The 61,283-nt window shown below is 41.6% G+C and overlaps 1 protein-coding gene across 1 annotated transcript; it reads right to left on the reverse strand.

Annotated features, from left to right (window-relative positions):
• Positions 1-9,370: 9,370 nt before the first annotated feature.
• LOC130087050 (sodium/glucose cotransporter 1-like) lies at positions 9,371-53,175 on the reverse strand. Its single transcript, XM_056253241.1, has 14 exons — positions 52,960-53,175; positions 45,031-45,102; positions 31,744-31,848; positions 31,075-31,134; positions 30,837-30,941; positions 30,085-30,190; positions 14,587-14,667; positions 14,186-14,487; positions 12,435-12,767; positions 11,203-11,363; positions 10,933-11,101; positions 10,506-10,721; positions 10,124-10,229; positions 9,371-9,819 (listed from the first exon to the last, which is right to left on the reverse strand). The coding sequence occupies exons 1-14, from the start codon at positions 53,092-53,094 to the stop codon at positions 9,605-9,607; spliced, it is 2,166 nt and encodes a 721-aa protein (XP_056109216.1). The 5' UTR covers positions 53,095-53,175; the 3' UTR covers positions 9,371-9,604.
• Positions 53,176-61,283: the final 8,108 nt, after the last annotated feature.

The following is a 61,283-nucleotide window of genomic DNA, read 5'->3' on the forward strand; positions in this document are numbered from 1 at the left end:
CGACAGTCCATTTTCGCCTGATTTCCACATCAGAGGGAAATGTATGAAAACTAAGTTGTTTTCATACATACTAGACGCCTGACACAAAGGCACTAGACGCCTGACACAAAGGCACACAGCGCAGTGTGCATGTAGGCTATTGGTTTCCCAAATGATATGAGTTACCTTTCATGGTATTTTTACAGTAACATACTGTAAAAAAGGAGAGCTGCTCTAAATTAACAGTACAACGCTGGCAACCACAGCTGCCAGTAGATTACCGTTATTTTAAAGGGCAATTTTTTACAGATAGCTCAAATGTGCTACGTAACAAGTGAATGAACCTCGTTGGTTCTTGCGGAAGCTCAAACGTGTTGTGTAACACACGAGAATGAATCTCATTGGTTCTTGTTGCAGCTCAAAAGTAATGCGTAACACAAGAAAGAATCTCATTGGTTCTTGCGGAAGCTCAAACGTGTTGCGTAACACACGAAAATGAATCTCATTGGTTCTTGCTGAAGCTCAACGTGATGCGTAACACGAGAATGAATCTCATTGGTTCTTGTTGAAGCTCAAAAGTAATGCGTAACAAGAATGAACCTCATTGGTTCTTGCGGAAGCTCAAACGTGTTGCGTAACACACGAGAATGAATCTCATTGGTTCTTGTTGAAGCTCAAAAGTAATGCGTAACACAAGAATGAATCTCATTGGTTCTTGCTGAAGCTCAACGTGATGCGTAACACGAGAATGAATCTCATTGGTTCTTGCTGAAGCTCAAACGTGCTGTGTAACACGAGAATGAACCTCATTGTTATTGCACGTCAAGCAAACACGCTTGAGCTTCCGTTTACCACACCTGCTGTGTGATATGATGAATATTTATATGTGAATAAAAGCCTAAATTAAATCTGTTCATCATATAAAGCATATAAATATATATAAAGCATATAAATGTCTCTTCAGAAAATTTGGACGCTCTTTATGAACGTTTTGAAGCATCAAAGTTTCAGTTGCGTAGCTTTCTATGGAGTGACAGAAATCTCTCAGATTTGATCAAAAAGTGTTCTGAAGATGAACGAAAGTCTTACTGGTTTTTTTTAACGACATGAGGGTAAGTAAATGATGACAGAATTTTCATATTTTCTCATATTTCATATTTTTATTCTCTTCCAGGGTGGTGGCCCAAAATGAAAGACGTGATGAGTAGACGTCTCCGCTCATCACCATTAAAGTAACACTATGTAACTTTTGCTCTCCAGGTCCCCCTACAGTTGGGAAACAGTATTGTCTTCTACTACAGTGACGTAAAATCTGCCATGGTTACACATGTATTTGTTTACAAGCTGAAACCCCCGAACACTGCGGAAGGGAGTTCTCATTTATTGGGCAGACTGCCCGCGTTGCATGTGAAATGTCTTCATCCCAGGTACAGTGGCATATATTTCAGCATGTCATATGAATATAATTTCATCGGTTTTATTTTTTTCAAACGCCAAAAGATAGCGTAGCTCACGTTTTCAAGCTAGCGTCATTATAGTAGCCTATTGGCGAATGTTTTACAGAATGGATATGCTAATTCAATTCAATGTTTGTGTGGTAGGTAATAGCCATATATCGTCAATATTATAATATCAAGCTACCATAGATGAATCTTACTAGTCCAAAAGCACGACGGCCAAGTCAGCATCGGTCGGGCACCCCTCCTCCTCCTTTAGCTCACACCAGCGAGCGAACGCTGGACCAATATTGATCCTCATCCGGCCTTTGATTCTATCTCTCTCCCTTTTTCTCGTTCTAGTCTCCTCCGACAAAACCTTCGCCTTCATTGGTTTAGTTGCTGCTTTGGCCATGATGATGATGATGAATCATGACAACAACATCCGGCAAACAAACTTGTTGGGCTCTCACGTCCGAATTTGAGAAAGTGGGGGGTGGTGGGGGAAGTGAGGTATGCCGTAAAGCAGTCGAATTTTGTAGTTCTTTTTGTGCTCGGGTTACTACCTGAACCCCGAAGTTACGTAGTGCCAGTAAAAGCGATACAGACCCCGTCAGGCTATGGTCATTCAACCTATTGTAAGTTGATGTACCATCACAATGGTTTTGGAAATATATTATGGATTGAAAAACTACATAGTGCTTTAAGAAGCTTTTCACACAGTATCCTGTACTGGTGCGTCTTAAAGTAGCAGGTGCGTATGTATATCCAATCCTGATTTATATACTACCGGTCAAAAGTTTTGGTTCGTAAAGATTTTTTTTTAAATAATTTTGAAAGAAGTGTCACCGGGTGAACAAACCGGGAACCAAAACAAATTTGTTGACTCGTTTCCAGGGGGAAGAAATGCCGGTGTAACACCGGGCCGGCTCTGGGTTTACACATCATGGCCGCCGACCATAATGAGCGCCAGCTGAAGCCAATGAGTAGTGCTTCATTGAACTACATGCCCGGGAAAAAGGAGTATAAAGAGAGGGGCTTGGAGTACAGGCAGGAGAGAAGTGGTTGTCTCAGGGCAGGCGCTGGTTGCCGCGCTGGTTGCCTCGGAGCAGTTTTGGGGTCAAGCTTCCTCGGGAAAATTGTCCGGGTGTGAGAGCCGCCCATTGAAGTTTGCTGGATCAGAGTGATCGTCTGTGGGAAATCTACTGGACTGAGTTATCGATTGAACCTGCACTGTGAAGAGAGGGAGAAAGATAAGTGAATTGATTTCATCTTACGAACATTCAAACAGCTTGAAGAGGATGCAGTGAGTGTGGATCTGACTGTTGGAGAAGCTATGTGTTTCAGAGTGTGTTGAGCAGGAACGGAAGATTTAATGTCCCCCACGTGAGTGTAACAAACGGATAGAGGCCTCTGAACAGCCTTATTGTGTGAGTGAATTGCAGTGCTTTTGCCTTATTGATACACATTGATTCATGGCTGGGAAATTGAAGTGAACACGAGTGTGGTGTGCTTTTACTGAGAAGTGGCCCCAACCCATGCGTACACGTTTGTGGAAAGTTGTTACTATATCTGCTCTCCATCAGAAGCCTAGAGTGCTACAGCTGAGCTGAAAAGCAGCCTGTACTGTGAAGAATCCTTACCTTTCTACTCACAGTCTGAGTTTGGAAGTATACAGCATCGCTGAGGAAGTAAGCTTGTCAACCACTGTCTCACTACTGTGAACTGAAGAGTACTTTGTACTGTGAAGAATCCTTACCTTTCTACTCACTGTCTGAGTTTGGAAGTATGCAGCATCGCTGATGAAGTAAGCTTGTCAACCACTGTCTCACTACCGTGAACCGAAGAGTACTTTGTACCGTGAAGAATCCTTACCTTTCTACTCACTGTCTGAGTTTGGAAGTATGCAGCATCGCTGATGAAGTAAGCTTGTCAACCACTGTCTCACTACCGTGAACCGAAGAGTACTTTGTACCGTGAAGAATCCTTACCTTTCTACTCACTGTCTGAGTTTGGAAGTATACAGCATCGCTGATGAAGTAAGCTTGTCAACCACTGTCTCACTACCGTGAACCGAAGAGTACTTTGTACTGTGAAGAATCCTTACCTTTCTACTCACTGTCTGAGTTTGGAAGTATGCAGCATCGCTGGTGAAGTAAGCTTTTAAACCACTGTCTCATTACTGTGCACCGACGAAGAGTACTTTGTACCGTGAATAATCCTTACCTTTCCACTTACGGTCTGAGTCTGGAAGTATGCAGCATTGCTGGTGAAGTGAGCTTTTAAGTCACTGTCTGTCCCACGAGCCTATTCGACGAGCCTGACGACGAGAGGAGTCACTGTCTGTCCCCCGAGCCTATTCGACGAGTCTGACGACGCAAAGAGCCACGAACGTCCCTGTCCCTGCTTTTACCCTGTTTAAACTGAATAAAAACTTACCTTTTAAAGTCACTGTGGTCGTCTGCCTCTTGGTGTCCTCTGGTGTCTGCTCCTCCGGAGTGTGGTGAATAAACCCTTGGCCTTAACCCCGGTGACAGAAGTCTCTTAAGGCCTGTGTATACTTCATTTTCACAGTTGAGTGCAAAGTATACTCCTTTGGCCGTGAGCCTCATTGGTTCAATGGCGTGAAGGAACGTTATAGCGCCTCGGCTCACGTTCCTCGCGGCTCGGGTCCCGCTTCTGCCAAGGCAGAGCGGCGGTTCGAGTCGTGGACTCCGCAAATGGATCGGGCAGAGGGGTTAGAACAGGCCTTGCCCTTTCTCTGCCTTCACTTGCCAGCTCCAGTGTCTCATCTCGGGTTCAGAAGCACACTTTGCGGTTACGTCTGCCCCGAATGAGGCACCAGTACTGCAATTATCCAGTTCTGAGGAGCTGGATGTTGTAGGTATCGAAACAGTGAAGACTAGTCCCTTCATGTGAAGCAAACAGCCTTTTGAATCGTGTGTCCCTCCCTGCCCTCACTACATTAGGAGAGGGTATACATGCGATTAAAGTGTTGTTTGTTTGGGCTGACAGTGTTCATTCATAAAAAATTCCCTACATGTAGAAAAGAACATGTACTATCGGGAGTTTTAGCTCTACTGTTGGCTTCCTTTTTGAGGGAGGAGAGTCTTAAAGTGGCTCGGATTTTAGGTCTGATTTTAGATCTGCGATTGAATCGCTCTGTAGGGAAGCTCGAATTCAAAATGCTAACTCTGAAGTAAATCTGGTCACAATCAGGTCTGAGGACTGGTTTGTCACAACAGATCTAAAGGACACATACTTCCTTCCATCCTTCCACAACACAGGAAGTTCCTGAGGTTCGCTTTCGGGGGCGAAGCGTACAAATATTGAGTTCTTCCTTTCAGCCTAGCTTTGTCACGTCTCACACTGATGCAGCTCTGGCTCCACTGCGACTCCAGGGCATCCGCATACTAAACTATATCGACGATTGGTTGATTCTAGCTCAATCGGAGCATCTGGTGGTTAGACATCGAGATGTTGTTTTTGCCCACATGAGAAAGTTGAGGTGGAAACCCCCCATGGAAACCCCAGAGACGCTTTAAAATATTATGTGTTTTATTAGACAGTGGAGCAACTGTTTGGATAGTTTTATTGACAGAAAACTAATCATTGTTATATAGCTCAACATGGTTAGTCTTATTGTTTAAATCTCTTGTTTTCTTGATTACCCAAGTCTTGACCAAGTAAAACAGCTCTGCGTCACCCCACAATTTTAATTTGTCAAATAAAGTAACCTGTATGAGTAGTAATTCAACACTTGCTGCTATTTCATTTGAATGAAATAAAATAATGTGAATTTAAGTGATCAAAATATCTAACAAAGTTCAGGGAAGAAGGAGGAGAACATTAAACGTAACTTTATTCGTAAAATAAACATAAAAAACAAAAACGAAATAAGCGGCAGCGGCCGAATGTGGCATATAAGCATAATAAAAACAGCTATGTAAAATGTCCCAGGCTCTCTGCCCCCTTGCTTCATACCACAGTTACATTAATAAAACTTTAATACATTAGCTCATCCATGAACATGATTTCTGCCGGAGTTTCATCGGTTTGCTTTCCATCGGCTGTGGAGGAGGTGAAGACGACAACTCCCATGATTCTACATTCATTCACTGCGCCGTCAAGCTACGCCTTTGTTATTGTTTTGAATAAGTGGCGAAACTTACTTGCATTCTGTGGCCTTAAGAATTGCATTTGTTAACAGTGGAATTCTTGCTGGAAAAACAGCATTACCCAAGACTCTGCAGAGAAATTTCCACCAGTCAGGGAATCACAACAAGCAAATTACACTAAAAGAACAGTTTAGCACCTGCCCACTTATCCAATATTTTTTAATTCATGTCTTCATGGGCAATGCTTCATGGGATTATCGTTCATTCCATCATTAAAATTACGCAGTCTTGTACTTTTGTCTGATTTTGCAATACTTTTTTGCTTCAAATAATTTTGTAATTTTGCGATTCACCTCATACCTGGTTGATTTGGCTCATGGCTTTAAAAAAAAAAATACTTCCAGATCCAACTCCCCCTTTCTTTTGGTACGTTCAGCGATCCATGCCTGGAAGTAAACGCCCACAGCTATGATTGTGTAGCAGTTTTGCATATTAAAATAGTTTTCAACATATCTGCTATACGTGTGGAATTGTTTTGAAATCTTACAATGTTTGCCATTAAGCCAGAGTATTAAAGTCTCCGTTGTATAGACCCCTTTTCAGTTGGTAAACATGGTGACGTTTTTTTGTGGGCGGAGCTTAGGTGGAGGCAGAACGATCCCTCTGGCCGCTTCACTAACCCTAGTTAGCAAGTTTTGTTAGCTTGTTTTTTAACAATGACTGGAGAAAATCAGATTTTATCTTAATGTGTTAGGTCACCCACTGTCCAGGACCGCGATTGTTATTTGCAAAAGTTAATTTTAACAGATGGAACCAGATTGGCTGACCCATAGCCTACACGCAAAGTTACAATGCTCAAAGTTCAAAACAAAGGAAGATATTTGCTTTTAAAGAAAATTTTTTTAAGGACTACAACAAACGGCTGGTAGGGACTACACGAGATTCCTCCCGGTTAGTGACATCACAAACCCCAACATTTACATAAACCCTGCCCCCGGGAACACGCAGTCAATTTTTCAATAACGGTGATATGATTTTTAAACACATTTCCGATATTTCAATATACATTACAGCATTTGTCACTGGACTTTACATGTAACGTTGTTATTGAAAAAAATTATATCGCAATATACAGCCCATTCTCATCCCAAGGCGTCATCTAACTGACGCTTTTGACCATGCGTCAACATGCCGACGCACATGGAACCCCTTAAGCGTCAATATGAGACGCGTCTCCGAGTGGTCTAATCCTAACCCTACCCCAGACCTAAGCCTACCCATAACGGAAGCGTCATCTAACTGACGCTAAAGGGTGCCATGTGCGTCAGATTTAGACGCATGGTCAAAAGCGTCAGTTAGATGACGCCCGAGGATGAGCGTCTCATATTGACGCTTAAGGGGTACCATGTGCGTCGGCATGTTGACGCATGGTCAAAAGTGTCAGTTAGATGACGCCTTGGGATGAGAATGTGTTGCAATATATATTGATATTTAATTATTCTCGGGCCCTACTTCCACTATGTTTGTCTGATATGAATAACACACGTCGGCAAATTATATTTGAAAAGATTGTTATTGCTGCTTCCACAGATATCAGTGTGTATTTTACAAACTCCAAATGTATTGTTTTACTACTACTTATGTCTATTTAAATGTCTGAAACCTAAAATAAACATTATGAGGTTTAAAACATTGCATAGTTGTGATAAATGACAGCGCTGAGCTCATCCGCCTCTGGCTCAGCACCAGCCAACGCGCGAAAGCACAGTTTGAATCTGGCAGTTATGTGACGCCACAGAACATTCTAAATCCCATATGTGGGACCGTACTCTCAGGGCCACAGAAATAAAAATCCCATATATGGGACCGTACCACTCAAAAGGTTAAACATTTAATTTGTAATCATGAATACAAAAATGAAACTGAGGGGGCACAAATCAGATCTGAGGGGGCAATGCCTCCTTTTGCTCCCTCGTGGTGCCGGGCCTGATAGCAGCTAAGAACGATTTGACGAAAAACAAGGATTTAGCTATATGAATGATCAGGTGCTAAAAACAATGTACATTAACAGGGCCGGCCCTGACCAATTTGCTGCCCTAGGCAAGATTTTACCTGGTGCCCCATGCATTACAGCCCATTTCACCCCATCATTGTGTTGGTGATTATTTAGTCATATATATATATATATATATATAGCAAGAGCATTACATCTAGCATTCAAGTCCCCTTTATTTTTATATAGCGCTTTTTAGCCTACAATACAGATTATTTCAAGGCAGCTTTACAGTGATAACAGGAAAATAATGCAACAAAGTTTGCTTCTCCTGTACAGCAGATCTAGAAGAAAATAGTGTCATAATCAAGCTTAAGTATGTTCAGTGATGGTTTATTTTGTTGTAAAAAAATATTAATTTATCTAATTTATATATAGCTTGCTCTGGATAAAACAGTGATGTCATCGTCCAAATCTCATTCATGCACAAACTACTCAATGAGCACTAGCAAAAGTGTTTGTTTGGGAGTTGATGGCAGCAATCTTCCACTAAATTATGGCACGGTTCATGTTTTCTACATGAATGAAACTGCGAAATGAAACTGCGAAATGTTAAGGATTATAATTATGGCTGGTAAAATTATTGGTGAGAAACAAGTAACTCTGTCTGATCTTTACACTGCGGCAGTGAAAAGGAAAGCGTCTGTTATTGTGACAGACTCTACTCATCCCCTGCATAGTTCATTTAATGTACTTCCATCTGGTAGACGATATAAAGTACCTTTGGTGAAAAAGGCCAAGTATAAGAAGACTTTTATTCCGACTGCCATTGATATTTTAAAGAGGAAATAGGGGAGGGGAGGGGAGGAGGGGGGGAGGCGTATCTTAAATAGTGTGGTTGTCTTTTGTATTGTGCTGTTTGTTGAGCCCTTGTCTAAAGACAATTTTCTACCCCCCTGTGGGGATAGACAATAAAGCTTTTTTGAATTGAATTGAATTGAATTCTTTAATGTGAATTTTACATAAAACATAATAAACCTGTAGCCTATAAATATCGTTAATAATTTTGGCAAATAAATTTTAAAAAATGCCATATATTCACCTCAAAACTGCACAACTGTATAGTAAAACATTAATTAATAAAAGTGATAGTAAATGCGTCTAAAAAAGACTGACATGATTGTTACAAATCGCATTGTCTGGGGGCTCTGAAGAACTCAGAACTACTGTTAGCATAAAGTTATAAGGTAAAAATAACTGCCATTAAATTATAGTATCTTACTACTATGCAATTAGATAAACTTTTCATTCATTACATCACTTTACCTCTGTCTTTATCCCCTTGTAGCCTCTTCTCTTTGGCACTGTATCTATCGCAGGCTATAATGCTAATTTAAATGTGTCATGAAAATTCGGCCATCCGTCACAATGAGGTAACTTTCACCGTGGCTAGACCTGGCGCGAGCTGCCAGGCCCGTTTCTAGTGCTTGAGTGTGTTAAGCGCCCTCAAACGAAAGCAATGCTGTCTACATTGGATGCGGCGAGGGGCGACGCTACACAACAAATTACCAACAGTAAACTGATCGCGCGCGCTCTGTTTCTGACGCACTTCAAGCACTCGCTGGGCGGGGGAAGATTGATGCGTTGGACCGGAGTCGGGGGACTTAGTTTAATTTATGTGGAGTTGTTTTGTTTTATTTTGTAGTATTTCGAATTAATGATAAAAAAAAAAAAAAAAAAATTAACTCGTTCACTCATTTTTGAGTGGTGGCGCCCTTAGCATTTGCCTATACCGCCTATGCCACGGGCCGGCCCTGTACATTCATTTAAAAGTACAGAAAAAATACAATATATTGTAGTTCCTTCCATCAAATCAAAGTACAGTAAGCAGCTATAAGGAAGAAAGGGGTTTTGTTGAGGATATTATAAGGAAGTATTGAGTGTTTCAAGAGGAACTTTGTAACCTCTTACAATCTGATTAATCACATTTAGCTTGATGTTACTGATAAGGTAACATTTCTGTCCACAGAACACAGGTCTAATATCCTTAACAGAGTTAGATGATACTGATGTGATCTTTAACCAAAGAAACCATGGAAAAAGACGCAGACGGTGAGGAGGATAACAGCGTTAGCGTTGACCACGTTTCTCCATAGAGGTTTTTCAGAGGTGTCGGTGAGCTTCAACTTCATCTCCGCCTCCTGTTCTTTAGTCAGTTTAGGGGCATTGCCTTGGTCAAAGCCACAGAACCAGTTGTAGGCCTTCTTACAACAGCCGGGCTCCTCACGCACCTCTGCAGGGTCAAGAGATGAACGGAAACGGTTGTTATTGGTTATTAAAAGCTAATATGTTACATGTGCAATGTGATTTACACAAATAAGACATGTTTCTGAACCAACATCCTTTGTTTTCCTAGAAAAAACTACAATATAGTCAATTAATCATAGCCATAAACTAGTCTCAGCATCAGACGGCCCACCCACAGACACCCAGAGTCCGTTTACTGAACCACATGATGCACGTTGCACACAAAAGCGGTGAGTGTTACCTGTGCTACCCATCAATGATTATGAATTTGGTGGCTTGTGCAGACGTACCTTCTGTTTCCATAGAGCTGGAATCCTGTTCATCAGTCCAGTCATCTGCCTCCAGATCTATCCTCTCCTCAGTGTTGTTCCTCAAGCTCCAGCAGAGCCTGTACAGCTGCACAACAACAAGGGGCCACAGAATGAGGGGCTGTGACAGAGAAGTAGCTTTTTCATAGATACAATCTATGTATCTATCTATCTATCTATCTATTGATCAACTTAATGCATCCTTTCTTAATAAATGTAATAATTAAAAAATTTCAACCCAAAATTTTGAACTGTATTGTTATGTTATAGTATGTGTATAATATGTGTATTTTAAGTGAAATAAGAATATTTAATATTTGTCCAAAAAAAAAGTTGTAGTAGTGTTGTTATGATAAGAGCTTACATGTTTGTCGTCAATGGGTTTGGTCATGAGGGAGATGCCCCATATCAATATACAGGACAGGCCGAAGAGGATCAGTGCAAAATAGAGGTAGTGCACACCACAGATGATCGTGGGACAGTTACTGGGGCTCACGCAGCTGCCCGTGCCATAGGCAAATTCGGTTATCATACGCGCCAGACCCACCAACAGACCAATACACAACCCGTAGAATGCGCCCTGTGAGGGAATATCAACACTATGTATCAATAGATAAAAAATGTACGGTAAGACTTTGATTTTCTGGAAAAAATCGGTTTTGAGAGAAAACATATTATCAATATTATTAATATCCAGCTGAATTTAACAAGCAAAATGGATATAAACCAAAATATATAAATGGATACAAAGCAAAATATATAAAACTGTAAAATGTGAAGGACTGACTCACTGCTTCATTTACTCTCTTGCAGAAAATGGCGAGGGTGAAGACAGCGGCGATGGGTGGAGCCAGATAACTGGTGATGGACTGCATGTAGTCGAAAAGCTGGCCGCTCTGAGCTGACTGAATTATGGGGATCCACGCAATACTCACGCCGATCAGAATTAGCATGAACAACCTGTATGCATGAACACAGGCATCTCAAGAGCCTTTTCACATCATTTTCTGCTCACAAGGTCAGAAAATCAATATGCAACACAAACAGACACAAAAACGCACCTCCCAGCAAGCATGAGCTCCTTCTCTTTGGCTTTGGGACGGATCTTGGTGTAGATGTCCATGGTGAAGAGTGTGCTAGCGCTGTTAAAGATGGAAGTGAGTGAACTCATCAGAGAGGCCAGCATGACAGACAACATCAAGCCTCTGAGACCTTCAAAAACACACAGAGCAGTTTAGTCCCATAACACCTGACAGATCTATAAAAGCATGTAAAGAGACAGAACATCTAAGTTACTAATGTAACGTTACGTCAGACTGACGTCATGGGGTCTCGTCTGGGAGCCCAATCACCTCCAAGTGGTAACAGAACGAGCCAATGAACATTGGTCAATGAGATTGGCATGATGAGTCACACCCACCCGAACATACGGTTATAAATAAGACTGGCATACGGTTATAAATAAGACTGGCATTACTCACTTCATTCATGTTTTGCGGAGGAGACAGGATCCCGGCCATTCAACGGTGGTTCAGGGCTGTGGCAGGGGGGACGTAGCGTCTCCGTTCCCTCCTTCAGGGAACGGGGTTTAAATTAGTAACCTAGACGTTCCCATTTAGTCAGTCACGTTCGACATTACGTCCCTATAGAAAATGTCACAGCCACTGAACTGTGTTACTAGTGTTGGAGATGCAGATGATGGCAAGCTACGGCGTGCCCTTTTGGCAACTGCTCTAACAATTTCGTAACCTACCGAGCGCCCCATGTAAGCCCGTGAAAGTAGTCCTTCATTCCAAAGAGGATGGAAGGGACAGGGTCTTACTCTGGGGACGGTCGAAGCTGCTGTTCCGACCCCAGGGAAGAGTGCTTTGGAACTCAATTCCCAATGTTTCTCAGCCATGACCATACCGCTGGGGAAGCGTGCCCAGTCCCAACGGAGGGGAACGCTACGGAGACTACACCCTGCCCGAAGGGAGGTAATGTGTGGAGGTACACATATGGACTGACTCTTGGGGCAGTGATACATATGGAAGATCTCTGCGGTAGGTCCTACCTAGCCAGGTAGTAGCTACTACCGGTGCAGAGACAGGGCAGAGCAGAACCGCCCAGGAAGAGACACAGATTTACTGAGGAGGAAACAGTAGCCCAGTACAAGGGCTGACCGTCCGGGCATGCACACAAGTTCTGGGCCTGGTGTCAGAGTACTGGGCCCGCCGCGTCTGACTGCCGAAGGATGTTGGAACTTGATTCAGAGCACAGAGCAAGACACAGAGCAAATCTTCCCGCACATTACCTGTTTGTACCCAACATACAGGAAGAGACCGGCTCCGGTCAGGAATGCTGTCTTCAAAGAGAAGCATTTTGAGCTCAACTGACTCAAGGGGTTCGAAGGGAGCTCTCTGTAGACCTGAAAGGATGATCTGAAAGGCCTTGGAGGATTTAACCTTCTGGCGCCTCTCAGGAACCTGATGACCAGGTCGTGCTTTCCCAGCGACCTGCCATCAACAGCATCGTGATGTGCTGCAATGGCGGTGACATGCACCTTCAAGGTGGAGGGAGATAGCCTCAGCTCCCAGGCCTCTTGAAGGAAGGAAAGCACAGAGCCAATCAGGCAATTCCGAGAGGTCTTCCAATCGGAAAGAACACCACTCAGCGAACAGACTCCACTTCAAAGCATAAGCGCGCCTCTATGAGGGAGCTCTAGCTGAAGTGATAGTGTCAAATATCGCTGGAGGTAGGTCACTTAAGTTCTCCAGGTGATGGCGCGGGTGATATATGATGTCCTGTCTCTGTGAAAGCAGGTCCTCCCTGGAGGAATCATAGAATATACGGATACGCGCAAGTGGGCAGGTCCTGTGTGGCAAAAGGGTGGTTGCCATGGTTGCGAGAGAGTGACAGTCGCCTAAGCCAATCCTTTGTTTCGTCCCGGATGGAAATAATGAGCTGTGTTTAGTGCAGATTAAACGGTCTAGAGTCAATCGATTTTTATACTCTTTTTATCAGAGTACTTACATTTTAATTATGCATTGATATATACAGAAAGTTTAAACAAATTTGGAAAAAAGTTTTTTTTATAAAATTCCTAGCTACAATACCTTTAATTTTAAACTCTCAAAGATTTTTTTTTTAATCTCACCAGATTTATGAATTTAACATTAAAATGTTCTTACGAGGGATGTTTTTTACCCTTTTTTACATTTCTGTTGATTTTTTTCTTCTTGTCATTTTGTTCAAAATTGCGTTTATACATATATTTCATATAATACTAGGACATTTAGGGTATCATAATTTCCCGCCTAAGCATATCAGGCACGGTGGCACCCCAGGTTAAAATTATCCAGAATCACCACTCCATAGAGAAACAAAAACAGACGCAAATAAAACAATTGTTGAGATGCAGGTAATGTACGTCATGAACTATAATAAACTTTTATGGCTATATTTTTCTCTATAGTGCCAGAGTACAAACAAAGATTATTGAATACTATTTGTGAAAACATAAACATCTGCCGATATGACGGATAAGACTTTTTTGGAAAAATTAATCACTAAAAAATAAACTCCCCTTAGAAGAATAAAATCTCAATATATTTGACATGAGTGAATCTGTTTATGTTTTCATGCATCTTTTAAAGCAAAAATATTGATAATGTTTACCGATGTCACCTAAATCACCCAATTACCAAACTAGGGCAACCAAATATGGGAGTCTGAAACAGTTATATTTTAAGTCTTGTTAATTGGCTGTTGAACTAACTTAACTGTGGTGAGTCTATACCTGCTTGTTTGTGTATCTTATCTTATTTAGTGGGGCCTAATCAGTGGTCAAACTAAAAGCATGTCTGTTTAAGCTAGACTCGCTCTGACTAAAACAAGAAGCACACTGTTCATCCTGAGAAACTCAAATGCAGTTTGTCAAAAAGTGGACACAGAAGACATGTCAGTTGTATGAATGATGTGTGCATGTCTAACACGTAGGACATATATACATCTTATTTTCTCAAACAATGCTTCTTATGTCCTAAAAAATATATATTTTTATGCACAGAATAAAGCAATACGAGAAGGTAGCCACAATCTAGAAAGTGTTACTGCACAAAAATGCGTCAGCAAACTTGATAAATGGATCAGTACCTGGTCAGTGCAAAAGTACCAGGTAGCCTGGATAGTAAGACCAAAGACCATTCCAGGCCAGGGCAGATTGCCGGTAATAGGGTCTCTGAAAATGTGGAATGAGTCCGCACGAGGGGTGTAGCACGATTCACTGATGTTTGCACCCACCACTGACGGGATCGCATTCATGTAGCGGTCCTTGAAGTTCTCATAGCCTCCGACCTCATTGAACGCTGAAAGAAAACGGAACATGTTGAAGCAGCAAGTAGTCGTTTAGCAGACTTTTTTTACCCAAAACGTTTAAAGTACAGAACAAAAGTGAATGAACGTACCAAAGCCCATGAGAATGAATGATCCCACAACCATGATGACGGTCTGCAGGGTGTCTGTGTAGATGACTGCAGCTAGACCACCTGTAGAAGAAACAGAGAAGGTTTTTCAAGGGCAACTGAAAAAAAATCAAGTTACCCCTTGTTAAATTTTACTCAAGTACAAGTAAAAGTACTACATTCAGATGTCTACTTAAGTAAAAGTACTAAAGTACTTGTTTTTAAAAGTACTTGAGTATCAAGAGTACAAGAGTAGATTTTCTAAATATTGCATTACTAATCTACTGCCACAGTGCTTACATTTATGCACAGAAACGTCCTACATGGAGTTATGAAAAATGTTAATGTTAATACCTTGGAGAATGTAAAAGGAATCGAAAGTAAAATCAAGTCATTTTCATCTTTTCACCATGTTGCTTTATTTAATTAAATTAAATTTTTGGGGGGTCCCATCTTTAAATGCGGGGAAAACACACACACACACACACACACACACCACATGTAAGGGTGGCACTGCCAATAAAGCACCTAAAAGCTGTCACAAAGAACCGGCAAAAGGAATGATTATGAATATGTAAAATATAGCAAGGAGATATTTTAATTGTTTATTAATAAACACTTGTTAATAAACAAGTGTTTTCTTTGTCAGTGTTGGCTAGATGAAGTTGACGATGCTGACTTGCGATCTTCAGTAGTGAACGTGCCAGAGAGAAATGCACATTTCATACGGATTACATAAGCAGAGAACAGTCTGTAGTCTGTTTTCTTTCGTTTGGAATTTTTCTGTTTAAAAGTAGACATGTCTGTGAGAGGCAAGTAGGCTACCTTATACACTGAGTTTCGGTTCATTTATGAGACTAGATCCAGTTCACGTGCCGGTGCCTCCGTTTCTTATCTATCGTCTGCTATTTACATCTTATTTATTAAACCCAGGCAATTGGTTGATGAAACATTGATTAAAATTAAGATACAATTAATGCAAAACGAAATTCAGGTTAAAGAAAGGTTTTGTGTTTTCTGTTTGATGTCTCTGTGAAAGTTTTAAAGCATTTTTTATGCCGCTTTCAGAGCGCTCACGTCCGTAACGGAGAACACGTCCATAACATTGTTTTTTCCTCATAAATGCAAACCCGAAAAAGAAAATAAAACAAAATTAATATTTTATGTACTGTGGAGACTGAGCGCCAACCCTTCTTCATTCGCTGGGTAGTAGCCTACTTTGGTTTGCGCAGTGTAATTCACATAATCAGTAAAAATATATTTTGCCTCCTAAAGTTTTTTTTTTAAGAAATCAGAAATCCCTCGTGGCTACGCCACTGCCACATTTGAACCTGACTGTGTTAAACACACCACATACTCAAGAACATCAAACCAAATGCTTGGCTTACATTAATGTGTAATATGAAATCTGACCATGGAGTTGACTTTGGCGGAAAGCTGAAAGTGATTGCTGATAGGCTGTCCCAATCAGTGGCGCCTGCACAATCCAATCTGTCCCAATCAGTGGCGCCTGCACAATTTTTACTCGGGTACTCACGGTTATGGATAGAAATGTGTTGGAGTAAAGAGTACAATATTTGCCTCTCAAATGTACTTGAGTAAAGTCATGAGTACTCCCCAAAAATGATACTCGAGTAAAGTACAGATCCCTCAAAATTGTACTTAAGTACTGTACTCAAGTAAATGTACTCCGTTACTGTCCGGCTCTGGTAAAAAGTTACTAGAGGCTAAAGTTTGTGAACAAACAAGCTGGCTTCAGAGAGCCCAAATCTTGAACCAGGATTTGATCACGGATCGCCTTGTGCACCTCTGCGGCAAGCTTTGGAATTTCATACGTAAGGGATACTGTATATCCAGCCGGTTGATGATAATGTACATCCTCCGCTTCGCGTCGGGGTCCTCATCACCCTGTCAGGGGTATATTCTGAGATAACAACTGGCTGGATGTCCATTATCTATAATAAATAGACACGAAATATTGATCTGAGTTGAAATATTTTATTAGGTCTTTAAAGGCAAAGTTTCCGAGGAGAGAGCAGTTGCTAGCGCGGCAAGTTCAAACTAGACGGACATTTAAGAGATACAGTATACAGTCATACCACTTATTACACAGCATTTCACCACATAAATAATTATGGATAAGAGATATTGATTTCAGATTAAACTGTTTTAAAATCGTACCTGTTTGTCTCTTATAATCCAACAGTTTACAAAATAAGTCACAAAATGGCAGCAGCTGTGTTTGTATGAAACGAGAGAGAGTAGTCCACGATACTGGATGGGATAATTAAATAACTGTACAAAAAATATTGATTTGACTGAGTTTTAATATTTTATTAGCTCACCAAATTCAAAACTTCCACGAAGAAAAGTGTTGGCATTGCTGCTGTTTGGGTTATTCTGCCCCAGCACACTGTGATGGTGCCGGCGCTCACACTGTGGATGTCACATAATGCTCTGGAATTAACGTGCTAGGCGATAGTGCCGTCGGCCACATTGTTCATTCACCAAGTGTCTGTGGCAGAGAATGGCTGCTGTCAATGCAGCCTCTGGAAATAAGTGCCAGCATGAATGCTGGTGAAATTGTATAGTTAATCAGGGACGTGACGTCCTTTACTCTGCAATGTGTTTGCAGTAGTATAAAGCTTGTGCAACTTGCTCTTTTAGCCGCTATGCCGCTGAGGTCTTCCGTTGCATGAAGTGCTTTTAGCTGAGGTAAATGGCTTTGCTTGCAGCTGAGCTTGACCTTCGCTAATAACACGGCAGGATTTTGTGAGATCCCCATAGCGTCAGCTCTGACCCAATGTCGAGTGAACCGAACTCGAAAGAGAACGTCTCTGGGTACCTAACGTAACCTCGGTTCCCTGAGAGGAGGGAACGAGACTGCATAAGATGCTGTGTTACACAGCACAAAGTCTTGTCAGCTGCGCTCTGCTTTAGTCCAAAGATTCTGGGGCAATGGCGTCTAGCGCTGCCTTATAGTGTGGGGAGGCCACCTTTATTTTGCACGATTGAACGTCATTGGCGGGCGAATTCTTGCCCGCAAGATTTCATAAGGCTTCAGTAGATTCAAGGAAGGAGGGGATAGACGGCGTCAGCTCTGACACAATGTCAAGTGAACCGAACTCAAAAGGGAACCGAGGTTACGTTAAGTAACCGGAGATGTTACTTTTAGACGCTACTGTCGATTTTACATAGATACAAAAAAAAAAAGTATAAGGGAGGTACTTCAATATGCAGACATATATCACTGTAGTTCAGATCTACATAGATACTTTAAAGAGTTTAGACAATAAAATAGGAGTAGCGTTTACTGTTCCAGAATTTCATTTACCATTAGGGAAAAGGATCAGTGATGGGTTATCTGTTTATACAGGGGAAATGTTTGCTACTTATTATTAGCAACACATTGGATAGAGGAGATAAGACATTTGAAATCAATTATTTGTTCAGACTCAAGTTCATCATTGGCTAGTTACTCCGGAGATTTGAATAGAAATACAGCAAACATTATACACAATTCAAATGATGGGCCTAACAGTAGTATTTTTATGGGTACCGGCACATATTGGTATCCAAGGAAATGAAATAGTAGATAAGGCAGCAAAAGAAGCCATAAAAAAACAATGACTTAAATTTATCAGTGAGTTTAAGTCAGAATGAAATGAAGAGTATTATTTTAAAAAAGGTAAAAAAAAAAGTGGCAAAAACAATGGGAATAAGGATAAAAAGGCGAATGGTTTTATAGAATTCAAAGGAAAGTAGGAGAGATGAGAAGAGCAGGAAAAAATGAGAGATGAGATAATAATAATATCAAGGATAAGATTTGGACGATTGGGCAAGAAAAAAAACGGAACATGTTGTGCTGTCAAAAATATACTGTCAGAAATATGAGACTGAAAGAAGGATTTTAATAAAAAAAATCTAGCAAAAATAAAAATGGAATTTATACACTAACTCAAAAATCAATCTTTTTCAGTATCTTAAAATTACTCATTTTTGGGAGAGGATATAAAAAGGGAGGGGAAATATGTCATTCTGATCCACACTTCATACCAGTCGGTGGCGGTAATAGACCATTTTCTTGTTTGACAACCACCAATAAAATCTCAAAATAAGAAATCATGGCACGCTGAGAAAAGTGCAGTTGATCGGTTCATTTCTGTGTTTACTTAAGTTAAAGAAGTTAGAGATCAGTTAAAGCAATAGTTTATTAACAGCTATTTAGTCCACGTGTGAACATCAACATTTATTTTAAGTATTGATGGATTCTTATTTTTACATCATAAAGAATTATTATTCATCTGCATACCATAAAACGTTAAGATTTTAGATTCATAAACTCATAGAAACCACAACAATGTCTTCAGTGTTGGGCAGTAACGCGTTACTAGTAACGCATTACTGTAACGCAGTTACTTTTGACAGTAACTAATACTGTAACGCATTACTTTTTAAATAAATTAACTCCGTTACCGTTACCATATGGCGCGTTGTCCGTTACTTTTTTAAATGAATTAGTTGCTGGAGCGGCTGAGAAGTGTGCGCTGTCATTACACAGTAGAGCACTGAAGAGACTGCTAGCATTATACAGAGCGAGAGGACACCTGAGGACACATAACAAACTCACTGGCTGAGTTGTTTACGTACACGTGAGGCAGCGCGAGCACGGAGATTACAAGCTTCACGGAGAGCGCTGAGCACTTGATGCGCATTTAAAACACAGACAGCGAAACGGTATGGATACAGAACACTTAAGTACACATTGCCATATCATTATAAAGTAATACATTTTTTGAGTAGATGCTGCATCAGCAGAGAAAGAACAGAAGCTTGGCGTCGAGTCTGAGAGGAATAACATTAGGCTAGTAACGGCTAACTTACCTCAAGCGATTAAAGCAATGTGACAAAAACACACGCAGACCTGACCCACATGTTTTATGTCGCAATTGTTACCATCTATTTGCATTAGTTTATATCCAGCTGGTCACTTTTATGCATTCATTAGCCGGCGAAGTTGTATTTTTAAAACTAGTGACGTGATTGATTGCTTACATTGATATGTTCACGCAGCCGACATCAAGTCTAATCAAGTGTTCTAAAATTTAAGCAAATAAAGTAAAAGACTGTACATGTAATATAGGTCTACATTTATGTAATTTTAATGCTCTGGCCTTTGCAGATATTTAAATATGGCCATCTTCTTTAAGCTTGAATCATATAAATGGTAACACTTTACAATAAGATTACAATTTTAGCATTAAATATGGTTAATAAATGTTGTAGAAGTATCATTCATTGTTAGATGTATTTGTATCTCCTTAGTTAATGTAGGCCTATACTATGAACTAACAAGAATGATCAAGGTACAATTGTATTTCTCAAATATTAATTCATGCAGTAAAAACCACAGTGGTAAAAATGTACTGTCAGCTGCATGAACATATCAATGTTGAGAAAGCAAACAAGTCACTAGCTTTAAAAATGCTTGTTTTGTTATTTATTTCAGAAATCCTTGATATATTCAGTTTGTGCTGGTCTGACTTAAATAAAATAGTGTTTAAAAATTACTTTCTGTTTAAGTCAGTTTTGTATTTGTATAGACCATAACGCATAAAAGGGCATTAATGGGAACATTTAAGAACTTTCTTTAAAAAAGTAACTAAAAAGTTACTTTTAACAGTAACGCATTACTTTTTGGTGTAAGTAATCAACAAAGTAATTGAGTTACTTTTTGAATGAAGTAACTAGTAACTGTAACTAGTTACTATTTCTTAGTAACTAGCACAACACTGAATGTCTTTGCTGATGAAAGATGTTGTATATAAATAGATTAAGAAAATATATAATATATTTTTGGATATTTTTCACGTGGTCTCTTGTAGTTTTATTTAATGTGGATGTTAAAAAAAAAACAGTCACAGCAGTGTTTATACCTGTACTGCATGTTATGTCATGTCATGCCACCACACATTCAAATGATGATGATAATGTTTGTATGACGTGCATACAATGGAGACCATTTACGTTTCATCCATGTTTTGTTTTAAGCTGCATGTAGGCTATATGTAGTTTTATTGTTTCAGAGAAAGGACAGATTGTGATGGCACGGCGCCTCTGAACTTCGATCTCGGAAACGTCGTGCCTTGTGGGTTGTTCACATGCCACTGTAGTGAGTACATATGAAAAAAGTAGTGCACGAATGGCCAAACGACGAGCAGTCATCCAGCCGTGTGTCGTCCGCAGCTCATTGATGCCAGAGGGAAGCGGAGACTGTTGCGCATTGTTCCACAGTGCGACAAATCACCAGCAGCTACAACAGTGGTGACCAGGGCAATGTGTCACAGCACACAGTTCATCGCAGCCTTCTGCGTATGGGCCTGCGTAGCCGACGACCCAGCCAGGTCCCCATTCTAACTGCACGACATCGTCAATAACACATGAAATGGGCCCAAGATCATCGAGATTGGACTGTGGATGATTGGAAGAAAGTGGCCTGGTCTGATGAATCAAGATTCCTAGTGGATCATGTCTATTATCAACAGAGGCTATGTCACCAGGATGCACTGTTCGGTGGAAACAGGCCAGCAGTGATAGTGTGATGAAGTGATAGTGCCGACTACCGCTGGGGGTAGGCCACTTAAGTGGCAGGTACCATACGGTGCCCCATCCCTGCAAATGCAGGTCCTTTCTCAGGGGAGTCCACCAGTGAGGAGCATAGTGAGTGGGGTCTGAGTGTGCGGTGCAACACTTGTCTGGCTTTACGGTTCCTGTGAGGGAATGGCAGGAAACACATGACAAGGTGTCGCATCCTCGAACCGCAAACTCCTGCCTACTGGAGATAGAAGAGAGGGCTGAGAGTGGCAAGGCATAGTGTCACTCACTGTCAACCGAGCTGCATCTTAGGACCCAGAAATTGAGGAAATTGCTCCTTTGTTGAAATTGTAGGGACAAAAAATAAACTCATTAAAGGATTCTCCACACGGCCCTCCTCCGGGGGGAAGGAGCGGTGTGTCCACCGTCTTCTAAAGAGCAGCTTCCTCCATCTCTGGGTTTCACGTCTCAAGAACGCCGCTTCTCCTGACGCTTAGAGGGTCTGGCGAGGACTGGGTAGGGCTGCATGGCCTGAGGTGGAGGTAGAGGCCGCAGAAGGACGTCCTTGGCGACGAGCAGACGGGGGGGACTGCCACAGGCGGATTGGTGGAAGCCATAATATTTATAATATATTTATAATATATTTTAAACTGATTAAGTTGCAGCTTCATTACTACTAATTACTAAAATATTAACCCCCTGGGGTCAGCTGTCGTGATCGCCTAGTTTTTTTCCTTATCAGTGTGAAAGAGACTCAAATAACAATGTCGATTTTTGTAAGTCCATTCTGAAACGCGACAGATAATGAACTGTAACTCAGCGAATACTTTTCACATAGACATGAGAGATGTGTATTTAGAAAGCTTGATGTGTCTATTTTTAAATGATACAATTCATATCAAAACAAATATTCTCTGTTTAAGTAATCCGTATGAAACCAACGAGAGTTTCTCAAGCCTCTGCTCATTATCTCTAATGTGACCACACCCACCCGCGCACAAGCAACTCACTTGTTAATCGACTGGTAAACGCCCCCATTACCTCAAAACAAAGGATCAACTTTTATCATTCTTCTGCTTTTCATCAAGTTTGGAAGACACGCTGTGAGTTTACCTTGGATTTACCTCAGAAGAAAAAGAACACGATTTGAAGATTTTTAAGGTAAGAAATTTATTCTCACTTATATTAGTTAGCGTGCTATTGTTGCATAAACCTCACATTTTAGGCTACTAGTTGAACTGGTGCCAGACTAAAATGTATGAAATCGATGGAAACATGTTGAATATAGACTGGTAGGCAACCTTTAAATGGTAAATAAATATGTACGACACAAGGATCTTTTTATGAATAGTATACAAGGATGAATATTATAATGTTTAGACCAATGTTTTCTATGAAATTCTGTGTTTGTGGATATCTGCTTAAACGTAAATATTTAATGTGGTAAATATAAGTTTTCATAGTGAGGAGCGGCTCGATCACTTCAGTAAACGGTCTCTACACGCTCTGTGAGTTTGGGTCACTGGCACTGTGCATTTGAAAAGCAAAACGCGTCAAACATTAGGCTACATGTTTTTACACCAATCTCATTTCATAACATCATAACGAATGTTAATCCATATGTGATACACACAAAGTATGTACACAATTGTGTTTTTTTCCTTTCTTTTGAAGATGTATATTGTTATGAGTAAAATTATTGCATTACTGTCTTATGTTGTGTTTATATGCAAATTAACAAATATATATTTACATTTATATGGACAGAAATAAAGGACTCTTATTTTGACATTCTGGCTGGGGAGTCGCGAACGAAACCGTGGTTCAAGTATATCCAGCCCCGTGAGTTTAAGATACATGGGGGCCAAATTGGAGATAACTCGTCAGACATCTCGTTTAACAATGTCTGCAGGCAAATTGACAGCAGTAAAAAAAAACTTCAGCGATGTCGACGTTGTTAGAGGGGTGCTGCGAATTATCAAGCCAGGCATTTTTAAATATATGCTGATGAACAAAGATGACATGACTGTAGCTGAACTAAAGGGGTTCTTACAATCACACTTGGGGGACCGAAATAGCACAGAGCTATTCCAAGAACTAATGTGTACCAAGCAGAGTGAACACAAAACCCCTCAACAGTTCCTGTACTAAACAAGCAGATTCAGACAGGGAGTATTGTGCAGCTACGGTGCAGGATGTGTTCTTACACACTGTTTACCAGGGTCTAAGCCACCGGTGTAAAGATATTCGCAGCGAGCTGAAATCCTTGCTAGCCGATAGTGATGTAATATCCTCAGGCACGTTATGAAAATCACAAGTGACGAGAATGAGAGGCTGCGTCGACTGGGCCCACCAACCAGAGCAAAACCATCCATGGCTAATAGTGCCCAAGTTAGCGATGAAACTGGCGGAGATGTGAAAGCTCCAAAGGGGTTTGCTGCATAAAAAGGGCAGAACGATCAGATTAAGCTTCTTACTGCCAGGATTGATGCTCTAACCAGCATTGTAGACGCTATACAACACTCCAAGCCAGTGTGAACGGAGGGTGGCTGCCAATGCTCCTCCAGCCAACCATCCTCTCGCCGGGTGAGCCGCTGGCGTTGCTGTCCATGGTGTGCGGACGAAGGGCGACAGGACTGTACTCACTGTTTCATCTGTGGTGAGGATGGACACCAGGCAGTGGGGTGCCTACGACGACCTCAGCGACGGAAACGGGAACCGGCCACTGCCAAGGGGCAACCAGTGACCGCACAGCAAATGCCCCAACCAGACGTTGCTCCCCCAAAGCCGGCCAGGCCTAGGGAGAGATAAGTGCTAGAACAAGAACAAGAGCACCAGAGACAAACAAACAAATCTACAAATGAGGTGAGGTCCAGGAGCCAAGGAGCAAGTGTTCTAGGCTCCTGTAAGACCAAAAATGACAACATAATCAAATTGATCGGAAGCAAGGCACTGACCCAGTGCGACTTGAATGGCTTGACAGTGAGGGCATTACTTGACACAGGTGCCCAAGTCAGCATGGTGGACAGTGAGTAGAAAGAGAAATATCTGCCAAGTGTTGAGGTGAGGCCGCTTCGGGAACTTCTTGGGTGTCAAGATGATCTGAAAGTCTACGCTGTAAATGGAGACCTCATCCCATTTGACGGCTGGGCGGTCATCACAGTCAACCTGCTAGGAAATGAGGATCCGAGTCTATCTATTAATGTCCCATTCCTGGTGAGTAAAATGCCAATTGAGAGACCACTCTGGGTTTCAACTTAGTTGAAGAACTGATTCAAGGACAGTCTGACCAGTTGATGCCAACACTTACTTCACTACTGGCCGGGGCCATTGATATCCCTCACGAAAAGGCACAAACTTTAGTCAAGGTGATCCAAGCTGTTGAGGAAGATAACGGAGATGGGTACTTGAAGGTTGGTCCAAGAGGGGTAGTTATCCGGGCAGGACAGGTGACTTGGGTGAAGTGCAGAATCCCTTTGAAGATGACACAGTGGTCTTGTTTGAGCCTCATGAAAATAGTGACCATTTGAGATTCTTGGACATTGGAGAGGGGCTCTTAGAAATACAACCCCAAAGTGACCCTTGTGTTTCCATGCCCATTGGAAATAGCACAGTGGTTGATGTGACCCTGCCATGTGGCACAGTGATTGGAACATTACAGCGGATTGAGAGGATATTAGTGGAGCCTGGTAAAACAAGTGAGCCAACGCAGACAATGATCCATTCTGCGACCACTTGAGAGGATGAGGTGAAAACATCATTGTGGCATCCACCCGTCAACCTGTTCCACCTGGAAGAGGGCCAATGAGAGGTTGTTCAAAGAATGTTGTATGAGGAGTCTGGTGCCTTCAGCAGAGATGGCAATGACATTGGTTGCATACCCAGCTTGCAGATGCCAATCACACTTAAAGAAGACATCCCGGTTCAGAGGGCGTACTCATCAGTGCCAAAACCCTTGTTTAATGAGGTGAAGAGCTACATACATGATCTCCTAGCAAAAGGATGGATCCTCAAATCAAAGTCACCATATGCCGCTCCAGTAGTCTGTGTCTGCAAGAAGGATGCCAAGCTGAGGCTCTGTGTTGATCACCGTCTCCTGAACAGGAAAACCATCCCTGACCGTCACCCATTGCCTAGGATACAGGATCTGATTGACACCCTTGGGTGATACTCCTGGTTCAGCATTCTCGACCAAGGCAAAGCGTACTACCAGGGGTACATCGCAGAGGGATCCAGACACATGACAGCATTCATGACAACCTGGGGGCTGTATGAGTGGGTCCGGATCCCCTTTGGGTTGTCCAATGCGCCTGCTGCCTTCCAACGCAGTATGGAAGAAATGCTTGACTCGCTCAGGGATGAGTGCTGTATCCCATACTTAGATGACGTCTTGTGCTATGTAAGGTCCTTTGAAGAGCATGTTGAGAACATCTATAGAGTGTTGAGGGCCCTCCAGTATCATGGTGTAAAGCTGAAACCTGGAAAGTGTGAAATGTTCCAGAGTGAGGTCAGGTACGTCGGACGGCTGGTGTCAGCGGAAGGAGTGCGGATAGATCCTAAGGACCTGGAGGACAATCAGGACTCCCCAGACAGTAAGTGATGTGAGGAGGCTACTTGGGTTCCTCAGTTACTACCGTGCCTTCATTCAAGACTTTTCCAGGAGAGCAAAACCCTTGTACGAACTGCTGCAGATGAAGCCTGGAACAACATGGGATACTCACAGCAGGAAGAAAGCTAAAGGCCCACAAGTTCCCTCCAGAACTCCAGTAGAATGGACCAGGGATCACCAACAGATCCTGGAGGAACTAATTGGTATGTTACCAAGCCCACCTATACTGGCATATCCGGACTTCAACTTACCCTTCACGCTCCACACTGATACATCCGAAAGGGGCCTAGGGGCCATCCTATACCAGCGACAAGACGGGAGGTTGAGAGTAATAGGATATGGATCCAGAACATTGACAACGATGGAGAGGAACTACAGATTACACAGTGGTAAACATGAGTTCCTGGCATTGAAGTGGGCGGTGTGCGAGAAGTTCCGGGACTACCTGTTCTACTCACCACACTTCACAGTGTACACCGACAACAACCCCCTGACATACGTGATGAGCACAGCAAAGCTTAACGCAGTGGGCCATCGATGGGTCAGGGAGCTATCTGACTTCCAGTTCGATGTCAAGTATCGGCCAGGAAAGGTCAACATCGACACAGACACCTTGTCTCGTCTTCCTCTGGACATTGATGTATACACTTCAGAGTGCACGGAAGGGCTACCCGCGGGGGCAATCCAAGCAGCATGGGAGGGCAGTCATGTGTCGAAGATGAAGGACGTGGCCTGGGTTGCTGCCCTGTATATGTCGACTGGGGAGGATGAACCACGTCAACCCACCACCTGGTTGCCGACAATAGGACAGGATGAACTGATTCCAGCCCAGAAAGAAGATTCTGTAATCTTTCAAGTGAGACAATGGAAGGAGGAGGGTGTCACCCTCACAGACGAGATGAGTGGAGTTTTGACAGGAACCAATAGAAAGCTGATGTATGAGTGGAATAAGTTACATCTTGAGGTAGGAGTCCTATATCGAAGAACGAGGGAGAGAAAACAGCTTGTCTTACCGAGCAAGTACAAAAAGCTGGCACTTGAGCACCTCCATGACAAGATGGGACACGTGGGTACGGAGCGAGTACTGAGCCTGGCGAGGGAACGGTTCTACTGGCCATACATGAAAGCTGAAGTTGAAGAATATGTGACCAGAAAGTGCCCATGTATAAAACAGAAGAAACCGACTGTACATGTACGAGCGCCCATGGGTAGCATCATAACACACTCACCTATGGAGCTGGTCTGCATTGACTACCTGCACCTGGAGGATATGAATATATCCTGGTCGTCATGGACCATTTCACAAGGTTCGCCCAAGCCTACCCAACCAAGAACAAGTCAGGGCGGACTGCAGCTGAGCGCTTGTTCCAAGATTACATTCCGCGCTTTGGGTATCCGGCCAAGTTACATCATGACCAGGGCCGCGAGTTTGACAATGAACTTTCTCACACTCTCCAACAGTTTGCTGGAATCGGCCACTCTCGAACGTCGCCATACCACCCCCAAGGAAACCCAGTCGAGAGGTTCAATCGGACCCTTCTACAGATGTTGAGGACACTGGCAGACAAAGAAAAAGAAAGGTGGAAAGAGCACTTACCTCAAATCGTGCATGCCTACAACTGTACACGGCACGAGTCCACTGGATATTCTCCCTTTTACCTGTTGTACGGACGGCATCCTCACCTTCCAGTATACCTGATCTTCGGCCTGGTGGAGCCATCGGACGGAGTCACTTCAAAGGGATATGCAAATCAGTGGGCGGCGCGGATGGCTGAGGCATACAAGATTGCTGAAGGAAACAGTCGTCAAGCAAGTGCGAGAGGGAAGGCTCAATATGACCGAAAGGTGAGAGGAGTGGTACTGAAAGTGGGAGACAGAGTGCTCGTTAGAAACCTTGGAGAACGAGGGGGTCCAGGGAAATTACGATCCTACTGGGAAAAGGTGGTTTACGTGGTGAAGGGGCAGGTATATGATAACCCAGTTTATGTAGTCTCCCCTGAAAATGGGGACAATAAGAAAACTAGGACACTGCACCGGAATCTACTAGTACTGGTGAATGACTTAACTATGGAGGCTCCCACGACGACATTCCGATCGACAAAACCAGAAAGACAAAAAAAGAAAAGAGGTCAGTCACCCAACAGAGAAGACATTAGAGACCGAGACAGTGACATGACAGACTCAGATGAGGAAAGTAGTGGGGGAGGATACTGGCTGAGAAATCCAGTTAGCTGGACGGAACCAATGAATAACCTGCTACCTGAGCGAGCACCTGTAAGAGAAGAGTTCAATCAAACACAAAGAAGGGGGGTATCAAGGATACTGGAAAATTCACCAGAAAGAGAACCAAATACCTACCTGGCACCACCCGTGAAGGATGATGTGGACGAGGAGAGGGAAACAGCTGCTTGTGTTGAGCCAGAGGGAGTAGAAAGGGAGGCTGAAACTCCAAGTTTGGGGGATGAAGCTGCAGGGAGAAGGTCTGCTAGAGAGAAAAGGCCACGACAGATTTACACTTATGACACTTTAGGTCAGCCTGTGCTACGGCCATACCCGACACTTAATGCAGAACAGCTTATCCGATCACACATGTACCTTTCTGGGGTATAAATAGTTACTTGCCACAAATTGGTTATCCCAATTCATACACTCCCCACACATACATACCTTACAATTTCAATGCGCCCATGTGTTGATTGCACATATTCGAGGTAAGAGGTTGACCACTGGAGCTTTTCTTATTTTGTCAGGGAGAGTGTGATACACACAAAGTATGTACACAATTGTGTTTTTTTCCTTTCTTTTGAATATGTATATTGTTATGAGTAAAATGATTGCATTACTGTCTTATGTTGTGTTTATATGCAAATTAAGAAATATATATTTACATTTATATGGACAGAAATAATGGACTCTTATTTTGACATTCTGGCTGGAAAGTCGCGAAACGAAACCGTGAACTGCGCATGCTCCCTCATATCTGCAGAGGAGCTGTGAAAGAGCAGACGCGACTCTCTCTTGTTCTTTTCATTGAATCCTGTTTTACAGATAACAGTAATCTGTCAGCTGGGTCTCCTGTGCCGGGACCTGCAACACATACATATGATAACATATGATAATCCTAATCCATATATTTTTCTCAAGTGTAGTGTGAAGTGTTCCTTTCAAATGATTTATAGTTATAAACCGCCTGCACACCGTCTTTGTCTTTGTCTACACTTTGTCTTCCCAGGTGTGAAACACATCAATATTCATGATGATTCAAGCCCTCCCCGCATACACAAAACATGTCTTACAAATTATAAATCAATATATTGTTTTATGCAAATGAGTGGGCAGGATGATTTTCACATAGTTAAATGATACAATTTTCAAAAGACTTATAATAATCAATATGTGTTTTATGGCCTTTTTTCAGTGACAATTTTTTTTTCACAAACCACGCATAAACGTAATTCTCTCAAAACTACAAACTTTTACATAGATGCTGCTCACAAATTATTGTAGCAGAGTTTGTGCTGAATACAGTGTAATCAATCTTTAGCCATGAAAATGTTACAAGTAACAGAAATAAGCACAAATTTCGAAGCATGTCAGAACACCTTCAGGGCCCAGAAAACACCTCAGACCACAGAGGGTCATTTTTACATGTTGGTCGAACCACATGTCTTTGGTTTGGTTGATAAATGTTTCTAAAAAAATGATTTCTCTAAAGCTTTAGCAACAGCAGTTTAGCAGCCGCAATACAATACAAACACAATACAAAATAGGACAATACAAACACTCGCAGCGACAGCTCATGTAAATATTTACAGCTGGCAGGACGATGTCTGATTTCTTATAGTTTATTGGTGGGCTGGTTTGTTCCTGAGATAAACCTATTACACAACAGACCATGACAGAAGTTTAAAGTCACAATACAGCTTGCCTTGCACAGGCTTATCCTCTATTGTCAGAATGGGCAATTCCTCATAACACAAATATCACGCTACAATAAGCATCCCACCGCATGGTCCTACAACTCTGGACTTTACTCTCTGCTGTAGTATAAACTTCAGGGACCATATAAAAAAAAGAATTTTGCATTCCTAAATGATTGAAAAACAAATGGAATGCAGGGAATGGGAGTGCATATATATATATATATATATATATATATATATATATATATATACACATACACACACACTGTATTGTATTGTATTATACACACACACACACACACACACACATATATATATATATATATATATAATACAATACAATAGTGCAAGTTTGCAACATTTACGTCAACAGACCTGTTACTGTATAAAGAGCTGTAATCAGCAGCAGAATAATCACGGCAAGGTAAATGTTCAGTCCCAGAGCCTGGTTGATGAAAATGCCCCCTGCAAACATGTCCCCCTGAGAAGGGGAAAAGGGAGAAAAATAGTTTGAACTTTCCATTTCAAAACAATGTCTCTATCTTTATAATCTAAACCCATTTTAGTCTGAATTCACATGGCAATAAAAGATATTTCTACAAAGAAAATCACCGCCATTTCAGACTATAAACTGTGTTAGTGAAGACTTTATGTAAAGATAACTAAATACAGAGGCTGGACAGACAGCACCATATTGTGAAAATGGTAGCAAGTTCCAACTCATCTTTCATTTAATCATTGTCAATATACACATAAGGGGAAAAAGCAAATGTAAGGTAAAACTTTAAATAAAAGCATAAGGGGAAGTGTATATTTTTGGTCTTTTAACTGATACACAAACTGGTTACAATTTATTTTACGCCTTCAGTAGTTTATTTCAAATGTTCTTGTACTTGATGTGTGCATGCAGTCTCTCATAATTGGTCAAAAAATCTGCATTCATAATAATTAACGAAATAACAAAATACTTTTAAAATAGTTTTCGATTGAGTGTAGCATGTTACACCACTGATAGTATGTTAAAGTTTTCTAAAAGTATTGCATGACAACTACCTCTCAAAGTACCATGTTATTACCATTTGATTCATGCACTTTTCTGTAAGGTCTGAGACAGATTTTGGACTCACAGAGATTTTGGTGAAAACATAGAGAATCAGGGACAGCACAGAGAGATAGATACGGATACGCTGCCCACCAAAGCGTTTCTTCAGGTACTCCGGCATGGTCACGACCTGCAGATAACGTCAATAAAGACCATAAAAATTATACCATAGAGATAAAGTACACATTCATGTTGTGTAAGTAAGCAATATTTGAAAGATTTGTTCTGTAATGCTGGTTGAAGAGGAAGAAATGTAAGCATACCCCAGCTTTTATGTAGATTGGCACGAAGAGCCATCCCAGAATAATCACAACAACAAGAGCCTGAGAAGGGAAAATTAAAAAGAGATTGTAATTACAGATATTTTATTTTATATTTTCTACACATAATCCCATCAGTGTTGTAATTGTTTACTAAAAATAAAAGGGTAACACTTTACAATAGGGTTTCATTTATTTCATTTTAGTAAATTAAATTTAAACTTCAACTTAAATAAAAAAAAATTATAGCTAAATAGGAATATAAAAAAAATGACTAAAGTAAATAACTAAATGACAAACTTAAAATTAAATTAAAATGAAACATGAAAATAAAAAAATAAGAGCTAATTTTAAATATTAATAAACACTATAACAATATATAAATATTAAAATAACATTGATGTTTAATTGGTTCCTTAATATATTATTAATATCTTATCCTTAACAACAATAATAATAATAATAATAATAATGCATAGTATACTTTTATCCTTCTAATAAATAATTAATAATAAAAATTGCAATAATATAGTTCAATATATATGCAAAATACTTATAAAACATTATTTTTTAATGATCCATATAGTCATAAATAGTAGGCTAAAACATATTTCATGACACACATCATAATTATTAAATATCATATAATTATTAAGCTTTTTTTAAACATACATTCCACTCAAAGCCTCCAATGGCAATACCAGCAGCCGCTCCACTTCCTGCTAGTCCCACAAAATGCCCACTTCCAATGTTACTTGCAAAGAGAGAGGCTCCAATCTGAAAAAAGTTTAAGATACTTTAGTTTTGCTTCATATTATATTTATTATTAAACAAACATTTGATATTCAGTGTGAGGGGTAAACCCAACAGAAAGTCAGATTGGTTACAAAAGTCAGCAAAGGATTGTGGGAACTGTATGTGAAGCGTCTTGCTTCAGAATATATTAACTCTGTCTACTGTTTGACTATATCTAGCAAATCCAATCACCACGATGATAAGCTATAAAAACGGCTTCTTGTGCACAACCTGAGGTGTAACTCAAACAATAAAGATTGGAACAATGAACTTTGTAATAACAAATAAAAAGCTTCAAACTTTCGTATAAAGTGATTGTGGCGAGCAGGACGAGGTCGAGGGCCATGAGAGAGCGACGCGAGGCCGGTGGCATGATTTATGATGAATGACACCTGTGAGATGCACCGGTCTCGTATCTCTCACGGAGGAGCGGAAGGATAAAGGAGGAGCGACGACTGTGAAGATCGAGAGAGGAACAGGCCTGAACTTATGTTGTGTTTTGTTTTATTATACGTGAAAGCAGTCGTCCGTGAGGGGCTGCTGTCTATTACTTTCGTTTTGTATTTGTTTTATTTTATATTATTAAACTTGTTGATTGTTCGCGGTTCCCACCTCCTTCTTCCCACAACAATGAACCTCGTTACAGTGATAACTTTATGTCATGGACCAAAGCATGATTGCTCCATAAATGCTGCATGAGAAAAGCTTATCAGCTGTAATAAATTGTGGGTTGCATCTGGCATCATGGCATTATGGCCCCACCAAAGATTTCATTCACCCTATCATTATATAAAGGTTCTGAAATAGAGGGGCAGTTAGCGTCATTATCATGCCATATCAGTAACAAAGTAAAACTAGAAGCTAAAGTTTGTGAACAAACTTTGATGTTGGCTTGATAAAGCCTGAACCTTGAACATGGTCTCGAACTCGGATCGCCTTGTGTACAGCTGCGGCAAATGTATTATTTTGGCAGCTTAGAGAGAGCCTGAATGGGCAGCCTGAGTCAAAAGAGCCAAAGCACATATCTGTAAATGTTTAATGTGGTAAATATAATGTTTCATAGTGAGGAGCGGCTCGATCGGTTCAGCTGTCTCTGCACGCGCTGTGAGTTAGGGTCACTCGCGCTGTGCATTTGAAAAAAAAAAAACTGGTGTTCTATATATATATTTTTGTGAATTTTAAATCGCAATTTTAACTAGAAAAATCCCAATTAGATTATCTCCCCCAAATTGTGCAGTTGCTCCTGATATCAGCATGTTCACAGCTGGGTTTTTTTTTGTTTTTTTTTTCAGGGACCATATGCCACTGATGAGTCCTGCTGACTTAAACATTTACATGAGTCTCTGTACATGAACATGGTAAAATGAAAAAGCAAACACCTTGGAAATGACAGGTATGTTGAACAGGAACTGTTTCAGGAATGGCACAAAGGTGTGTGACTGTTCGAGTCTCTCTGTTTAGATTAGTGTGCTCAATAATGTGCCTTTTTGTCCTTTGTTATGTATTATGTTGTGTTGTAAATAAATCTAAACAATCAAAAAGTCATTCTTTTAATCTCTCTGCATTCTTTGTTCTAGTTCCCTCACAATCCCACCTGATAGGGCCATTTTAAATCAATATATTGTTTTATGTGAATGAGTGGGCAGGATGATTTTCACACCGTTTGAAGCAAAAATTCTAGGCTACATGATACAATTTTCAAAAGTCTTGTGAACAAATAATCAGTATGGGTTTTATGGCCTTATTTCATTGACTAATAATGTTTTTTTTTTTTCACAAAGCATGCATAAACGTAATTTCTACCAGAAAGACCCGGGAGGCAAAATGACGTAACAAAGCATAATTCATTAACGGCCCAGCAAGCAAGTATTGTGATATAAAGTTCTTTGACGTAGGCCCCGTCCATAACTCGCAATCCGAGGGTAACGGATTCTGCATTTCCTGCCTGAAGGCGAAGGCAGGGGCACAGCCGACCCCCCGGGGGGTATGGGAAGGGACCATCCTGGTGGTGGTGGTGGGGAGGATGGAGGTGAATGTTGGCGTCAGCATCTGCGAACTCAGACCTGTGTAAGTACCGATCTTTTGTACTACGAGTATTAGAACACGATTGGTTAGATGAGAAAGTAATAAGTGACGTATAACAATTGAGTCTTCCTGGCAGAACATACGCTAAAGCTTCCATTTTCTCAAAACTACAAACTTTTACATACATGCTGCTCACATATTATTGTAGCAGAGTTTGTGCTGAATACGGTGTAATCAGACTTTAGCCATGAAAATGTTAATAGTAACAGAAATAATCACAAATGTCAGGGCATGTCAGAAAACCTCCAGGGCCCAGAAAACACCTCAGACCCCAGAGAGTTAAAAATGGCTTTCTGAAACACAGATTAGGTACAGATTACTAACACCTGGGGTCCATTCTTCATACCTCGCTTTATACATCTGATATGTAATACATCTTGTCATAATACATGCCAGATCTTCTAATCGATGGCTAATTTGGTTCTTCGGTAAATTCAAAGTCAACGTCAAAGTTTATTTATTAAGCACTTTTTAAAAACAGCAAGTGTTTATCAAAGTGATGTACACACATCACATATCAATGATACAAACAGTCAACAGCACAAAATAAAACAATAAGACACAATAAAAAAGCAACACTCACAAAGCGTCAAAACTGAAATTTTCTTGGCTTTTTTCATGATAACAGAGGTCTAGGGGCTATGTAAATACCATATAAGTTTCAAAACAGTAAATCCACAGACAAATGCACACAGCCTGCATAAAGTAGCTGTGCCTTTTCACGAGCCGTTGTGACTTCCGTAAAAATATGACCTCAGAACTACTCAGTCACCACCCCGAGCACTGCCCACCGTCCCTCCATCCTTTTTCCCAACAACAACAACAACATACTACATATCAACTAACTCTCATTAGAGTTTTAGTAGACTGTAGAAGACTGTCAGTAGACTGTTGGGTTAGTAGAATAAGTTGACATGTAGTTGCCAAGTTACTTATAGTCAGTATAATGTCTGTTGGCAGACCATCAAAATAAAGTGTTAGCATATATTAAGCAGACAGTCTACTAATACTCTAATGACTGCTAGTTGTCATGTAGTTGCAAAGTTACTTATAGTCAGACTCAGTAGAATGTCTAAAGTGGACTATCGAAATAAAGTGTTACCGGTGTAGCGACTCTGACAGGGTATCCGGACAGATGTATCTAAATTAGCGAATCCCGATTTGCAAACAAAGGTCAGTTCTTCGTGAGTAAACAAAGGGGCATTCTGTATACGACCCCCTTCGGGCATGTTGACCAGCAGGGGTGCCACTATGGCTGGAGTCTCCCTAGCACATGACACATTTGGAACAAGCCAGCGTTGTCTTCAACAAACGGTCAACCATTCAAACCTCGCCGTCTCACGGGACACGCATCCTGACCCCCCCCCCCCCCCCCCCCCCCACACAGGAAGAGTCCACAAGGAATGCCTTAATGCTGATGAACAATTACCCATTTCAACACACACACACACACACACACAAATCTTTCTCCAATATCCTCACTGAAAGACATTTAACCAGATGTATTCGATGTGTTTTTATGTGTGTCTGTTTGCCCATGTCACATGGGAATAACTATGACTTTATCGTAGCATAAAGTGAGTTATAAATACCTTCATTATGCATTTTGAATATAACTGTATATCCCTCTTACAATAACGTTCTTACTACCTGTAGAACACTTGTGGCGTGAACAACGCGAATATGCATACAAATATTGAGTAAAGTGTATTTTTGATCAGTTTTACTCTCATTCAAGATCGAAGTGTCTTTAGACTGTAAACCCTCCCCGCTCGCACACAGAGATGAGGAGCGTGCGCTCTCAGACAAAGAGTAATAAAAACTGAATTCCCGCCTGTGACTTCCAACTCTCCGATTGGCCAAGCCGACAGGGAGAGGCGGGATTTCTCCCAGGTGATATATGTCGGCGCGCTCACTCCAACTCGGTTGCTTCTGAAACTCTTCCTGCTCTCTTCGAAGCTTCATCATGTGACTCCTCGTGCATTTGGACCTCGCCTTAGTGTGATGATCCATCGTTTCTTTTCTTTTTTTGTTTCTTCAAGTTTATTTTATCCTTTTCGAGGTCTCCTCTGTTCATGTCTTCTCGCGAAGAAAATGAACACAGCCAGACTGGCAAGCTTCACCTACAAGGACATTCAAACACGCCGCGCTCGCGCGCGCTGGACGAACCCGAACTCGTGACACGAGGACAGAGAGAGACACACACGCCTTCTTCACATCAACCACAAAAGAGCTTTACCTGTGCAAGTAACCGTTTACCATTCTTTCGAGGTTTAAGATCTGTGATTCTTGTTGTCTCAAAAGGTTCTGTCTGTGATGAATTTTGCCAAACCAGAAGATCTCTCATCTTCTTACTCTCTCTCTCTCTCTCTCTCCCTCCCAATCTTTCTCTCTCGCAACCTCTCTCTCTCTCACTCCTGTTTGTTATTCGTCTGTCTCGTTAGTTTTACTGTTTAACTGTACATACATGTATCCTGTGTTCAAATGTAGAATTCTGTATCCGTAGTTTCAATTATTAAAACCATATTCTTGATTGATCCTGAAGTGCTCATTTACAAGTCAATGAAATGATGATCTCATAGCTACAAAGCTTTACAAGTTGTTACTATTTCAGTAACGTAAATTTTATAAACACGAGAAAATTAATGTTCACGGCCGGAACATTGAGATTTCTTGGAGTTTATAAAAAGGGATAACTTTGTTGAGAAGTTGGTAAGTTAATCTTACGGCTGTTTGCTGGACAAACCGATTGTTTGATAACTAAATTAATTCCCTTAAAGTTATCTCATATAATCGATCTGTAATGAGACCATTGATATATGAATGAGGAATTATAATTCGTTATGATTTACCATTCATACATACGATCGATCTGTTTTCAATTTCGATAATATAACTGTAATATGCAAATATATTAATCATATTTCATGATTAATTATTAAAATTCCCTATAAATAATTTGAGCTAATTAAGGCACATCTCAATGTGGCTACACCGGGCAAACTATTCCAGAGCTTCGGGGCCGCCCCTGCGAATGCTCGGTCACCCCTGCAACTAAAAGCAAGGTCAGCAGACCTAAGTGCTCTTAGCAGAGCATACAGCTTGATCAGATCAGATATTTAGGTGCTAAACCACTAAGAGATTTAAAAACAAACACCAAAATCTTAAAATGAATCCTGAAATGGACAGGTAGCCAGTGAAGGGAGACGAGAACAGGGGTAATGTGTTCCCGCTTTCATGTACCCATCAACAGGTGAGCTGCCGCATTCTGGATCATCAGCACTCTGGAGAGAGAGGCCTGACTAATACCTATATAGAGGCCATTACAATAATCCAGACAAGTTGAAATAAAAAATACGAACAAGTCTTTGAAAGTCTTTAAAGCACAGGAAAGATTTCCAAGTGAGTTGTCTCACTTGGAAAAAACTAGATTTAACTACAGAGTTAAAGCTATAATATGTAAAAAATTTTGGCCACTAGGGGTTGCTGACCTCTTACAAAAACAAAGGCGTAGGTTTATGGCGCAGTGTGATGGCTACGGCCACACAGGGTAATATCACCTCAGTTTCAAACATTTGATTACCGTTATTTTATCTTATCTCTTTAGTTTGTTGCACTGATTATTATTTATAGTCAGCTAAACTATGATATTTAAATAACAAACAGAATACAGTTTTTTGATTTGGTTTATTTTGCTTTACCTTTATATTGATTTACAGGTAGTGCACTAATCACATGTTTCTTTGTGTTGGGTTACCTGGACCTGTTGGGGTGCGGCCCCTTCCTGGTTGGGCGAAAGGAGTGGCTAAGGGCTGAGGAGACCTATATCCGGGAGTCAGCTCATTAGGCCAAACCATGTCTCACCATGCGCCAGGGGGGATTTTGTTCTTAGTTAGCTCTTGAGTTCTCAACTGTTAGTTGTTTACCCCTTCTATGGTATTTGGTTTTGTCAAGCTGTTATTTAAGCTTCTTTCTGTGTCTGTGTGAGAAGGTCAGTTTTTTAGTTCAGTTAACTTTGTGTTACAGGTCTATGTATTAAAACTTATATTTAGTTACATTTTTTGCTGACCTCTTTTAAGGCCTAGTTATTAAATTTGGTCTTTATGTAATTTTCCAACATTTTGGGTAATAAACCCCTTTTTTGAAACAGTCTTCTGGAACCTTCAGGAATCTTTTTTTTTTTTGATGGTGTTATTCTCCAACAAGAAGTAATGAATCGTGGTGGAAGAGGGGGAAAAGGCAGACAACAAGGAGGAGGCAAGCCAAACTGCATCGGACAAGCAACCTTTTAGTGAAGAAGGAGAAAATTGAGTTTTTGGAGTGGAAAATACTGAAGATGAAGGAAAAGAGCCAACCCTGTCTGACCTGGCAGCCATTCTCCGAGCACACATGGGACAGCAGGAGGCCCGAGATGAGAAGCAGAAGGAGGCAACTACAAGACAAGAACAGCGGTTTAAAACCCTTCAACATCAATTTCAGATGCTGCAGTTGGAAGTACAAGCCCGAACATCTCCACTGTTAGAGCCCCCACCAACGGATTCTGATCAAGATCCGGAGGCCTTTCCACCGAACAGACCTCGTTCTCAAACCCAAATGGATCCTACTGCTGTGATTGGTGATTCAACTATGACAGCAGCAGGTCAAGTCCATCCACACCATGTGCCCAGACTAGAGAAATTTGCTGATGATGACGATATTGAACACTTTCTCATTGCATTTGAGCGTATTGCCTTAGCCTGCAGATGGCAGAAGCCAGACTGTGTTTTTCATTTAATGCCATTGCTAACTGGTAAAGCTAGGAGTGCTTATGTGCATATGGACATTGATGATTCTCTTGATTATGATAGGGTTAAAGGTGCAATTCTCTCCAAGTATGACATTAACCCTGAGACCTACAGGCAAAGATTCCGTTCCCTAGAGGTGAGCCCTGACGAGAGCCCAAAGGAATTGTATGCAAGAATCAAGGAGCTGTATGGAAAGTGGATCCAGCCAAAAGGTAAAACAACACAAGAAATTGGTGAAATGATCATGCTGGAGCAATACTTGAGAATAGTGTTCCCTGAGCTGCAGATTTGGATCAAAGAGCACGATCCAGGTTCTGCCATGGAGGCTGCTAAACTAGCGGATGTGTTTGTGGCGGCACGGAGAAAAGGACAGCCATGGAGCTACAACTCATGGGAGACCCCAAGAGACAGTCGTAAACACCCTCAGCAGTATCAATTCACCCAGCAGTACCAACCAAAACCAGAGGCCAGCGGGGGTTGAACCAGTTGTTTAGCAGACCCTCAGGTAGAAAACCAATTTGCTATCTCTGTGGAATAGAAGGCCATACAAAGCCCATGTGCCCTAAAAATACAGCAAAGTTGACTCAGATGTGTGTTGTACCACGCCCTCATGTGGATGCTGTTTCCAAGAAGGACCAGGCTGTAAAGATGGCTGATGTTGAAGTTAATGGAACTGCTCTCAAAGCTTTAATTGATACCAGGAGTGATCAGACACTTGTGCACAGGAAGTTTGTACCAACCAATATTATCAGCACCAGAGATACCATCCCTATATGTTGTGAACATGGTGATGAGAAGAGTTACTCAACTGCTGACATGTATATCAAAGTGGACAATCAAACATATCTCTTGAACATTGTGGTAACTAATAAATTGCCTTATCCTGTTGTGCTAGGACGAGACCTCCCAGTGCTTTTTGATTGGTTTGAATCAGACAAAACCAGAAAATGCTATGCTGCTATCCCTAGGGGGCAGGCTAGGAAGTCTAACGAGCACTTGGAGATCCTTAGTACCTTGCCCTTCTACAGTGACGAGGCAACACCTAGGAAGTCACGTAAAACTCGTAGGCAGAGAAGACAGGATAAATTCCTTCACACAGTTGTGAAGCCACAAACTAACACCCAGCCAGAGTTGCCTTTAGGATTTCAAATGCCAGCCAGTATCATAAACATGCAGAAATCTGATCCATCTTTAGCATCTCTTTTTCAGAAAATCAAGGAGAAGGAGCCAGGAGATGAGGTGGACGTGAGCATAGAGGAGTACATTTTGCAAAATGGCATTCTCTACCGCCAACAGGAATCCGTATTGCAGCTGGTGGTCCCCCAAGCAGCCAGAGAGACTATACTGGTGTTGGGGCATTCTGTTCCCTGGGCTGGCCATCTAGGTAAGCACAAAACCACAGCCCGCATTAAACACCACTTTTACTGGCCGGGACTGCGTAGGGATGTTGCTGAATTCTCCAAAAGTTGTCCTCAGTGTCAAATGACATCTGCTAGCCTTCCCTCCAGAGCTCTACTCCTACCACTCCCCATCATTGCCACTTCATTTGAACGCCTTGGGATGGACATTGTTGGTCCTGTTGAGAAGAGTAAAGCTGGGAACCGTTACATGCTGGTTATAACAGACTATGGAACCAAGTACCCAGAAGTGTTCCCGTTGAAGTCCATAAAAGCTAATCTGTTGCTTTTTGTCTAGTACAGTTTTTTTCAAGAGTGGGTTTCCCTCGTGAAATACTGACTGATCAAGGAACTAATTTTATGTCAACTTTGTTGAAGCAGGTCTATCAATTACTTGGCATCAGGAGCCTGAGAACCACACCTTACCACCCCCAAACGGATGGGCTGACGGAACGTTTCAACAAGACGCTGAAGCAGATGCTGCGAAAGTTTGTGAACAGCAGTGGTACAGACTGGGACCTCTGGCTGCCATATCTGTTATTCGCATATAGGGAAGTACCCCAAGCCTCCACTGGGTTTTCTCCCTTTGAACTTCTTTTTGGGCATGATGTCAGAGGCCCTCTTTCTGAGAGAGAGTTGGGAGGGAGACAAGGGGAGAGGGGATTCTGTTAATGTGGTATCCTATGTTGTGCAGATGACCGATTGGAGAAAATGAGCGAGCTTGACCAGTCACACATGGCAGAGGCCCAGAAACAGCAGAAGTTCTGGTATGATCGGTCAGCCCGTCAGAGATCATTTAGCCCTGGAAAGAAGGTGCTTCTGTGAGGCGACTTAGTTACAGGATCCCTGAGCACCTGTTGACTGCACTGAAGGAGGAGGTGGATCTCATGCTGTCCCAGGGTATCATAGAGGCTTCAAAGAGTGAATGGTGCAACCCGGTAGTCCTTGTACTGAAAAAGGAGAGATTCTGAATTGATTTCAGGTACTTGAACTCAGTTTGACTCCTATCCAACACCAAGAGCAGTTTTCCACCAGGGCGGCTCTGCTCTCAGACTTGACCGGGTCCCGGAGTTCCAATCAGATCCAGTGGACAGAGGAGGCTGTGGCAGCTTTCCATGATATCCGGCAATCTATGAGTAAGCAACCAGTTTTGTATGGTCCAAACTTTAACGACCATTTCTTTGTGCAGACTGATGCATCTGACAGGGGTCTGGGCGCCGTGCTTCTTCAGGGGCCCCCTGAGAACCGCCATCCTGTTGCTTACATCAGCAGAAAGCTGTTCCCTAGGGAGGTCCGTTATTCGACCGTGGAAAAAGAGGGACTGGCTATCAAGTGGGCCCTGGACTCCTTCCGCTACTACCTTCTGGGTTGAGAGTTCACACTGGAGACCGACCATAAATCACTGCAGTGGATGGAGAGGATGAAGGACACCAATGGAAGAATCACCCGGTGGTACCTGGCCCTGCAACCATTCCGCTTCAGCATCCAACACATCCCAGGCAAAGAGAACCAGACAGCTGACTACCTGTCTCGCTGTACCAGCGAGAGTCCTGAAGGGGGGGGGGGGGGGGGGGGGGGGTGATGGCTACGGCCACACAGGCTAATATCACCTCAGTTCCAAACATTTGATTACCGTTATTTTATCTTATCTCTTTAGTTTGTTGCACTGATTATTATTTGTAGTCAGCTAAACTATGATATTTAAATAACAAACACAATACAGTTTTTTGATTTGGTTTATTTTGCTTTACCTTTATATTTATTTACAGGTAGTGCACTAACCACATGTTTCTTTGTGTTGAGTTACCTGGACCTGTTGGGGTGCGGTCCCTTCCTGGTTGGGCGAAAGGAGTGGCTAAGGGCTGAGGAGACCTATATCCGGGAGTCAGCTCATTAGGCCATACCATGTCTCACCATGCGCCAGGGGGGATTTTGTCCTTAGTTAGCTCTTGAGTTGTTTTCCCCTTCTATGTTATTTGGTTTTGTCAAGCTGTTATATAAGCTCCTTTCTGTGTCTGTGTGAGAAGGTCAGTTTTTTAGTTCAGTTAACTTTGTGTTACAGGTCTATGTATTAAAACTTATATTTAGTTACTTTTTTTTGCTGACCTCTTTTAAGGCCTAGTTATTAAATTTGGTCTTTATGTAATTTTCCAACATTTTGGGCAGTGTTGTTTTTGGCAGCCCTTTTAGTTTTAGTCTTAGTCTTTTGGACGAAAATGCTTTTAAGTTTTAGTCACATTTTAGTCACTTATAAACATAATAGTTTTAGTCAAGTTTTAGTCGACGAAAACACAAAAAGGTTTTAGTCAAGTTTTAGTCGACGAAAACACAAAAAGGTTTTAGTAAAGTTTTAGTCAATTTAAGTAAAAAAAATTAACAAATTCATTTAGGCCAAAAAGTATCGGAAATGGGCTTAGGTTTGACAGGTTGTAGCAAGTGTTGCAATTCATAAAACAACAGCTAACCTTAAAACCTTTGCATAATAAACTAGACTTTCTCATTGATGGAGATGCAGTGCTGCCATTGCCAAGCTGTACTTCATTGTCACATTGGGCAGAAACCTTTTATCCCCATATTTCAAGTTATAGTTTTTCCATGAATATTAAATGCTATTTTCACCAGTAATCACAGTAAAAAAGGAATGGTTTAAAGTTTAAACAGCAAAAAAAAAAAATTGAGCTACTACAACATTAAACACAGATAAAGTGGTAACAGTGGAATCACTGTTTTACTCCAAAAAAGCCAGGAATAAAAACATTATTACATTATTGTGGCTTTATTTGAGAAATTGCTAAAGTGCAATGAACAACGTGCCCAAAATATAAGCTATTGAGGAACACATACTTATGATCTACAACTTGCACTTCAACTTCTCTGCCAGTGCAACAACAAGATACATATTATTTGTAAACACAAACATCAAACAACCCTGTCTATCTTTAACTTGTGCAAACTGCAAAGTTGCAAACATTCTGAAACAAAATAATAAAATAAATAAATAATATGGTGCATTGAACATAGGTTGTTAGGAATGCATACTTGAATATAAAGTATGAAACAAACATGACACTTGAAGTGTGTTGAGCATAAAAATGAATAAGACAATTCCTGAATATTGTAAACAATTTGGTCTTTCAATGGTTAGTTCGGTATTTTACACTTAAAGCCCTGTTTTAAGATCGTTTCTGATTAAATAGAACGGTTAAGATTGAAATTTGGACAAATGCTGTTGTCCCGAGAATTTTAGGTTTACCCCCACCTACACGTCTATGTGCACTGGAACAATCATTCATAAAACGCATTAAACTTTAGTTTACAAAGACGTGAAACTCACCGAGTGGTCAGGGGTGTTCACAGATATGCTCACACAAAAATCGCTGCAAAAGATGCTTTCCAACAGGTTTTATCGTAGTTTTTGTCCGACTCCATTGACTTGACTAAACTACGATAAAACCTGTGTTGTTGTTGCGTTGAATCTGGTGCGCGCGCGCGGCGGCCGGGTGCTGCGCGTAACGTTACCCAAAACAAGGATAGGAAACGGCAGCATTGCTGATACTTTTTTTTTAGACAGATTGCACGCAAAACAGGCAGAAATGACATGCATTGTGAACGTCAGACTTATTATCATTTTCGTTCCGTCTCGTCTCGTCTCGTCAACGAAAACTCGAAAACGTCTCGTCATGTTTTAGTCACCTTAGAGCCATTTTTAGCTGGTCATCGTCGCGTTATCGTCATAAAAAAAAAGTGCGTCAACGAAATCATTTCGTTATCGTCATCACTGACGAAAACATCATTGATTTTGTGTAATAAACCCCTTTTTTGAAACAGTCTCCTGTGTCCTCTTGCCTCACTGCTTTGGTCCCTGACACGCAGTAATAAGCGGAATGAAGGGACTTGCTGTCATGCTGATGGATCTAATAATGTTTATGGATGAGTGAAAACATTCATGTTTTTTAACATGACTGTGGTATGAAGTAGGGCGCGATTGCTAAAAAGAGACAGACATCAGTGCCACATGCGAGTCCCGTTGTCAATGAGCCACGCTGATATTGAGCCACGCTGATAACTCATCAGGCATTATAGAAGATTCAGAGTTGTTATATTGGCAAAAGGAGGTTAAAAATAGTATTGAACAAAATGGTGCCATTCATTTTGGTCAATGTGTATAAGAGTGTATAACTGTATAATACATATTTCATATTGAGATTTACCCCCAATTTTCAGTTGTTTTACTTCAATGAAAGATTAGGTTTTTGTAAATTTTGTGTTCATATTTGACTAGGGTGCCAAAAATTCTGACCACAACTGTATGTATCCAAGTAATACATGTGTCTTCTTTGAAACACAACATTAATCTGAAGTTAAACATGCCTCTGTATAATTTAAGCCTCAATTTAGTCCTGGAGAAGCTCTAGTCTTCCTCCAGAAAATCAGCTAATTAAACTCTGCATTATACTAAATCTAGGACTATTTAAAACCATGACAGAGAAATCAGATTTCTGTTAATCTGGTTTAAAGGGCCAATTTGGTGTTGGACTAGGCTTAATCTCTGACCAGGAAATCGCCCCAATACGTTTAAGTAGTTTAAAGTATGTTGACTTGCTTCTCAAGACAACAAAATAAGTTTAAATAGTATAACAGTATGGCTTTCTCAAGCCAACATAATCACTGGTCATGCTATTGATAGATACATAATCAGCTCCTACTTTTATGGCAGTTTCAGTCTTGAGTAGCACATTACGACAATTCACCACATTTTGCACACTGATTGATCGCTATTGATGTAGTAAATGATCAGGCATTGTCATTATGTTTATGTCCATCACATCTGGAGCACAAAACAAAATGCTTTTAAGGTTTAAAGCTTGGTCATCCACCATCCGGCTCCATTTACTTACCGGCCACCACACCATACTTCTGCCAGCCAGGAAAAAGCCTCCTACTGTGGATCGATTGGTCCGTACCATTGCCTTTGAAAAAAAAAAAGAAAAAAAGAATTCAATTCAGCATATGAGGAGTTCCAGAAACTAAACATTTTATACAAAATCACATTTGACTTGATATGGTGTCATACCTGCAGACACATTTCACAATAACATTTCACATTTGTAGTCTTAAAGTGTTGATGGATTGGCGTTCAATGGCCTTTAAAAAAATATATGCCAGTAATGTAATGTCCTTAATTAAGATACTAAGACTGTACCAAAAACTCACGAGTTGATTTGAGAAAATTGTATTGTACTGTATGAAATTTTAAAAATAATTTAGTAATAATTTCAAAACAATATTTTTAGTGTTAAATAGATAGAAGTACCAGTCACGTCTTGTTTTGGTTCATGTTTCATGTCAGTCATGTCTCATGTCTTGTCATGTGATTCCCCGTGTTAGTCATGTGATCATGCTATGTGTTGCCCATGTGATTGTGTCATGTTGTCATTGGTTCATTGTGCACAGGTGTCCCTTGTCTTGTCATAAGTCTTGTGTGTATTTAAGCCCTCATGTTTGCCACGAGTCCTTATCAAGTATTGTTTCACGTAACCACTGTTGGTAAGCTCCTTGTCATGTCCATGTCCTTGTTTTGAGTTTCATGCCACGCCATGCGTTTGTTTTATGTTTGATCATGTTTTGAACAAAACTGCACTTGGGTTCTGCAACTTGCTGATATTAATAATTATAATTTGCCTGATATTAGAGCTGGGGATGCAAAGGCTTCCCAGAGTTTTACACTCATGGTTGACTTGTTAGTAGGCATGTTGATGTCACTTGAGGGGCCACAAGGACGAGAACTCACTTGCACGGGGCATGTCGACAGACTACTCAGTAAGCTACCCAAGCACTACAGAGATAGTTTCATTGAGCACCTTCAGTTACGAGGCCGACTGAGCACTGACAGCCTCAACCCGTATAACCTCCATGACCTCGCTGACTGGTTGAAAGTTGACTTGACTTGACTTGACAGACTTTATTGTCATTCAGAATACAACAAGTGCATACAGAACGAAATTTCGTTTGCATAGGCCACAAATTTCTTACAGTTTCAATTTTACAGTGTAAATGTTCATCCCAAAAATTTGTACAAACAGTTTATAATAAATATATAAATAGCAGAGTATAAATAATTTAGCCCTCTAAACATCTAACTCAATATTTGACAGTAGTCAAGTATAAAACCAGCAGTACTATGGATTATTTATTAGTATTTAACAGTCTGATGGCTTGGGGTACAAAGCTGTTGTAAAACCTGGAGGTCCGACACCGAATGCTGCGAAACCTCTTTCTGGAGGCCAGCGGACTAAACAGACCGTACTGGGGGTGAGAGGGGTCCCCGCAAATTTTCCTGGCCCGAGAGGCACAGCGGTTCTCTGCAATGTCCTGAATGGAGGGAAGAGAGGTGCCGATGATTCTCTCCGCTGTCTTCACCACCCTTCTTACATCCTTCCAGTCAGAGGCCCTACAGCCTCCACACCACACTGAGATACAGCTGGTCAAGATGCTCTCTATGGTGCTTCTGTAAAATGTGGTGAGGGTAGGCGGGGGCAGATGGGCTCTTCTCATCCTCCGTAGGAAGTACATCCTCTGCTGTGCCCTCTTCACCAGTGATGCAGTGTTTACAGACCAGGTAAGATCGTGAGTAATGAACACACCCAGAAACTTTATACTGCTAACCACCTCAACGTTTATGTTGTTGATGAGTAGTGGAGAATGGCTGGGCTGGTTCTTCCTGAAGTCGACAATGAGTTCTTTGGTCTTTTCGACGTTCAGGATCAGACTGTTTTCTCTGCACCAGCCCACCAACTGCTCCACCTCCTCTCTGTAGGCCAGTTCCTTGTCATCCTTTATTAGGCCTACCACCGTTGTGTCATCCGCAAATTTTACGATGTGATTTGTGGCATGCCTAGGGACGCAGTCATGTGTCATCAAAGTGAACAACAGCGGACTCAGGACACAGCCCTGGGGGGAGCCAGTACTGAGAGTAATGACACTAGACGTATTTTGTCCAACCCTCACTGATTGAGGTCTGTCAGTGAGGAAATCAAGCAGCCAGTTCCGCAAGGGTGTACTGAAACCCATGGGTCCCAGTTTGTCTACCAGATGTTGAGGAATGATGGAATTAAAAGCTGAACTGAAGTCCAGGAACAGCAGCCTAACATGCGCGTTCTTCTCCTCTAGGTGTACAAGACTCGGATGCAGGACGGAGGAGATGGCATCCGCAGTGCAGCGATTTGGCCGGTAGGCAAACTGGAAGGGATCAAACATGGGAGGGAGTCTGGAGATAATATAGTCTTTAACCAGCCTTTCAAAGCACTTCATTACAACGGAAGTCAGTGCGATGGGTCGGTAGTCATTTAGTGAGATGATTTGAGATTTTTTTGGCACTGGGATGATGGTGGCAGTCTTTAAGCACGTTGGCACTATGGCTTGGTCTAGCGAGATGTTAAAAATATCCGTCAGAACACAGGCCAGCTGATCTGCACAATCCTTGAGCACTCGCCCCTGAATGTTATCAGGGCCTGGGGCTTTCCGGGTATTTACCCTCCTCAAAGACCTTTGTACATCAGCTATGTCCAGGCACAGTGCTTTTTCTTGCTGTTCAGACACTGCTTTTTTTGCACAAGTGCTGTTCAGTGCCTCAAACCTCGCAAAGAAAATATTTAGTTCATTTAGAAAGTCAGTGTCAGCCTCACCTCCCGGAGGAGGTGTTACCTTATGGTTAGTGATGGTCCTTATACCTTTCCACATGTTGCTGGTGTTGGTTGGGTCCTGGAACAGGTCCTGGATTTTCTCACTATGAGAACGCTTTGCCAGCCTGATGGCACGGTTTAGATTGGCTCTCGCTGTTCTCACAGCCTCTACGTCGCCAGACTTAAAAGCAGTGTTGCGTGCTTTTAACATCTTGCGTACTTCTGCATTTACCCAGGGTTTCTGATTAGCTCTGGTAATGATGGTCTTCATGACGCTAACGTCCTCTGTACATTTGCTGATGTAAGCTAACACCGACATGGCGTACTCATCAATGTCCGTATGGCCGCTGTAGGTAGCAGCAGTCCTGAACATGTCCCAGTCAGAGCAATCAAAACAGTCCTGGAGTGCCTCCATTGCCCCCTCTGACCATATTCTCACCTGCCTCACTGTAGGTTTCCCACTGATGAGCAGGGGCTTGTATGCGGGAATTAGCATAACGGATAGATGGTCTGACGAGCCAAGTTGGGGGCGGGGGGCTGCTCTGAAAGCACCTTTGATGTTTGTATACGCTTTATCCAATATGTTCTGTCCCCTAGTTGCAAAATCCACATGCTGATGGAAGTGTGGAAGAACTGTTTTCATGTTGGCCTGGTTAAAATCCCCAGCAACAATGAAGATGCCCTCAGTATAAATGGATTGCAACTCACTGATGGTCTGGTAGAGAACAGACATAGCCACCCTCGTGTTGGCACTTGGAGGCACATACACGGCAGTAATAATAACACAGCCAAACTCCCTGGGTAGGTAGACAGGCCTGCAGATTACAGTCAAAAACTCAATGTCCGATGAACAATGAATTGAGACTGTCCTAGCATTTTTACACCAGTTGTTATTTGTGTAGATACACAAACCACCCCCCCGGGATTTACCACTGAGTTCACGGCTCCTGTCGGCTCGAAATGTAGTAAATCCTTCAATGTCAACAACGTTGTCCGGGATCGATGTTTTTAGCCATGTCTCTGTCAGGATTAAAACACAGCAGTTTCTAAGCTCTTGTTTTGGGGTTAATTCCAGCTGCAGGTGATCCATTTTTCCGTCCAGCGAGCGGACATTTGAGAGAAAGACAGATGGAAGCGGCGTTCTGTGTGGATTAGCTTTTAGCCTAGCTGTTAAACCTCCCCGACAGCCGCGCTTCCGCCTTCGGTCGCACCGCCTCCGCTTCCTTCTCTGTCGGCTTGCATTGGTAGACGAGTCCGCTGATCCATCGGCCGCTGGAACTTGCCGACATAGCACTCCAAGGCTACTTAGACACTCCTGGACACTTTTGTCAACGAACCCAAAGTCGCTGTATGGTCGTAATTCCAATAAATATTGACGATCATATACCATGATAAGTGCCGACTGTTTCCGCCATCCCAGACAAAAAATTTGGTCGGAAAAACGGAGTAATTTGGTAAGAGAGTTCGAAACTGTCCGTGAGCCTATGCAGCCGCAGCCACACAGGGCGCCGCCAAGTGAAGTGAAGGCAGAGGCTCAATGTCTATCATTTAAAATGGTACAGCGCTACCAGATGGAGAGAGTTCATGTCCCATGTAGAGAACGTCAACCGATTCTGAAGCCCCAAACTCGACACACTGCAGTTTATCATGGCAGCGACCAACCCAAAGAGGTTAGTACATTATGTCCATCCAGAGCCCGCTCATGGTCAGCAATTAGTCAAGAAACTGAAACGTCTGTATCTGTTCTGTAAAAGTCAAGAGCACAACTTGTCGCAGTGCAGTGAAATCACTGAGCGCTCACCTGAACAGATTCTCAAGTGGATTAAGGACGGCAAGAGATGTTGGAAATGTGGTCGTACAAGTCATAAATGTGAGGAATGCACACTAAAGAAACCTTGTAGAGAATGTCGCAATATACACCTCAGTGTCCTGTATTTCATCGCCAAGGAGGGTCCCAACCTTGTGTTACTTACGATGTCTGCCAATTGAGCATATCTGACTTCCCCTAGCTCCACAGGACGTGTTTACCTGAAAGTCATCCCAGTACTGCTGTGGAAAGGCAAGAGGTCTGTACCAACATATGCTATCCTGGATGATGGGGCCCAAAGGAGTATTGTTCTTCCAGCAGCAGTTCAGCAGCTAGGACTTGCGGGTAGGGAAGAGATTATGGCCCTTCGCACCATCCAACATGATGTCACAGATTTGAATGGGACAGTCAATTGATCTGCTGCCAAAACCTGATCACAGTTAAGGAGCCCATCAGACTAGGACCAGCTGGTGGACCGGCAGCTGTACGTACACAGCTCGGTTGGGTTCTCCAGGGACCAGATGGACTTCTCCCACATCAGGTACCATCATCACAATGCTTATTCACTTCTCTTACCCCAATTCAAGATCCTGTCTACCAACTTGTTGAGCGACTGTGGCAACTGGACGTCCTCCCATACCGCAGTGAAAAGCTGGTAACACGATTAAAACGGGATCAAGCGGCCGTGAATATGCTGGAGACCAGAACACAACGTGTAGAAGTTAATGGCATCTGGCGTTACGCTACTCCACTCCTTTGTGCACGAGATGGCCCACCTTTGAGAGGAACCAAGGAGTCAGTCTTGTTCCGCCGCAGGAACACTGAGAAGCATCTCAGCAAAGACACAGAGAAAGCTCAGGTGTATGAAGCTGAAATACAGAAACTCCTCGATTCAGGGTATGTTGTTCAGGTACCACCAGAGAATCTGCAGCCCAATGAGGAGTCATGGATCATACCACACCACCTTGTACACAACAATGGCAAAGGCCGGCTGGTTTTTAACTGCTCCTTCGTGCATCTGGGTATCTCGCTTAATCAGCAGCTGCTTCCTGGTCCCAGCCTTGGTGCCTCATATATGGGAGTTTTCCTTCGGTTTCGGCAGTATACGATTGCCATTAGTGGTGATATAAGCTGCATGTGTCACCAGGTGAGACTCCTACCCAAAGACAAACCCCTGCTGAGGTTTATTTGGAGGAACATGCGTAGGGGGGATCCGCTTGACGTCTATGAGTGGCAAATCTAGCCTTTTGGGACGATCTGCAGTCCCTGCTGCGCTACCTTTGCTCTACAGACACATGTTCGAAGCCAGCAGCCCAGAAATTAAGAAGTACTGCAGTCTATAGAGCAAAGCTTTTACATAGACAATTGTCTACAAAGTCTTCCCACTGCTACGGAAGCTAAGCAACTGATCGACAAGATGAGACCTCTTCTAGCCTTAGGGGGCTTCGAAATAAGACAGTGGGCTTCTAATGTACCTTCAGTCGTTCAGCATTTACCATCAACGGCTCGATGGCTTAAGTCAAACGGAGATCCACCAAGTGGTTATACACCCACACCATAAGGTGACTAAACTTCTCATAAAGCACTTTGATGAATGCCTTCTCCATCCAGAACCTGACAGGGTTTTCGCTGAACTCCGTCGCCACCACTGGATCCTGAAAGGCAGACAAGCAGTAAGGCAACATCAGAGAGAGTGTGTGGAGTGCCAGAAGTGGAGAGCCAAGCCGACTGTGCCTATCATGGCTAACTTACCTTTAGCTCGTCTGCGACTGTACCAATCGCCTTTTTCTCAACTGGAGTTGACTGCTTTGGGCCTTGTGAAGATTGATGGGGAAGATCTGAAAAGCGATGGGGAGTCATCTTCAAGTGTTTGACGACCAGATGCATTCACCTTGACCTCCTCAACAGCATTGATACGGATGCATTTTTGTTGGCACTTAGACGCATTATAGCCCGCAGAGGAACCCTATCCAAAATCCTCTCGGATCAGGGGACCAATTTCCGAGGAGCTGAGACCGAGCTAAGGGAAGCCTTCAAAGTAATGGAACCTAAACTGCAAGAGTTGTTGGCTAGTCATCAGATCACCTTTAAAATCAATCCTCCCGCCGGCACCACACTTCGGGGGCGCATGGGAAAGGGAGATTAGATCAGTATCGGGAGCCAGTCGGTTCCAGAGGAAGTACTACATACAGTACTGATTAAAGTAGAGGGCATCCTCAACAGCAAGCCACTGGGATACGTCTGATGTTGCAGACATAGACCCGGTTACCCCTAACATGCTGCTTATGGGGCGGCGAGATGCCTCACTTCCCCAGGTGATCTACACTCCCGAACCGCTACCCAAGGGCCGCTGGCGACATTCTTAGACGATTGTGGATCACTTCTGGTCATACTATATTCAACATTGCCTCCCAAGCCTCCAGACTCGCCAGAAGTGGCAGCGAAAAACCCAGGATTTAACTGAGGACATGGTGGTAATGATTATGGATCCGCAGCTTCCCAGAGCTCAATGGCCAACTGGTAGGGTTGTCAAGTTGATTACCAGTGATGGACACATTCGGTCAGGTCAAATCAAGGTCAATGACCGTTTATACCTACGACCTGTGGCCAAACTTGTCAGACTTCCAGCACTTCCGGTTGGAGGTGACACCGACTCCAAGGACTAGGAAGTTTATCTTTAAACATATTAGCTATGCTAATCTGGGGACGGCTGTTCTAAATTCCCTACTCTAATCTCTTATAATCCCCCCCGACGGCTGGGTGTCACTCTTACCTTTCTTCAAAACTTGAGAGCCCTGCACTCACGTGAACGATTTGCTTATGATTTCGGGCATTAGTCAGTGATCTCACAAAACCTGTCGGCGAGCGAAGATAGGGCCTAAAATCATTCAGTGTGAACTCGGCATTAGTTGCTCCTGTTAGTCTAAGTTAGTTGTACAAAGTGGTTACCAATTTATTCTCCTGTGTTACCTGCATTTTCATTGTGGATTATAATAAAGAGTGTTTTGTTTGGACTCCTAGTCTTCGAGCGATTCTTTACAACCACAGTACGTGACAAGGAGAATAGAACTAATTAACAAGCTAGAAGCAATGACAAGCTAGAACATGACAAGGAAACTGATACAAACAGAAATACAAACAATAAATATGACTAAAACAAACTCAGAATTTGACATATTATATTAATATTATATTGTAAAATTTTTGCAAAATCAGCTAGAATCATCATTCTTTTTTCAGATTTATCTGACACACCCCATGTAGATTTATATGTTGACGCAAGGTCAACAAGTCAATGGAAGAAAAATGTTGGTGGATGTAAACTGCTGGCCACTTACCCATACTCCCACAGCCAGAACCACCAAAAAATATATAACAATCACCGAGATGTCCGCTGGATTGTTAATATATATGGTGACATTTCTTCTGTTCTCATTGCGGAGATAAGAGAATCCAAAATAATCTGCCCCCATTTTGATGGTGTTTGGGCAGGGCAAGTGGAGCGCCACACTGCGTCCCTCTCTGACACGATGGTAAAGACACCTGACTCAAACGTTCACCTGCAGGTGTGTGACCGTGTGTGCGCACGCTTTCACTTATACGTGTGCGTCTACAGATGGGTGTGACCTCCTCAGAGTTAATTATAAAAGTGTGTTTGTGACTTACAGCTGTCAAAATCTGAGATTGAGAATCATTAATGATCAACTTATATAGTGGGAAGTGTGAGACTGGGTTCCTGTAAAGTGTAAAAGCACATTTCATCAACCACATCACCTGCATCTTAAAGGCACACTGTGGAACTTTTCAACCTTTATAATATATTACCAAAACCCATTGAGATGGTACATCGACTTACAATAGGTTGAATGACACGTCTGCCGTAGCCTGAAGGTGTCTGTATCGCTTTTCCTAGCACTATGTAACTTCGGGGTTCGGGTAGGAACCCGAGCACAAAAAGAACTACAAAATTCGACCGCTTTACGGCATACGTCACTTCCCCCACCACCCACAACTTCCTCAGATTCTGACGTGAGTGCTCAACTCGCGTTTGATTGCCGTCTGTATGTTTTCGTCATGGCCGAACCAACAGCTACAAGGAAGAAGGCAAAGGTTTTGTCAGAGGACACTAAAAAAAAGAAAAAGGCATAGTGACAAATGAAAAGCCAGGACGAGGATCACCATTGGTCCAGCGTTCGCTCGCTGGCGTGAGCTACAGGAGGAGGAGGGGTGCCCGACCGATGCTGACGCTTGCCTGCACACAAATGCCGTTTCCAAGGTGACACAGATAAATCAAATAAGCAGTGTAGTATTTTCTGGTATTCCGGCCACAGCCGATGGTGTTATGAGTGTAATAAAATGCCCACAGCCCATTGTTCATTTCTACACACAAACACAGCCCGCCACAGTGCAGGGCTCGCACAAATAAAATCGACTCATGTCAAATGTACATTAAATGTAGTGAACGTTCCCACGACTCAGTGCCCACAAACACTACACACAACATGTCCCACGGTTTCTGTAAAACGAAACCAACAGACATAAGTTACAGTCAGCTCAGGCCGACGGTGATTTTAGTGCAGTAAATGTGCCCGCCGTCCCGCGCCCACATTCACTCACAGACATGTTAAGCCCCACGGGTCTCACCCCGCTCGCTCTCTCTCTCTCAGCAGACTGCTATAAGGGAATCGAGCGCGGCCAGGCTGCCCGCCTCAAACACTGCAAGCACACACAATCTAAAGACACGGGAAGCTGACCCACTGTCTATGGGCGGACCGGTTGACTTTTTGTTGACTTTTGCGACAGTGCTGCGGAGCTTGTGGCCTCTAGGGACGCTAGACGTGAAAGTTACAGGTCGAGCGCCACTAGTGGCCAAAAGTTCCGCAGTGTGCCTTTAATTAATGGGTTTCATTGAGTCAGCTAAAGATCAACTACTGCAATTTATGGTCCAGACATTAGTGTATACACTGCAACACTGGTTATAAGGACACTGAGGTGCAAAGTAGCATTGCATCTTGAAGACAAAAGAAAGTGAAAATGGCTGATGAAACATCAAACTAAATTTTGCATACGGGGCTCCAACACTACAGATGGATCATTTAAAGGTGCAGTGTGTGATTTTTAGCGACATCTAGCGGTTCGGTTGCGAGTTTGCACTAAGGGCCCACTGCTCACCCCTCCCTTTCGAAGAAGCTACGGTGGCTAAAACGGGACAAACTTACCGTCGTCTGAGACAGCAGAGAATAGCCAGAGTTAGCCAAGAGTGTGTAACATTGTCACTGTTTCTGTACCACAGTCCATTATAAACCACATCATGGATAAAGTTTACAAAGCCATAGTCAGGTGAGGATCAAGGGTCTTAATATATAATATAATAATAGTAATCAGCTGATTGTCTCACAAACGTAACCAGCACATTTCTCCCCATGCACATAGCAAACCCATAATACAGCGAGGGAGAAGAACCACATGAAACTATGCAACTATATATTTTTTCTAACAGGGTAGTAAAAGTTTAGCTGGCTAATATTACTGTGGCTGAGCTGGTTAAAGCGTAAAGCCTTGTTTAAACTCGACGCGTCCGCATGAGCCCAAAGGTGCGCGCGGCAAAAATTGCATGATTGTAACAGCGCGCGCGCCTCCGCATCCCCTAGACACCCTTTACTACACACAATAGGCTATTTTTCTCTGATTTTGAAAACTCTTCGCGATCGACTTAAAATGCTTCCAAGATCGACTTGTCCACTGCGATCGACGGGTTGGTGATTCCTGTAACGTTACTGTTTTACGGTCAATGACAAGAGTACTAATCAGCTGTCTCACGAACGTAACCAGCACATTTATCCCCACATAGCAAAGCCATAACACAGCGAGGGAGAAGAACTAAGTTACATGAAACAATCCAACTACATATTTTACACCACTGAAAAGGGAAAAGTCACTACTCACGGTGTTTATGGCTAGCTTTTACGTTTCTGCTGCTTCTCTTTCAAGGTAGTGATTAAACGCGCTCTGTAGCGCCGTTTGTTCGCTGTCGGGTACGGTAGAAACATGACGTCACAATATGTCGACCTTCATAGAAGGGGGTGCCCGCGTTATGTAGATATAAATGTCTCATTCTAAGGTAATAAAAACATTACGGTTTATTAAGTAAGTTCTTTATACACCACTGAAAACACAGTTATGGATGTCATATTGCATTTCTGTTAATAGATACTCAACATTTTTACACATTGCACCTTTAATGGATATGAATCACCCTTCCACCCTGAAGCGATACAATTGGCAAAATCTATTCTGTTCTACCGAGAAAGTTGTAAAGGTTAGCTGCTCAGTGCCTAATTAAAAATGACTGAAAACTGATTTACAGTGTAGTTATTCTTAATCATTAAAATGTCAATTTATATAATTTATCATTTGTATAATCTAATTACTACATACTACATTAAATTGCCAAAGCTAAAAAAAATTGTGAAATTAAAAACGTTCCTATGTGTTTTCAGTTAGCCTTTAGTTTGCAAGCTAACAGTTTAGCTACTATCTTAGCATAGCATTAACAAGTTAAGAAAGACGCGTTATCCAAAATCACAGATATTACATTTGGTTTGAAACTTTGTGACTGTTAAAAAGTACTATCTATATAGTATGAATGTGTGTAGTATGAATGACATTCAGATGTACTACACCAGCCATGTTGTCACGGTCATGTGATCTACAGCATCAGTTGTGTCGCTTCACTGCCATTCATTTATCCTATCCCGTGGCCTCATGGGATAATAAAGTGTTCATTGGATGTGCACTTCAGAATCTCGCCAGAAGTAGTCAGTCAGCAGGTACTTCCTACGGTTTATGAATACTGAAATTCTTTTAGTTCATTAGATAACCAAATTTTTCTTTAGAAATGTGCTACAACACTCTGAATGTGCGGCTAAAGGATCAATCATTAACCAATGATGCTTTGAACATTTTCAAGTTCAGATAGTAGATGAATATCTTGTTGGTTATATCACGATACGAGCAGCCAAATCTCAATGTCTATGATCTATCCTGCTTGTTTTGGAAATCTAATGGGGAAATTCATAGACAATGATGGATTAGCTTTAAAGGTGCACAGATAAAAAAACTGATCATATGGCATAAGGTCTGGTTGACAAAGACATCTTTGGCTTCATCAACTTCTCAACAATGCCTTTAAAAATACCATCATATCTCATCACAGCCATAAAATCTTAAGGTCTTATAATCATAAACACCTGACCTTCTGCATGGCCTTAATCTTATTCATTATACTATTATAAATCTATCATACAATGTAAGTCCTGCATATCAATATTTATGTTCTGTTAAAGGCATCTCTTGCCAGAATTTTTACATAATCAAAAACAGCAAGATTACACTGACCAAAGAGCTGGTGTTTCTCAGAAACGGCACCAATATTTATGCATGCTAATATAATCAGCCTGTATTTAAGTTCGTAATACATGTCTTCCATAAACATCTCCATCCCAGAAACAGCTTTCCTATGAAGATGATGTCACAGGCAGCACAGGCTAATGAATAAGTTTGTTTCACACGGTTTTGAAAAACTTTCATACCATTTAAAAAATGTAACGTGTTGTGCAATCATCATCTAAAAGTATTTTTTTTTTATTTACTGTATGTATATGTACAGTATATATTTGAGGAACACTTAATACTAATGCAATTAATGTCTAATAGTGTAATAATGTCTAAAAAACAAATACTGTGCATCAAGGTCAATAAGTCTTTTAAAGTGTCAGATAATTTTACCGTTTTATGACAAACCAAAGTTAGTTCAGGGTGTAAAAGGCTTGTCATAAAAAGGTAAAATTATCTGACACTTTAAAAGACTTATTGACCTTGACGCACAGTCACGAGGCTCCACGGAGGTCTTCTATGATTTCATGTCCTGTTTTCTTTCTGCATGTTGGTTGAACCACGTGACTTTTCAGCAAGTTTTTCAGATATTGATAAAAAGTTTTGTTAAAATATTATTTTATTATTATTATTATTATTATAAATAGTAAAGATTGTCAAACTAAAGATTTTCTCATCAAGATTTCTTTTAATGAGGCTGATTTATTTATTATGATATCAGGACAGTTGTGTCACCTTTAAATGTTTTACTTCATATTAAAATGATTTTTAATTCAGCTTAATTTGCCAATGAAATTACATTTTTTTTCTATCTTGTTTGTTAACAATGACACAATGACTTGTCATTCTGATTGCACTGATATGAAGATGTTAAATTGGCTTTTATAGGGAGGGGGAGCCCTTATTTACGGTGAATGGTGGTCGTAAAATTACTTAATGAGTATTTTACACCAAAGGGGCTCTTTTTCCAGTATTGTGTAATGTTAACAAGCAGGCAACGGATTTCACCCTCGGAAAATGTATGAAATTGAACATGTTTGAAAATTTTGGTTGGCAAATATGTAAACATCGTTTTAAACAAGAAAATTATGTTGATTTAAGAGAATCAGGGCCAATTTCTTTGGCAGTTTATGTTGTCACACTATAAAATGGAAATGCAGAATGTTTATGCTTATTGTTGACAATACACAATCACATATTTGAAACAGGAATGGCCTTAAATAAGAATGATTCATTATTTTGCAAGTTACATTTCAAACAAACGCCAATGCAATCATTCTGTGTCCAGAGGCATATGAGCAATTAGTATGCGCATCAAAGATCTTTCAGCTACTTTTTCTTTCATAAATTAATCAATATTTTTGGACTAATCTGTTCATTTAATCAATGGTTCAATTGCTCACTCATAAAGACAGTCACCTGTCACCGCCTTCTGGCTTAAAGCTGCAGTCCGTAGATTTTTTGGGGTTAAAAATTATCCAAAATAAATTTGAGCAAATACATAACCAGCCATGTTCAAAACTCTCTGCTTGCCTTAGCTCGATTCAAAACGGTAAGCTTGTAATAATGTTTCTAATTCCAGTGGTACTGGTGGGTTTCCGCGGGAAATTCGAGCATGTCTTTGCGTCATTACGTCACATCTGTACACATAAAGAAGGAGTCTCGGCTAGTAGGCTATATTGCGTGTGAGGATTGGAGGTGGAGATTTAGCCATTTCTCACAGCACTTGATATAATTAAACTTATCAATTTGATGGCGGATCCAGAAAGGTTCAAACAACAATCACCAGTGACAACTGGAGATTCACCCGCTGTAAAATGCAAAAGACTTGCAGAAAAGTGGCTACAGAAAAAAAGAGACTGCAACCGGGCCATGCGAAAACAAGGATAAATATCGAAAGGGCATTAAATGTAGTCACGCAATGCTGATGGTGAACATTAACAATTTGAGAACAAAGTATAATTTGCACGGTTTTGATATGATAATTAAGCGATTGTTAGATTTAATCACCGCGATTTACTGCAATGCTTTTTTTAGGGATGGCTGCCGCGAAACAGTCGTTCCGAAGCTTTGCGAGATCCCGAAGCGCAGATGTTTCGAAACACTGATTCGAAGCGTGATTCAAAAGACCCATGTCACGTGACTATGGCCAAACGAAGCCTCGAAGTGTTTCACTAAGTGTTTCATCAGGTGTGATCCGCCGAATCAGCGTTTGATTGACACGGTCGGGAACAACAGACCACACAATCGCACATCTGTAAAAAAAAGTGAAATCAACGCATATTGACCTCGTGGGTTTTTGTGAGAGGAGTTTGATTTTGAGATAACGGATTTTTGGTGATATAGTGACATTTATAGTGCGATTTGTTTAGTTATATTTAGGCTTAAATGTACACAACACATTGACTGGTAGGCTAGAGACACAGAGTATAGTGACACATTAATAGATACATAGATATAAATATATATAGACAGCTAGATTAATAGATAGATAGATAGATACAGATAGATTAAAGATAGGCTACATAATATAAATACATTGATAGATTATAGATACATATTATACATATCTAATTACATAGATAGATTAGAGATACATATCTAGATAGATTTGGATAGATAGATAAAATGGAGGCTCCCCAGAAGAGATTCCGTACATCTGTGGTGTGGGAGCATTTCCATTTAGAAACCCCAAATAAAGTGAGATGTGTGTATTGTGATCGGCAGCTCGCCTGCAACAATACATCATCCAGTAGAAACACAGGACAGTTTATGGGAACTTTTTGATACTCGTATCATCAAACCCAGATGATACACAATGCTACAGCTGATGCCACAGTGGAAGTGAAAAAATACATCAACGATGCGTATTTGCCCAGAACTCATGATCCTCTAACTTACTGGAAAGAGAGAGCAGTAATCTTTCCTCATTTGTATGTATTAGCTAAAAAATATCTTTGCATGCCAGCAACAAGTGTCCCTTGTAAGAGGATTTTTTCAAAGGCTGGAGAAATTATCTGTAAAAAAAGAAGTAGGCTAAGTAAATAAAAATATGTAAAAAAGTGAGACATTGTGGCTTGATTTATTTTATTAATATTCATTTTTATAGGACCAAAATAACATTATGCACAATGAGGAGTCTATAGGTTACAAGATTCACATATTAGAAAAGTAAAAAAAAAAAAAAAAAAAAAAAAAATCATGGCTTGTCAAGGTTGTTTCAGATCAACACCTGCAAGTGACCACTAGGTGTCACCGTGGAGACGGGTGTCAGATTGATTCGAAGCCTCGAAACAATATTATGAACCATTTGATTCAACTGTTTCATTGCTTCACGAAGCCTCGATCTGCCCATCACTAGCTTTTTTCCCCTTAGTTGGTCAGAACCAGAACAAAAGTGGATGTTACTTACTTGTTCAGATGACATTTTCCTGTGAAAATTATTATGTTGGTCATACTTCCAAAAAGAATAATCTGTGATTCTGAATGACAGTATCCACACCGCCGCAGCGATTGACAGCTGCACACTCTCCTCAAACATGTGTTCATCCGCGCTGTGCCGTGTCGATGCACAACCTCTTTTAATGTCTATGTGCACAACTCACGTAAAGTTGATAATTCCACGAATAACTGCAATTGCAGATTTCGAACAGAGATGGCGACAAAGAGGAAAAACTGCGGACTGGAGCTTTAATGATGCAAGTTGCGCAAACACGAACTGCGGAGTGACGCAGTGAAAAGTTGAACACATTCGAGGTACGTTATACAAATATATTTAAACAATAATAATGACAATAATTAATTTAATTTAATATAATATTTAATATGGTGCTTGTGTTGTTAAATTGAGCTTAGTATCCACTGTCTTTGATCAAACTGATTATTTCTAGCGGTCATTTAAAACTTCTATCGAAAAACAGCTGTTTAGATTAGCTACGCATCTTATCTCGCACTGTGTGACCGTTAACTGAAGCGTGAAGCGTCGCGTTGGGATTCGCGCTAGGCTCGCGCTTCTGTGAACATAAATCCCGCTTGCTTGGACTCAAACATTTTGACATTGACGAGCGGGTGTTTGAGTGCTGAAGCAGTTCAGATGAGAAGGTCAGTTATCGTCGCGATGGGCGAATCATTGCAGCAGCAAATTATTGTTTATATTAGGCAAATATTTCACAACTTTCATTATATACACTCAACAAAATGTATTTGGTGCTAAAGGAGACGGAGCTGAGCTCCGGCGGGTGTGTTGTGCATAGGTGTTGTGGACCCG

Source organism: Rhinichthys klamathensis, unplaced genomic scaffold (assembly GCF_029890125.1).
Source record: "Rhinichthys klamathensis goyatoka isolate OS25496 unplaced genomic scaffold, OSU_Roscu_1.1 h1tg000104l_1, whole genome shotgun sequence".
Lineage (NCBI taxonomy): Eukaryota > Metazoa > Chordata > Actinopteri > Cypriniformes > Leuciscidae > Rhinichthys > Rhinichthys klamathensis.

Bases quoted from the DNA above. Each gene is read 5' to 3' on its own strand.
- LOC130087050 (XM_056253241.1), bottom strand. From the start codon at position 53,094: ATGGGGGCAGATTATTTTGGATTCTCTTATCTCCGCAATGAGAACAGA. The intron at 31,849-45,030 runs GTAAGTAAATGG...AACTTTTTTCAG, and splicing joins GAAGTATGGTGTGGTGGCCG to ATTGGAGCCTCTCTCTTTGC. The intron at 14,488-14,586 runs GTACGTTCATTC...GTTTTCTTTCAG, and splicing joins ATTCATTCTCATGGGCTTTG to CGTTCAATGAGGTCGGAGGC.